General features: G+C 36.6%; 3 protein-coding genes and 1 long non-coding RNA gene across 17 annotated transcripts in view; 2 read left to right on the plus strand and 2 right to left on the minus strand.

The window, feature by feature from the left end:
* Window positions 1–96, plus strand: part of LOC136234766 (uncharacterized) — a 16,249-nt gene extending 16,153 nt beyond the window's left edge. The window contains exon 8 of the transcript XR_010691467.1: window positions 7–96. The gene's annotated coding sequence lies outside the window, so the exon portion shown is untranslated. The remainder of the gene's footprint in view (window positions 1–6) is intronic.
* A 9,467-nt stretch (window positions 97–9,563) lies between these two features.
* LOC136235045 (uncharacterized) lies at window positions 9,564–11,682 on the minus strand. Its single transcript, XR_010691624.1, has 3 exons — window positions 11,632–11,682; window positions 10,499–10,660; window positions 9,564–9,847 (listed from the first exon to the last, which is right to left on the minus strand). It is a non-coding gene; the product is annotated as an uncharacterized lncRNA (long non-coding RNA).
* Window positions 11,683–26,601: 14,919 nt separating this feature from the next.
* On the minus strand, window positions 26,602–35,632 carry LOC136200885 (protein FAR1-RELATED SEQUENCE 5-like). 10 transcript variants are annotated; one of them, XR_010673597.1, is made up of 10 exons: window positions 35,318–35,632; window positions 34,876–35,027; window positions 33,493–33,582; window positions 33,161–33,263; window positions 32,018–32,132; window positions 31,809–31,918; window positions 31,241–31,568; window positions 29,590–30,888; window positions 28,821–29,449; window positions 26,602–28,736 (listed from the first exon to the last, which is right to left on the minus strand). XR_010673597.1 is itself a non-coding variant. In XM_065991388.1 (10 exons), the coding sequence occupies exons 8-10, from the start codon at window positions 31,280–31,282 to the stop codon at window positions 29,438–29,440; spliced, it is 1,353 nt and encodes a 450-aa protein (XP_065847460.1). In that variant the 5' UTR covers window positions 31,283–31,568; window positions 31,809–31,918; window positions 32,018–32,132; window positions 33,161–33,263; window positions 33,493–33,582; window positions 34,156–34,212; window positions 34,876–35,027; window positions 35,318–35,632; the 3' UTR covers window positions 26,602–29,437. The 10 variants fall into 10 exon arrangements, 8 of the variants coding, with proteins under 8 accessions (XP_065847460.1, XP_065847457.1, XP_065847456.1 ...); XM_065991388.1 differs by adding an exon at window positions 34,156–34,212 and having other exon boundaries at window positions 26,602–29,449; XM_065991385.1 differs by having other exon boundaries at window positions 26,602–29,449; window positions 31,241–31,511.
* Window positions 35,633–70,081: 34,449 nt separating this feature from the next.
* Window positions 70,082–72,089, plus strand: part of LOC136200698 (fra a 1-associated protein-like) — a 3,159-nt gene continuing 1,151 nt past the window's right edge. For 2 of the 5 annotated variants that reach the window (XM_065991120.1, XM_065991118.1), the window contains exon 1: window positions 70,371–72,012. In XM_065991120.1, the coding sequence (XP_065847192.1) occupies window positions 70,779–71,255 (477 nt within the window). In that variant the 5' untranslated portion in view covers window positions 70,371–70,778 and the 3' untranslated portion in view covers window positions 71,256–72,012. The other 3 variants (XR_010673452.1, XM_065991119.1, XM_065991121.1) reach the window with 3 other exon arrangements.

Here is a 72,089-nt window from a genome sequence, read left to right on the forward strand (position 1 = left end):
TTGCAGGGATAGTAAGAATGCTACATGGGGAAGGCTGACTGACGAAGAGATTGTCAATCAGCTCTTGCGTTTAGCATATGGGAAGATTTTGGCTTGTTATCTGAATGAGTATGTGTATGTGTGTGAAGCATGTTCGCTTGTTTATGCTTGATGTTCCATTTAGGAAACTAGAACTGATTGAGTATGTGTATGAAGCATGTTTATGTTTAATGTTCTGCTTAGGAAACTAGAACTCATTGAGTATATGTATGATGTTGTGGGTGATGCTGCTGAGATAGGTTTACAATGAACTCATTGAGTTAGATAGAACTGTTTAGGAAGCAAGAACTGATTATGTGTATCAATATTCATTGGGCACGTAGCTCATTAGGCATAGTCTAACAATATGAATGTTTATTGTGATATGGGAATACTCCTATAGTTATACTGCTAAAACTGATTGTGTATGTGTATGAAGCATGTTGCACTATGCCAAAAACCCCTTCAGATGATGGTTAAAAACCGTCATCCCGTAAGATATAAAACTGTCATGGGGCTCGCTGCAGTCTGTTGATGCTTCAGATGACGGTCACGTTCTGTCATCCGTAATAGCCTCACATGACAGCGATCAAATAGCGAGCTGTCATCTGACCACTACCTAATAACAACTGTCATGGAATATATGTTCTCATGATACCATTTTTAAATAATCTGTCAAAATATTAAGTTAAAATGGAGGTGTTATGTTAATGTTATGACAGTTTTTATTTTCTCGACTGTTATGATAACGTAGTTCACATGATATAATTTGTATTAAATTCTATTGTTGGAACATAATAAGTATGACGGTTTGTTTTCAGTTTTCTATCGTTAGATAGAAAGTAAGATGACATTTTCTTATAAGAATTTTGTCATTCTTTGTTGGTTTTCTTCCATCCCTTTGCTCCCTGCAACATAAAATACACAAGTTAATTGAGTGCTGATCTTCAAAGTAATAAAGATAGATGCTTAAAATATGGCCAGCAAAATAGTTGTCCTATTTCTTGTAATGGTATAGAATGTGAATTTACTCAAAGTAAAAGCTGAAACTGATATGTAATTTGAGAAGCAAGCATCATCCAAAATTAGGAAAAAAACTGACAGCAATTTCATAATGTGAAGAAGGAATAGATTTCATAAATAAAACGAACTATTACCAAGAAAAAAATGGAATCAAAATGATAAATAGGAGAAGGATGGGATGCAAAGAAGGTTGAAGGTCTAAAATAGAATTATTAAGAGGTTCAAGGGAGACATAGGGAAAAGAGGAAGTGGGAGGCGGATGGTGGAATATAAAATGAAGGTAAGTAGAAAGATAAGGTTTAGGTTTTTGAGGAAAAAGATATATAGAAAGAAGTTTGGAAGTTTCCTGAGAAGGGAGTTGGGTAAGGACCATTTAATTGGATGGGCTTTGAATGGAATTTAATCTTATTAATGATCTATGGTAAATAAATTTTTGACATTTTTTTTAGATTAATGGAAGGAACCATAGAAATATTTAATGGAAATTATCCCATCTTATATTTCAAAAAAAAAACCACCAAGAAATACAATGGTATTTACGCCATTTCTATTTGAAAAAATTATGGAAAAAAAATGAAAGATTCTTTTTTTTTCAAACTTATGGGTATCTGACGTGTTGGAACGGTTCAATTTATACGTCTATATTAAGGGGTTAAAAACCACTAATAAAACTTTAAAACGGACTAATTTATGTGACTACGTCATAGAAACATAAATTATACGTTACAAAGATAAAATAATAAAATTTTGAAACGGGACTAATTTATGTGCCTATGTCATAGAAACATAAATTAGACGTTACAAAGATAAAATAATAAAATTTTTAGACGGGACTAATTTATGTGCATATGCCATAGAAACATAAATTAGACATTACAAAGAAAAATAATAAAATTTTAAAACGGGACTAATTTATGTGCCTATGTCATAGAAACATAAATTAGATGTTACAAAAATATTGCAAATAAAAAAGGAATTAATTTACGTGCCTATGTTATAGAAAATCTAAGTTAGACGTTACCGAAATTAATAAAGTTATACTCTTACATTATAAGAATAGATACATAGAAAAGCGTCGATGAGAATCGAGATGAATCAAATAAACTTCACACAAAAAACACATCTTTTAGTACCAACATTTGCGCGGGGTAGGGTGATTAATCAAGTTTTTTACGCGGGGTAGGGTGATTAATCAAGTTTTTCTTCCCTACACGTAGCCGACAAACGAACCTAAAATCTCTATTCCGCAGACCCCCTTATCCATTAAAAATTCAACCATTTCCGGTGTCCAATCACTCCTTAATTCTGATTGATGGCGACTCTAAAAAATAGTTTTAATTAGACACAGTTTGTCGACCGTGGCCAAAGGGGGGCGTGGCAAATGCTTCTCGTCTTTAGCCACGGTTTATCGACCGTGGCCAAAGGGACATTAGAGTTGGTTTTTACGTATAACTGACTCTAATACCTTATGTTTTGGCCACGGTTGTTAAGAAAAACCGTGGCTAAAATGGGTCTTTAGCCACGGTATTTCGTAACAATCGACTTTAATTCTCTGATCATTACACTACAAAAAAAGAGGCTTTTAATGAGAAGAAAAATTATCATAAAAAGACCAGATATTCTCATGAAAGAGTTTTTAATGAGAATTACTACTCTTATGGCTCCCTTCATTATAGGAGTCCGTTACTAAAAGTAATTATGAGAATAAAATACCATCTCATTATGAGCATGTATAATGAGATTAGTTATCCTTATTAGTATTTTTAAAATGATAAAAAATATTCTCATTAAATTATTTATAATAATTAAAAATATTCTCATTAAATTATTTATAATAATTAAAAATCTTCTCATTAAATTATTTATAATGATTAAAGAACCCCTCATTAAAGATTTCATCATGATAAAAAAAAACATATTTACATTATATAATACCTGGAAAGCCATTTGGGCCCTTAAGATCCCTTACCGTATTAGGAGCTTCCTGTGACCGGGAGTTAAGGACAGGTTGCTTACTAACTCGGATAGGTACAGACGGCATTTGGTGGACTCTAAAGCCTGCAGTAGATGCATAGGTCATGACGAAACTTTGTGCCATGCTCTTAGAGACTGCTCTAAGAGTATAGAGGTGTGGAAAAAAATTCTCCCTTACCATGTCCTCTCTTCCTTTCTTGCCCACTCTGAGTATGACTGGTTCTGTGATGGTGTGAGTGGGAAATTACTGGCTTACATGGAGCATGGTGATATTTTCTTTGCTATCATCTGTCACCAAATTTGGAAGTGGAGGAACGAGGAGATTTTTGGGGATAAAACTGTTTTTATTCCTAACCTTGTTGAGTTCTTCTCCAAAAAACTCTCTATTATTATTGAGAGTTTCAAAGGGGATTCCCTTTCCAGTTCTACCCATAAGAGAGATGTCCACCTCATTGGATGGAGTAGGCCAAGAGATGGGGTGGTGAAGCTGAATACGGATGGCTCCTGCCTTAAAAATGGGAAGATTGCCGCTGGAGGTGTTATTAAAGATGCGGGGGGCGCATGGCTGTCTGGGTTCACCTAGAACCTGGGGGTGGGCTCTTCCTTTTCTGCGGAACTTTGGGGTATTCTTTCTGGTATCAAGCTTGCCAAGAGTTTGGGCATTAAGAGATTATCTGTGGAGTCTGATAACATGGAGGCCATCAAGATGATTTATGAGGATCATGCTATTTGTCTTAATAGTCGCAACCTTATCAAAGCTATTAAAAGGCTTTGCTCTTCCTTTGAGTTCCTAAAGTTTAGCCACATTTTCAGAGAGCAAAACCGGATTGCGGATCGATTGGCGGCGGCTGGTCATGAGGGGATGTTAGGCGTTTCTACCTTTTTGACCCTCCTATCTTTCTTTCTTCTTTTCTTTTAGAGGATAGAATTGAGGTTAGCTTTCCTAGGCTGATCCCATGTTAGGTGTTTGTTGTTTTGTTTTTCTTTTCCTGTTTCTACCAAAAAAAAAAAAAATTCTGCATATTAATTATAAGAATACAATTCAACAATAGATTACGCCACCGAATTACTTATGATGATTATGATGATTTCAACATTCAAAACTAATAACTGCTGGTATTATAATGGGAGAAGGATATGGAAATATTATCTTATGGGAATATGGAAAGCAATCAATAACTCATGTATAAATGTCTTGTAACTGTCAAGTATCAAATTGTTTAACAGTAAGAACAAGTATAAAAGGCAACTGGAAATGTAATTCAATAGTATTTAGTGCTCCAACTCAAACTAGAAAATCTATCCTTCTTACTTGACAGAAAAATAAAAGCGATGTTCAATAAAACCAAATTGTATTCATTAACGCTTAATATTGCCTGAGGACTTCTTGAGAGTTGGTCAATCAAGAAGTGCAAAACAAATAATGCATTATGTGCAGTCAACATCCTACCAAGTATAAGCTTCACGTGTTTACTGCAAAACAGAACAGAAGAATATGCATGGTTAATACTACTACTACTATATGTCTCACCTAACTAATTCTACTACAGCATGGTCCCCTCTTGTATTAGTTAGAAACCTAGACTTAACTATTTGCCTTTTGTGTAAACCTCAAAATTCAACCAAATCAGTTATGTTGCACAAAAAAAGTGAATCCGAAATGGAAAAAGAAACCAACACCATGAAATGTTATTTAAAATAACCTTTGAAACATAACCTCCAAAAGGAAACTGAAATAGAAACAAGTAAAATGCAGAAACTCTACTAAAAAAGAGTTTTCAAGTAACCTAGTTGTGCATCATTTATCTCATAACGAATGCAACACTTTGCACACATGCTGCTGCCCTTTTTTGAAATGAACATTGATAGAACTATATCAACAAAATATTTGCATGATGAAAAACTCCTAAACATATAGAATTACTTACTTCCCAAGAGCTTTATGGTGGAACGCAAGTCCCAAGTCAGCATCAAGCCCTGCATATCAATCCCAAAAGAAAATTTTCAGACTTCCAAAATCTCAAAACATGCAAAGCTAAAAGTTGAAATGTAGGAAGACAAATCCCAATAGAGAAATTTCCCTTTGGTCCTCCTTTCTGGAACTTAATATAGACTGGATCACAACTAGTAATCACTGACAATTCTTACCATGTAATAGCAGAACCATCAGAGATTTTTATGAAGTTTTCCTGCCAACAATTAGACAATGCTTACCATGAAAAAGCAGAACCACCAGAGAGTTTTATGAAGTTTTCCTGCACTCAACAGGGCAAAACCACTTAGGCGGACCGCCATCAGGTTTAATCATCTCCCTAGTTCCTGCAAGATAATTCTTCACTTTGTTGGTACTATAACCATCATCCCATCACTCTCAAATCTCAGAAAACGAGTACATCCAAAGCTCACACATGCACATCCTAAAATACCCATGAAAGTCAACAATAATTTACCCATGAATATGTATATTTTCTTTGATATCAATAAGACGAAACTTATATAATTGCATAATAAAATACAAATTTGATTTAGCTCCAAGTGCAATGGCTTGTCCAAAAGTAAAAATATCTCTACCAATTCAAAGAAAAATACTTGAACTTCCTATAGGAAAACTGGTATTCACTATTCATTATTCCAATCCCAATAGAAGGAAGAAGAAGCTGATCGACAGGAGTGAGGAGCTAGCCGCCTGACTCCTTCCACAGGCTTGCACTGGAATATGGCAGTGAAGCCTATGAGAATATGGTACTAGGAACATTCTCTTTCTTAACTGCTAGGCTTACACAAACTCCTGAACTTAAGGATTCTGGCATTTCAAAAAGAAGAAAGCTAACTCTAGGCTGGAGCCTTACAAAGACCTTTCCAATGGCGTTAAAAGGAAGCAGGAACTCAGGGGGGAATGTAACTGATGTTTGACTTACTAATACAAGAACAATACAATCACAATAACTGAGAGAAATATATTATATTATGGATTTACTTACCCCAAGAGAGGAGTACCTGATTGCCCCATCTCTTATTACTCTGTGATATTTCCACTTTACCATTAGTTTTGGTTTTACAGGTAACTACGCTAGACCTTAGTGTAAGCCTGGCTAGGGTATAGTGATGGTTACAGAGCTAGACGTTAGGGTCTAAGCCCTATAGTCACCCTCTGGTTCTTCTTCTGGTGTAAGAGGTTACATTAGTGATGGTTTTGGTCTAAGCCAAATAGTCTAGTTCTAGTGTAAGACGTTAGTTCTGGTTACGGAGCATTACATTAGTGTAAGGCCTATAAGTACAGGTCTGGGCTAGGGTATAGTTCTTCTCATAAAATCAATCCTTAGTGTAAGATGATTTTTAAGGGCACTCTTACACTTATTCTTTCTTGAAACAAATGAGAGCGAATCATAAATCTTTTAAACATGTTTAGTACTTAAAGCGCGTAATAAATTCGTGTACCCAGTAGAGAACAAGTAATCGTACCTCCTTCTTAACAAGTTTCAGGGGCTCTTCAAGCTATCTACGGATAGACTGAAATAAGTAGCATAAAAGCAAATACTTGTAATAAATACATTCCACGACAGTAATAGATACATATATAAAACAAAGTCATGTATCTGGTACTTACAAAAGCTGAGGCTAAAACCGCTATTGCACGACTGAGCTTACAAAGTCGCTCGTGCTTCTCCAATGTTTTTGTTCTACCCTGCTCGTTGGCTTCTATTGCTCTCGGGATATTCATCTCTTCCAAAGCCACATCCTTTCGGCTACCAATAGATTCCTTCATCTATTGCTTAATGCTTCATGTTAGAGTTATAATTAGGTTAGATTAGATTACCTGAAAAAAGGAGAGGAAACTTCAGAGCAGCAGAGATGGAATATCTGTTTATATATATATAGGAATTAAAAGTGATGAAATTATAATAAGGAACAAAAACAGGACCAATCAATCCTAATTCAACCTAAAATCTATTTAGTAAAACGCTAACCCATTTGTCTCGTGTTGAGTTTGTTTCGTGTTCGTGCATTAACACCCTTAATTCCCTAATGTAAAGTTAGTTAGGCAAGAGAGTGATCAATCCAATCCTAAGGTGAAAAACACAGTAAGCAAACAAGATGGAAACATCCAAGAAACCGTTACTGCTTTCTTCTATCAGGCTAAGAATATTTGTTGCCTTTGGATGCAAATAGGTCCCAAAACTCCATGCCTATTCTTCTAAGTCTTACACAGAACAGAATATGTCAACTAGGGATAAAAAAATAACGGCATCAAGTAGTAGTAAACCTGCTAAAAGCGACTAAATCTCTTAGCTATTTACAGGTGAAGTAGCTAAGAACTTCCATTCACACACCTCATGTTCCTACCAGACACTATTGCAGAAAAAGAAATTCAAAATGCACATCCAGTTAGATTTTGTGGGTGAAAACATTCTACAATAAAAAAGGAATTGAATTTGTTACAGATCATCATCAACTCATCAAGTTTGTCAAATATGTACATAGGCTCTGAAACATTAGTTAGAATTTCATACCAGAATGCATTATTGCATTGACAGCATCTGGCTCACCTGCAAAATCAAGTTTGAATTTCCCCGGCTTCAACAGATAACCATACATGGCAGCCTGGAGAAAACAAATGTAACTTTTCTATTGTAACACATCCAAAAGATTGATAAGAGAAACTTCATATTCTCTCTTTAATATCCTAATTCCATGTGTGATCCTTCTCTCATGCCCCCAATGAGTAAGATTCTGTTTACAGCCCGAAAATCTCCACTGGATGATCAAAAAGGGAATATGATCTTCAGAGGAACCATTGGGATTCAACTAGAACATGTAATTCCAAACACTTTTGAATTACTTAGTTATACGAGCATCCTCTGCATCAACAATGTCAACATCATCATCATCCTCGTCAATAAAATCAGAACCCATATCGCTACCTGATTCCGAGTTCAAATCATACTCCGCCTCCCCTTCTTGTTCATCTTTGTCATCATCAAAACCATTTTCCATATGCCCACTTCCAAATGGATCCATCTCATCATCTCTACTATCTCTCCTATAGGTTGCCAATTTTTTCAATGTGAACTTGAGACCACACACACCATCAGAAACAAAACAAGATTCAGAAAACTAAGACTTGAAAAAGCAATATTGTCAGGGGTAATTACCTCAAATCATAAGTCAACCTATGATTTTTTTACTGTAACAATCTCTAAAGATACTGAGTCCCCTGCTAAATGCTTCATTGAACTGATATGAAATAGGAAAAAGAGAAAACAGAACTTATTCAATTTGAGTAAATATCTAAAATTTCTGGGAGGCAACAATTTTACTAACTAATTGAACTGAAATGAAATAGTAAAAAGAGAAAACAGAAAAACCTCAGGGGAGTGATTGGGTGGAACCAATGAGTGAATAGGAGCTGAAAACCCCATTTGAGTCCTGCAACAGAAAACAACATGCTCATACAAGTAAATACTAAGAAAATAAACACATGGAGTTTAATTTCCTTGCACTTCATTCCTGAATAGCTCGAATTCAAGGCTTAATGAAATTAAGCTGGGCTAGAGGGGGAGGAGAGGAAGAGGGAATCCCCAAATAACTGACCTTGCATTAGGAGAGAGTCCTACCATCACGAGGGCGAAGAGAGAGTCCTACCATCACGAGGGGTCCGAAATACAAGAGATAGCAAGTCGGGAGGACGACCGGAGTTGACGGTTCCACAGGAGATGCGAACAAGTTTGAGTCTAGGGTTTAACATATCGTAGAGAGAGAGAAAGAAAGTCAGAGCATGACTTTAGAGTTTGGAAGAGAGAAAAATTACTAAAGTATCCTTTTTCTTTTATTTATTTATTTATTTAGTATTAACTAAATTTTGGGGGAATTTTTGGAGCCAAAACATTTGGCACCAATTAATGAGAATAATTTTATAAAATTAAATAGTTGAATATTTATAATAATATTTTCAACGAGAATATTTTAATATTCTCATTGTAGTATGTTTGTAATGAGAATTTTTTATTATTCTCACTTAATTTTTCTCATAAATAGTTGTTTTTCTTGTAGTGTTAGAGTCGGTTGTAGAAGAACCGTGGCTAATGATAACATCATTGGAGTCCGTTCACTACAAGAAAATAGCTAGTTAGCTACCGCAGTTTTGGTAGCTAATTCAGTAGCTAGAGTGATTTACCGACCGAATTTGGTGGTTTACCGACCGAAAGCGTTCAGTCGGTAAATGACTAGTCGCTGGACAAACGGCGACTATTTGTAACGATAGTCGCAAACTATAGCTACTGATTGATTTAGTCGTTGAGTGGTCGCAAATTTACCGACCATATTTTGCGACTATAAATAGTCGGTAATGGCTAGAATGGAGACACAAGTTGGTCGGTTTATAAACAATTTCCGACGGCATTTCTGTCGGTAAATTGTTGGAAATTCTGTGCAATTTCCTGGGAACTTTTGCCGACTGATTTGAATGGAATTATGACAAATCTCATGGGTAATATACTATAAAATTTATATATAATGATAATTGTAATTACAATTAGGATTATTAAATACAATTATAAACCTATTTTAACACACTCAATAAATTAACCACAAATTAGAAATATATATACATTGAAGCCATCAAGGCGCTCCTATACAGTCACACATGTGTTTCTTATCCCTTGAATTTCAATAGTAGCACCTAAATTAGATGGACCATCAGAACTTGAAGAATGCTCTTGAATTTCTAAGATACCGGTGCAGCTGAAACCTAATTCAAAAATTCCCCCTTCCCTATTAAACACCTCCAGCAGCCTCATAGAATGCTTCAAGTTCTTCAATGGCATTTTTTGGCCTGAATTACCAATCAAAATAAGTACAAGCAAAACAGAACATACAAAAGTGGCTGGAAAAACAAATAAAAACTAAGGAGTTCATGTGTAGCCTGAATTAGCAATCAATATTGACTTTGTACTAAGCAATTCCAAATTGCACTTCCTAAGCAGAAATTCATGTACTAAGCAATTAAGAAATTTATGTACACAGCAGAAATTCATGTATTAACAGCAGAAAGCAATTAAGAATATCCAGTTGCACTTCCAAATTGCAATTCCTAAGCAGAAACTAAAATCGGATTGAAATTACGCATAACAGATCACATGAAACAAAAGAGACATAGGAAGTGTATCAAAAGCAATTGATCACGATTAGAAAAATAATGCAACATGAAAAAGAAACCTAGATCAAACCAATAATTAAAAATGTATAGATGATTGCTAACCGAGTTTCCTCTAAATGATCGCCAACTTCAGACAACAATGAAGCTAAACAAAAATCCAACTTAAAAAAATCCAACTAACTGAAGCAGGGCATGAAAGTAGCATACACAAACAACTAAACCCCAAATTTCTATTTGAAAACAAGACTCAGATCAATCAAAATCGGATCAAATTCATAGCAACAGAGCTGCGTTGAAAGTGTATAACAGTCAAAACTAGGACTTTACCAGTGCATATGCATTTTATCTGAAGACAAACTAGCACATAGGCATTTCATACCGGCGACCATGAGAAGCACCAGAATAAGCGCTTGGATCCAGCGGTCCAACTCACCATCTTCAGAGTTAGAACGTTTTCTGCTTCTTCCCAAAGGAGGTTTCAAATTCGACCTACAAATTCAGAACAAACATTAAGAAATCAGCTTATACTCTACTCTTCTATAGTGATGAAGAAAAAAAAAGGAACTACAAAAATGATAACCAAACGGGCATAAATTACACCTATGGCGACTAAGCTTTTCGCTAACTAACATTATGACCACTATACTTCAAAACATTTCAAAACATAAAATCCAGACCAACTAAATAGAAGATTGATGAAGTCTTAAACATTAAAAAGAAAAATGAAATCAGCTAAAGATCCATGCTTGAAAAAATCTGCTTACAACAGAAACATGCAGTCAACGGTAAGAAATATAGCATCCATTTTACCATAACCAATTAATAAAGGTATACTGAAGAATTACGGTCTTCAAAATGAAGAAATGGATCCTATGAACATGCTCGTACAACCATTCACCTTTACTTGAAAGAAAAAGATTGGATTTCTGAAATTGAGTTGAACAACTTAAAGCAAACAGTGTAAAAGTGTTCGTGAGAAGCAAATTGAAACACCTACTTCAGACACACAAAAACAGAAAGTTTGAAACAACTTGACATGTTTAAAAGAAAAAAAGTCAGATTAAGAAATTCACTGGAAGATTGACATCCAAGGAAGTCGGTAAACAAATCCTTTGATATCACAGATTGTATTAGTTAAAAAAACTAGAAAGCTTCTGCAGACTTTTATATGAGTTTTTCCTTTTCTTTACCTATATTTGCAGCATACTCATTAGGATCAGTAAAAAAAAGCACTCTATAATACAAATGCAGAACGTACAAGCTGATTATATATCGATGTTTACATTTGGGAGCTCATACTATCTCTATCGTGTTTGATTACATTTGCAAAAGAATTAACATTGTAGAAACAAGTGTAAGCTATTAATTGGTATAAAATGTAATATATCAATCCATTACCCATAAAATCAATCTGAGTTAGATAGTAAAATGTAAAACTCGAAATGGAGTGTTACCAGTACCAGTGATCCTGTAGTAAAATTCATCCCAGTGATCAAAGCGCTGGCGAGGCAGAGGCAGAGGCAGAGGCAGAGGCTGGAGAGAAGACAAATCTGCAGACAGCACACTCTGGTCAAGCTTTTTATCTGGTTTTTACTTCTCTTGAAACCTCTAATGTGTCTCATTGAAAGCAAGTATAAGAAATCAAACAAGGATGATTATGGTTTTTGCAAGCAAATGCAATGAGAAAGAGTTTAAGGACAGAAACCAGACAAGTAGAAAGAAATTGAATTCGGAGTAACACACACAGAAAGTTACACTTTAGAGGCAGCGATTATCGAGTTCATGTGTCTATTAGTGAGTTTGTGTCAAACGAGTCAACATTAACTCAATTTAAAAAAATTACTGTCATAATGATGTCAATCTAATTGGATTAGTGACTACTTTGTGTCGTATTTTCGGGGTAACTCCAATTTCACTATACACCTATACTAATCGTTACATTTATATAAGAATATTTAATAATATTGCTATATTTTTCTATAAACCTATACTAATAGTTACATTCATACTTTTCTCTTCTCTGCTTCTATCCATTGGATAGTTGAATTCCATGTTCACCAACCATGGTATCTAGTCCCCGCATACAATTTTTTTAATTCAAAATGAACAAAATAATATCCCTTATGCCTTATGTTACAACATATTGGCAACAATAACCTTAGGAATTTAGAAATGGCTAATTAGAACCTGAAGCAGTTTATCAATAAAATAAGCAGCATTAGTTTAATCAATGAAATTAGCTGCATTAGTGAATATAATTAATTACCTATTTCATGGGTACAGGAAAGGATTAACATAACAACAATTTCAAGTTCAAAAGTTCAACATTCCTAAGATAAAATCACAACTGCATTGAAACTAGGAAACCATTTCAGAGACAAAACGCACACACAAATACAATTAATTAGCAAATCATTAAAATCCACAGTGATTAACATCCTAATAAGTATCTACAATCATCTACAATCATACAAAATGAAGACTGAAATTTCTAGGGCACTAGTGCCTAAAGGATTGCTACCTTAATAAAAAGAAGGCTAGAGCTAACACCCTTCTGCTTCTCGTTCTTCCTTCCTCTATTATCTTTTCAAACTCCTCCAATTTTAGCCCTTCAATTTCAGGTACAAACTCCAGCATACATAAAAAAGTGTCGCCTGCTCCACGATGCTCAGTTAGAGTTAATTGAAGAAGGAAGCCGTAAAGAGGGGAGAGGGATCAGGTCAGATTGTTGAAATAATAAACTTATAATTAATAGTCTTTAATTTGATTCAGTGGATTATCCAAGAGTCATTTCTGTACCTGTGTCTGTATCTGTATTTATAGTGAGTTAATGTGGTTTACTAAGAGTCATGTTTGTAATCTATAAATACATATGTAAGGCAAGAGAATCAAAAGAGAATTTCTTCCAACAATTATACTCTTCCTCTGTACCTCTGAAAGTTTATTTATTTAATCCAACAAATTGGTATCAGAGCCAGCAAAAATTCTCTACAATGTTGAATGGAATGATTCCATACAAATATCCACAATTATCAAAGGAAAATTATGATAATTGGTGCATTAGAATGAAGGCTTTGTTGGGTTCCCAAGATGTATGGGAAATGGTAGAAACTGGATATGAGCAGCCAGAGAATGAGGAGGAATTGACGAATGCTCAAAAAGAGAAAAGGAAGAAAGACCAACAAGCACTCTCTCTAATCCACATGTGTTTGGATGAGAATATAGTCGTGAAAATTTCGACTGCAACAACAGCCAAGGAGGCATGGGAGATTCTCGAAAATTCCTTTAAAGGGAAAGATAAAGTAGTCAAGGTGCGTTTGCAAACCTTGAGAAGTGAGTATGAGAAACTCAAGATGAAAGAGTCAGAGAAAATTGATGAGTTCTTTAATAGAACTTTGGTAATTGTCAATTGGTTGAAGAGATATGGAGAAAAAATGGAGGATGTTCTTGTGATAGAAAAAATCCTTCCTTCTTTGACTCAGAAATTTGATTACGTGGTGACTTCCATTGAAGAATCAAAAGATCTGGAGACTATGTCTGTAGATCAACTCTTGGGTTCGTTACAAGCCCATGAGAAGAGATTAAAAAATAGAGAAGAACCTGTCGCTCAGGTGTTGCAGGCGAAACTAGATTTGAATGATAAAGAAGAAAAGAACCAATTTGAAGGTGGATATGGAAGAGGAAGAGGAAGAGGAAGATCAAGAGGTAGAGGCCGTGGCCGTGGCTAGAATTGTGGATATAATGGAAGAGGTAGAGTTGGCAGAAATTTCCACAATAATGAAGCCACAAATAATCAGCAATGGAATGCAAGAGGACGTGGTAGAGGCAACAATTTCCAAGGCCGTGGAAATAATTGGCATGGTCGTGATAAATCTCGTGTGCAATGTTACAATTGTCAAGAATTTGGGCATTATGCTGCTGAGTGTAAATCTGAACCTTTTAAAGACGAACAGGCCAATTTTGCCGAGGAGGAAGATGAAGAATCAACTTTGTTACTGACATGTAGCGAATATGAAGCAGGAGCAAGGAGTCTTGGTATCTAGACTCGGGAGCAAGCAATCATATGACGGGAAATAAAGAACTTTTTTATAAGCTTGATGAATCTAAGAAAGGAAGTATTTCTTTCGGTGACAAAACAAAAGTTCCAGTTGTGGGAAGTGGTGACATTCTTATCAAACTGAAGAATAGAGATCATCAATTTATTTCTCATGTTTATTATGTTCCAGCTTTGAAATCCAATATTTTGAGTATTGGACAACTTTTGGAGAAAGGTTATGAAGTGGAGATGAACAGGAATAGGCTGGTTATGAAAGATGGAAAGAAAAAAATGATTGCAAAAGTTCCTATGTCTGCAAACAAGATGTTCAAATTAAAAATCAGCAGTGATCGTCCTATGTGTTTGAAAGCCTCATCAGATTCTGCATGGCTGTGGCATCTCAGAATGGGTCACTTGAATTTTGGTGGACTGGAGCAAATGTGCAAGCAACAAATGGTGTATGGATTACCTTCCATAAATCATCCCAATCAGATTTGTGAAGGGTGTATGTACGGGAAGCAATTCAGAAGGAGTTTTCCAAAGGAGTCTTTGTCAAGCACATCAAAACCACTTGATTTGGTGCATGCAGATATTTGTGGTCCCATTAATCCGAGTTCACATGGAGGAACCCGGTATTTCTTATTATTTATTGATGATTATACTCGGAAAACATAGGTTTATTTTTTGAAGGCAAAATCTGAAGCATTTGAAGTGTTTAAAAAATTTAAAGCACTATTTGAGAATGAAAGCGGTTTGAAGATTCAAGCATTGCGAACTGATCGAGGAGAATTCACATCTGAGAAATTCAATCATTTCTGTGATTATAATGGTGTTCGTCGATTGCTTACTGTTCCAAGATCTCCTCAACAAAATGGTGTCGTGGAACGGAAAAATAGAACCATTCTTAACATGACCCGAAGCATGATGAAGTGCAAAGGTATGCCAAAAGAATTTTGGGCAGAAGCAGTAACATGTGCAGTCTATTTGAATAATAGAAGTCCTTCAAAGAAGCTTTTGCAAAAGACCCCCAATGAAGCATGGTGTGGAAAGAAACCAAATATTTCTCACGTAAAAGTATTTGGTTGTCTTGGTTATGTTCATGTTGCTGACGAATTGAGAAGCAAATTGGATGATAAAAGTGAGAAGATGGTGTTTATTGGCTATGCAAAAAATTCCAAAGGTTATAAATTTTATAATCCTCGGAATGGAAAAGTTGTGATAAGCAGAGATGCAGAATTTCAAGTAGAAAGCTCTTGGAATTGGAAGATTCCAGAAGATGAAAATTATGATTTTCTTCCTGTATATGATGATGATTTTGCAGGTCAAAATGAAGATGTAATTATCACACCACCAAACTCACCTTCCACATCTCAGACAAATGTGACAGACTCATCCCTAGAAAGTTCATCAGAGAGGCAGCCTCGAATGAGAAGCTTGAGTGAGATTTATGCAGAAACTGAAGAAGTAGATAACGCTACTTTATTCTGTTTGTTTGCTAATACAGAACCTGTACAATTTGAAGAAGTTGTTCAGGAAAAGAAATGGAGACAAGCAATGGATGAAGAAATAAATTCCATAAAGAAGAATGACACTTGGGGAATTGGCAACACTGCCAAAGGGAAAAAAAGCTGTAGCAGTGAAGTTGATTTTCAAAATAAAGAAAAATGCCAAAGGAAAAGTGGAGAAGTATAAAGCTCGCCTTGTTGCAAAAGGTTTTTCTCAAAAGGCCGGAATTGATTATGAAGAAGTTTTTGCTCCGGTGGCTCGAATTGAGACAATTCGATTAGTTATTTCTTTGGCAGCTCAACAAGGATGGAAAATTCACCAAATGGATGTCAAATCAGCATTCTTAAATGGAACTCTTGAAGAAGAAGTTTATGTCAATCAACCATTGGGTTATACTTGAAAGGGCAAGAAGATAAGGTGTTGAAGTTAAAAAAGGCTTTGTATGGCCTTAAGCAAGCTCCAAGGGCTTGGTATTCTGGCATCGGTGACTATTTCCAGAAGAATGGCTTCACAAGATGTCCATATGAGCATGCTTTGTATATCAAGGAGAATGAGGATGGAAAAATAATGTATGTATGCTTATATGTTGATGATTTAATTTTCACAGGATCTGATCAAAAGATGATTGAAGAATTTAAGAAGTTGATGACAAATAATTATGAGATGACGGATTTGGGGCTGATGTCATATTATTTGGGCATTGAAGTTAAGCAAAGTGATGAAGGTGTCTTTTTGTCTCAGAAGTCATATGCAGAAGCTATTTTAAAAGAATTCAAGATGGATAAATGCAATTCAGCTTCTACGCCAGTGGATTGTCGAAATAAGTTGTCAAAGCATGATGATGAAGAAAAGGTGAATCCAACTTTGTTCAGAAGGTTGGTTGGAAGGCTGAGATTTTTGACATGTACAAGGCCAGATATCTTATATGGAGTTGGACTCATTAGTCGTTACATGGAGGTTCCAACTTTAATTCATATGGAGGCAGCAAAACGAATACTTCGATACATCAAAGGTACACTGGATTATGGTTTATTTTACTCTTCCCAGAACAATTTCAGATTGTATGGATTCAGTGATAGTGATTGGGGAGGAGATGTTGATGATAGAAAAAGCACTACTGGTTTTGTGTTTTTTATGGGAACTGCTGTTTTTGCTTGGAGTTCTAAAAAACAAGCAATTGTTACACTTTCAACATGTGAAGCAGAGTATGTTGCAGCAGCTTCTTGTGTTTGTCATGCAATATGGTTGAGACGGATGTTAAAAAGTTTGAAGTTTGCTCTAGATGGAGCAACTGATGTTTTTGTTGATAATAAGTCAGCTATTGCGTTGGCTAAAAATCCGATCTTTCATGATAGAAGCAAACACATTGACACCAAGTATCGCTTTATTAGAGAATGCATTGGAAGGAAAGAAATTCAACTCAAGCATGTACCATCCAAAGATCAAGTTGCTGATATTTTTACTAAAGCTTTGAAGTTGGAAGATTTCAGCAGACTGAGAGTTGTTCTTAGTGTTACTAAGGGATAAAAAAAATTATAAGTTTAAGGGGGTGTGTTGAAATAATGAACTTATAATTAATAGTCTTTAATTTGATTCAGTGGATTATCCAAGAGTCATTTCTGTATCTGTATTTATAGAGTGTCCAAGAGTCATTTCTGTACCTGTGTCTGTATCTGTATTTATAGTGAGTTAATGTGGTTTACTAAGAGTCATGTTTGTAATCTATAAATACCTATCAATACAAAGTAGTAAGGCAAGAGAATCAGAAGAGAATTTCTTCCAACAATTATACTCTTCCTTTGTACCTCTGAAAGTTTATTTATTTAATCCAACACAGATGTCTGAAAGGAGAAAGATTAAATCGGAAAAAAAGAGAGGAGAGTGGCTTAAGTCGAAGAGCAGACCACAGAGAAGAGGGGGAAGAGGGGGCTTCGGTCGAGTTTCAGAGCGTAGAGAAGAGAGGAGAGCGGCTAGGTCGAGAATAGAAAGAATTTTAGGGTTTTTCTTTTTTAATGTCATATTTATATTTATTTTTTCTTTTTTAGTTTTTTTTCCGATTAATTTCTATTTTGCATTGCTAAATAAAAATACACGTGGGTAACATAGGCATCAAAGTGTTCCGCTACTTTCTGCGACTATACAAAACCATTAGCCACTATAGCGGTCACAATTTAGCGACTGAATTATATGTAGTCGCTAATTTCGGTCGCAAAGTAGCATTTTTCTTGTAGTGACTATTTAATCTGAAATAAATATTTTAACATGTCATTATTTAACATTTGACTCAAACAACTATTAAGAATCAGCTAACTTTTACTAAACAAGTTCATACAATCCTGTAATCAAATAAGCTATTCAAATCAGTTATTCAAATCAGCTGATAAAAAAAGTAATCAACTAACTGTTAATATAATCAACTAACATCTAATTGACAAACATGATCTATATAATTATTTTTAAAAATAAAAAAACTAAATAATATATTACTTTAAAACACAAACAACTTATAATTATTTACATGTAAGAAACGCGATAATAAATTTATTCCAGCATTCAATTCGAAAGACGATGACTCTTTCTTTTCTTTTTTGACCGTGGCATAAAGCATATTAAAATTACATCTCAACGCTTCACCTTTTGTCCTCGTCTCAAACTACATGTGTACAGTCAGGATTTACTAGACGCTGGATTCACTCACACCAAACTCTCCTATATATACCCCTCTCTTGCCTTCTCTCTTCTCCATTACTCTCAATTTCTATCTCTCTGATCTGATTAATTTGAGAATCAACAAACAAGTAATTAAAAAATGGCGAGCTCATGCTTTTCTCTTTGTTTGATAATGGTGTTGATGGCCGGATCTTCCATCGCACAGTCGCCGTCTTCATCACCTACTAGATCGGGGCTTGCTACACCACCACCAGTATCTGCTCCTACTCCAACTCCAACTCCAGTTGTGAAACCACCGGTTTCTTCTCCTTCTCCATCGAGTACCGCTACTCCTCCGGTGAATGCTCAATCTCCGGCTATACTGTTAACTCTCCTCCATCTCCTTCGGCTTCACCTACTAGATCGCCGCTTGCTACACCACCACCACCCCTATCTGCTCCTACTCCAACTCCAGTTGTGAAACCACCGGTTTCTTCTCCTTCTCCTTCTCCATGGAGTACTGTTACTCCTCCTCCGGTGAATGCTCAATCTCCGGCTACTGTTAACTCTCCTCCTCCTACAACAGGTTCTCCTTTTCCTTCTGTACTCCCGCCGTCTACAATCTTTGGTTCTCCATCTAATGCTCCTGCTCCAGCTGAAAACGCTGCCGTATTCAATAGATTTACTATTTCTGTATCTTTAGCTATCTGTCTGCTCACCACCGTTTTGGTTTTATAGAGTCTATATTATCCGATATTGTTTCTGTTTTTATTTATTTAACAATTCTTTTGTATTATTCACCATAGCTGGTGGCTAATATGAGTAATTTTTTATATATGACATTTAAAATAGTTAATAATACATGAGTATTTTATTTCTAATTAGGGGTGTACATAGGTTTGGTTTATTGAACTGAAGTGATTGAATTTGGGTTTTTGATATTTGGCTTCTGTATCGGTTTTATTTTTAAGTGTATTTCAGTACTTAATACTGAACCACACTGAATTACATATATTCAACATTATTTTATAAATATACATATATTTGATTTTATAAGTTTATTTTTTTTTATAATTATCATGATAATCAATTAATATAAATGTATTTTTGAAGTATTTTAATTTTTTTATTTTTGAAGTAAATTTAATGATAAAATATAGTGATTTATATTTGTTATTTTCAAAATTTTTTTGACTAAAATCGTACGGTTTAAAACCGAACCGAATTAAATATTTGGTTCGATAGTATTTTGGTTTCACATATTATTTGATTTGGTGTTGGTGTGAATTATTTTAGTAATTTTTGTTCGGTTTGGTTCGGTTTTGAACCGATACACACCTCTACTTCTAATAATGGTAGCAAAATAGCAAATTTATTTGTCTCTAACATTTGACCTCTAACTTTAACATTTAGGCTTTATGTTGTATCTTAATTATAATTCGTTGAATCATCCTATTATACTTTAGTTTAATGCGACATAAATTATGTTTATAATATCCCAAAAGAAAAAAAAAAGTGGTTATGCATGGGTACATTTAGGGATGACGGGACGGAGAATCCGATAAGGATCCCCATGGGACGGGGATGAGGATCATTTTATTCTCTATGAAGGAGATGGAACCGGGATGGAGATAGGTATCCCTGTCCCGTGTGGATCCTTGTCTCCGCCCCATAATCTTCGATAAGGATCCTCGATTATTCCCATGATAATTGATTTTTTAATTAGGTGATTGATTGTTTTCAATTGTTTGTTAGTTTTTTGTGATTTGAAATTTTTGAGGATGATTGTTAATACTTGGTATTATTAGCCACTGTTTTTTAAACGTTTTTGTCTTTATTGATTCTAAATATAAATGGTGATTTCCCGCGGAAAATGAGGAATGTTGATAACGTTTTTGGAACATCTGTAAAACGAGGAATGAAGATCTCCATGGGGACATGAATAGGGGATAAGTTTGTTTCCGATTAGCTCGTGGTGACCGAGATGGGGAATCCCGGACTAGTCGGGAACGGGGATGAGAATGCATTCTCCACCCTGCCCCGTTTACATCTCTCGTAACATTGAAAATAACACTTTAAACAAGTTTAATATTAGATACAGTTGAAGCAAGTTTAAGGGACTATTCAGAACACCAAAAAAGTTTGTGGAACTAATTAAGGTTTTTGAATATATTTAGGAGGAATTGATATATCAAGCTTTAAAAATATATTTTCATTAAGCCCTTGTTTGGGAGGAGGATAATGGGAGTAAATGAGAGTAATGGAAGGTTAAGTATTAAGTTAACCTTGTTTGGGAGTTATTTTTTGAGAGTAAATAGAGGTTAATGGGGTTAAATCTTTACTTGCTCTAACCTCCAAAATTGGGGTTAATGGAAGTAACGTAAACTTTTTAAAAATTTATTGTCTCTGGAGAGTAAATTTAACCTTCATTCCCCTCCAAATTTAAACTCCCAAACAAGGTTAAACATTTAACCTAATTTACATCCTATAAACTCCCAAACAAGGTTAATTTTTAACATTCCATTCCATCACTTCCCTTCCCTTTCCATTACCTCCTTTAACTCTCACATCCGTTAACCTCCAAACTCCCAAACAAAGGCTAAGTCATTAAAAAGGAAGAGATAGTAAAATTATTTCCTATTTTAATTTAGCAACTTTTTATTTTATAATCTTAATATAATACACAACTCTGGTAAAGATTAAAATAATTTACTTGAAGATTTATAATTAGAGGTGGTGATTAATGCTAAAAAAAAGCTAGTTTAATCAATTTTATTTTTCTTCTAAGTAATATCAGTAAAAATGATGGAATGGTTAAAAAAGTTAGTTTCTTGTCCTTCTCCTTCTCCATCGAGTACTGCTACTCCTCCTCCGGTGAATGCTCAATCTCCGGCTATTGTTAACTCTCCTCCATCTCCTCCTCCTCCACCTACAGCAGGTTCTCCTTTTCCTTCTGTAATCCCGCTGTCTACAATCTTTGGTTCTTCATCTTATTCTCCTACTCCAGCTGAAAACGCTGCCGTATTCAATATATTTACTATTTCTGGATCTCTAGCTATCGGTGTGCTCACCACCGTTTTTGTTTTATAGAGTCTTTATTATCTGATATTGTTTCTGTTTTTATTTATTTAACAATTCTTTTGTATTATTCACCACAGGTGCTGGCTAAGGTGCTGGCTAATATGAGTAATTTTTTATCTATGACATTTAAAATAGTTAATAATACATGAGTAATTTTATTTCTAATTAGGGGTGTTTATCGGTTTGGTTTATTGAATTTGGGTTTTTATGATTTCGGTTTGGTATCGGTTTTATTTTTAAGTGTATTTCAGTACTTGATACTGAACCATCACTACAAAAAAAAGCCCTTTACCGACGGTTTTTTTCTACTTTAGCGACGGTTTTAACCGTCGTTAGAGATAGTAGCGACGGTTTTAAAAACTGTTGCAAAAGTGTTGTCAATTCCAGCGTTTCTACTTTTACCGACGGTTTTATTAGGGCATCGGGGAAAGGTTTTTAATAGGAACGCTATCCTACTGGCGGTTTAAACTTTCACAAAAAAAAACAGGATTTAGCGACAGAACACAGGTCGGTAAACTGTCGCTAAAAATTTAGTATCTCAATGAAAAATTTACCGACGAATATTTTGTCACTAAATCCCTGTTCAGTAATGCCAGAAAATTCATTTTTTCTGGACTATGTCTAACTGTAGCAAACAGTTATAACCACATACATCATGCCATTCCAATCACATCATGCCATTCCAATCAAATTTTACAATAAACCTCACCAATATTGTCAATACTGAAACTAAAAATAACAAAATCTGAAATCAACAATTGAACTTCTTCATGTAAATAAAGACCTTGAGCTATGCATATCTCCTTTTTCACTTCTTTGAAGCATGTTTTGAATCCTTCATCTGTCTACCTATTTTTCCTCTCCTCTTTACTGTAATCGCAACGAAATCTAGAATTTATATTATCCTCGTTAAATCACCCATCCAACCTATCAATACATGCTTTTGGGAGTAGGAACTTTCAAAATCAGAAGAAATTAAATCTAGAATTTATACTAACCTCGGCCACAATGAAGGCGTGGTACCCATGTGGAACTCTATAGGGCAGTTCGACTACGGCAACGGGATCAGCTATCCATTTGGCTTAGATGTCTGTGTCAAGGGAGAAAGATAAAACCCAAGGAAACAATAAAAATTCATGGAAATAGTCCCTAGAAAATTTGCTATTTGAACATAAATGATAAAAGTGGGCGACTATATACCGCCCCTAAATTCCGGTTCCACTGCACCCTATTGACCCTTTTTCCCTTCTCATTATTTCAAACAAAACTTTTGAAAATTCCAAATCCTCTCTACTTCTTTTCCGTTCTCAAAAAACCGACCTAAAACGAGATGGCACGAAAAGTAGGCATCGGCAAAGGATACATGGGTATTACGGTAAGTTTTTCCGTTAAAACATTTAACGAATTCGTGATTTTAAGGGCTGAAAATCGGGATTAAAATCCCAGATTTTCAGCCAGGCGGGTGCGACGCACATGCTCCACCTACGGTGGAACGCATGAACTATGCGTTCCACCGTAGGTGGAGCATGTGCGCGACGAGCGATCCACCGTATGGTGGATCGCACGGCGCACGCGCTCCACCGTAAGGTGGATTGCGCGGCGCATGCGCTCCACCATACGGTGGATCGCTCATCGTACGCGTTCCACCTAAGGTGGAACGCGTACAAGATGTGCGCTCCACCTTGTGGTGGAGCGCACGTCGCGCCCGTTTGGCCTAAGGGCCAAACGTTTGCGGCGCACTAGTCGGCCCTAAGGCCGACTGATGCGCCGCACCCGTTTGGGCCTTAGGGCAGGTGGTGTAAGCCACCCGCCCAGGCCAAAAAGGGCCAAATTTTGATTTATTTTTTTTTAAATTTGTACGGACCGGGCGTAGGCACACCCGAACATATATAAAAAAAATTATGGTAAATTGAATATACTAAATAAATAATATTACAGGATCAGGAGGGATCTGACCCTAGACACACGTCTTCACGTCCTGTTACTGCATCTGCTCGGCGGGAGCGGGCGGAGCAGCAACGGTACATGGCGGACGCCCGAAGGGCACATGCAGCACAGGCGGAGCGTGCTGAGGGACAGGATGAGGCGACTGATATAGACATGGACGGGGATGCCTCTATGCATCGTCCTAGTTCTGATACTATCCCCATACATCGTGGCGTCGTGACGAGGGGTCGAGACGGACGATTTTCTTCTACCGCAGCATCTTCTTCTGGTAAGAGAAATTTAAAAATGTGTTTATTTGTATTTGTTTTAATCGTGATTATTGAAAAATATACCAAAAATTTAATGTAAACCGTTTGCTGTAATTTCAGGTAGCAACAAGCGATCGAGGAGTGTAGAGGATGACTGGGTTGTGAAGGACCCCGTCCCCGGGGGTCCATTTGATGGTGCTGTGATCCCGAGCTTTCTGGGACATATTGCATGTGCTATCTGGGCCGGTCAGGATAGGGGCGTCCTTAGGTGTCATACCAGATTAGGGTATTGCTCGAAGCTGAGATCATGGTACAGTGGTTCTTCCAGGACGATTCAGTCGCGTATCGAGTCATCTGGCATGTTCCATTTACCTGGTATTATGCACAGTCACATAGATGCTGCTCTGATCACGGCATTTGTAGAGCGGTGGCAGCCAGACACGTCATCATTTCACATGCCATTTGGCGAGATGACCATTTTGATGCATGATGTGTGGGAGATATTGCGCATCCCCGTAGATGGTGCCATGGTGACTGCTGATGCGACTATTGATGAGCTTAAGGAGTGCGTGATGGATTTGTTTGGGATGACTCGGGTTCAGTTAGATGCCCGTCATTATTCTTCTGGTGGTATACGAGCCGCTTCCGTCATGGAGCACTGTGGAGGTGATCGGATTCCTGAGACCCAGGCTATAGCTTGGACGTGGCTGATGCTCGGTTCCACCTTGTTCGTAGACAAGAGTGGTGACCGCATCCGACCTTCTTGTCTGTTAGAGGTGCAGGACTCGGCGGCTGGAGCCGTTGGACTTTCTTGGGGATCAGCTGCACTAGCATATCTATACCGTCATCTTGGTATTGCTACCAGAGGAGATTGCGGGCAGATGACGGGTTGTATGACATTGCTCCAGTCCTGGATTTATGAGTATTTTCCTTTTTTCAGGCCACATCGAGAGGCAGTTACAGTTGACCCGGATCTTCCTAGGGCTTCGTTGTGGCCATCTATATCGATGGAGAAGAGCGATGAGCAGCTGAGAGCATTTCGTGCCCGGCTTGATGTGTTGACAGCAGATGAGGTATACTTGCTATATAATTATAAATACTGTTCAATTAAAACAAATTTGTATTACTTGTATGTGTTAATGTAATTTTATACATCTGTAGGTCATGTGGATGCCGTATGGCCCTGATGCCATTACGGAGACCCCGAGGACTCTATATTCTGGATGGATACGGTATCGGGATGTGATCGAGCCGTACATGCCGGGGCGATGCCTTCGACAGGTTGGACATGTGCAGACCATTCCTAGACCGATATTGCAGCCTTCTAAGGTTGTTCGCCCGTGGACCAGTTTGAAGTATCGTATAGAGGTGCCAGCTGTGATGGTGCAAGGTATTTGGGACTCTTTTCCCCAGTCGTCCGTCCTTATATTGTCTGTATTCACTCCAGCACATACTCCATCAGATTGTGAGGATCGGTACATGCATTGGTACACCCGTCACTCACACCCTCGTCTACTTCTGGAGATTGTTGCACCCGGACCGACTGTTTATACTCGCTCGAATAGTGAGATTGTAAGTTATTTTTGGTTTTTCTTTACTGGTCTAGTAATGTGAAATGATATTTACTGAAATGTGAAGTGATACTGACCTTGTTTTTTGTTCCTTACTTTTTACAGTGGGTTAGTCGATTATCTGGCTGGGGTGAAACTGTGTTGGATCACATGAGTCATCTGGACGAGGATGCTGCGATTGTATATAGGCAGTCGTTAGAGCAGATTATGGGTGCTTGGCATTTGGCCAAGTGAGTTATGACTGTATTTCGAAGTATTTTAGTACTATTATGACTAAATTTGGTATTTTGATATTTTAGTACTATTATGACTGAATTTGGTTTTTTTTGTGGTACGTTTTGTTATCTATATATAATATAAAACAGTAACGATGGAACTGAGGTGTCACTTCCTCCTTTTTTAGTGATAAAAAATTTAATATATTAATTTTAATTTTATTATATATATTTATCTATAAAAAGATTATTTTATCCGTACTATATCTAAGAGTTCTACAGAATTTAAATTAATCCCTAAAATCTCTCTAATTCTCTACACATCTATATATAATATAAAACCGTAACGATGGAACTGAGGTGTCACTTCCTCCTTTTTTAGTGATAAAAAATTTAATATATTAATTTTAATTTTATTATATATAGATGTCTATAAAAAGATTATTTTATCCGTACTATATCTAAGAGTTCTACAGAATTTAAATTAATCCCTAAAATCTCTCTAATTCTCTACACATCTATATATAATATAAAACAGTAACGATGGAACTGAGGTGTCACTTCCTCCTTTTTTAGTGATAAAAAATTTAATATATTAATTTTAATTTTATTATATATATTTATCTATAAAAAGATTATTGTATCCGTACTATATCTAAAAGTTCTACAGAATTTAAATTAATCCCTAAAATCTCTCTAATTCTCTACCCATCTATATATAATATAAAACAGTAACGATGGAACTGAGGTGTCACTTCCTCCTTTTTTAGTGATAAAAAATTTAATATATTAATTTTAATTTTATTATGTATATTTATCTATAAAAAGATTATTTTATCCCATATATTTAAGAGTACTACAGAATTTAAATTAATCTCTAAAATCTCTCTAATTTTCTATATATCTATATATAATATAAAACAGTAACGATGGAACTCAGATGTCACTGCCTCCTTTTTTACTGATAAAAAATATAATATAATATATAATATATTAGTTTTTATTTTATTATTATATTTATCTATAAAAATATTATTTAAAGTAAATGTGAAAATCAAATAATAATATTTAATTTATATAACACATTTATGTCATTAATTGTAATTATTAGATTGTATTTTTATTAATATTTATATATTAAGATGAATCCGTGCATCGCACGGACCAAAAACTAGTTATTGCAAATTTAAGAATACATTAGAACGACATAAACGGCATAAACTGTAAAAATACATTACAACGACATAAACTGAAAAAATACATTACAACGACATAAACGGAAAAAAAGACATTTGTCACTATCTTCTTCGTACTCGTCAATGCTTGGTGAAGATGTCGCTGGTACACCTGACTGTATTGCAAGGTATATCTCTTTCTCCTCTGCAATATTCGTCTCATATTCCACAGGAAAAATGTTCCATGGAGCATTTCCTCTATTTCTTGGCCAATCTCGTCTTGGAAGGTAATCGTTCTTTGAAGCGCTGATACTCTGTAGTACTCGAACCTCTAATTTATAGCGATCCCAATTTTTCACGATCGAGTAAGGATAAGTTCGATGAACCTCATGAGAAATTTCAGACTCTGTCCATCTTAAAAAGATGATGGAGTTGAAATTTTTTTTAGGGATAATTCCCCTCTGATTATCACGCAGTAGTCTGGCGAACATAGCTTTCCAGTCATCAATAGGCATAAACCACTTCAGAAATGTTTGAATATGACTAGGAATATTTCCTTCATTCAAAGTGTTCAACCATTCCTCTAGAGCAAATTCAAAAGGCATGTAATACATATAACATAAGAACCATAGCATGCGTAGTGAGTATATTGGAAACTCACCAGCAGACGGAAGCTTGAAGCAAAACATAAATGGAGTTTCAGGATGGAACATTGCTGGACTCACAAATGTCTCTCCATATACACGGATTGCGTAGTATTGGTAATCAAGCATCTTCGTCGTGCAATCAGACTTATTCAAAGTTGATACTATGCTTTTCTCAGGAGGAAAATTAGGGAACTCATTGGTAAAATCAGATGAAGTCATTTATGTTTGAGAGTTTTCGTTGAAATGAATTTAAAGAGTAAATGTGGATAACTGAAGTAGAAAATTTGTTTAATTTTATAGATGGAGAATATAGCCGTTGGAATATAGCCGTTGGAATACCACCTGTAACATTACAGAACCATACAGAATTAATCAGAATTCACCTGTAACATTACAGAACCACACATAATTAATCAGAATTCAACCTGTAATATTACAGAACCACACAGAATTAGTCAGAATTCACCTGTAACATTACAGAACCACACATAATTAATCAAAATTCAACCTGTAACATTACAGAACCACACAGAATTAGTCAGAATTCACCTGTAACATTACAGAACCACACATAATTAATCAGAATTCAACCTGTAACATTACAGAACCACACAAAATTGAACAGAATTCACCTGTAACATTACAGAACCATACAGAATTAATCAGAATTCATCTGTAACATTACAGAACCACACAAAATTAATCAGAATTCATCTGTAACATTACAGAACCACACGGAATTAGTCAAAATTCACCTGTAACATTACAGAACCACACATAATTAATCAGAATTCAACCTGTAACATTACAGAACCATACAGAATTGATCAGAATTCACCTGTAACATTACAGAACCACACACAATATCAAATACTAATATCCCTTAAGTTTGGCCAATCTGGTCCACTATGTCACCCTATCCTGATAGAAGCGCTCCCATCCTACAACGCTTTGGCCTCGATGCACAAACCACCAGTGTACTATAGGGGGCACCGGAAAGTTAGGCGATAAATTTAAACGTATTTAGTGCTGGCAGTGATTCCCTAAATGAGCTATACAAATCTCACGTGATGGTCTTGTAGCAGTGGATGCGGCATACAATGGTAAGATAGTACCACACAATGCTAATGTGTCCCCACCTGAGAAGCCAAATAACATGATAGCAGAATTGTACATTGTAGCAACCGGCCACAAGTCATCCCAAACGATCATCCAATAATCCGGCGTACAACCTGCACCGTCCCAACTTACTCTACGAAGAGCTGCATCAACAGTATCAACAAACACTCTTTGATACAGACAACGGTTAGCAATTACTTCATTTCGAATGTGATGCCTAACTGTCTGCCACGCTTCTTCGTCACCAAAAATGTAAGTTGCTACCATACGGAAACCACAATTTCCATCACCTACAACGTCGTAGTATGATTCGACGTAGCCAACTATTTTATCGGAATGTACGAAGTCAGAACCATAATACGTTTTTCCATCTGCATTCATGTATATTAGTGTAAAACAACTCTATATTGCAAAACAGTTATAAAAAAAAGTTAGGTTTATCAGATAAACATTACTTGATGAGGCAGCATTATGTACCGAGGATGACGAGCTAATTCTGCCACTTCTACCACGACTCCTATATGAACTAGTAGAACGAGCCCGTCCACGATGAGTTTCATTGTATTCCCAAGAACTCGACATACGTTTTGTGGATTTGCTCACCTTAGGTCGCCCCCGCACGTTAATTTTGACATCGGGTTCGGTGTACTGAGCTTGATCAGGGTGTAGTTGATCATGGATAAACATTGAAATATTACGCATTACGGATGGGTCGGCTTTAGAGACTTGGTCCACTAAGGACTTAAAATATCGCTGCTCCTCGTTCAGATCATTACGCCCGTCATTTTTATCAGTGTGACCATGATTGATTAAAAGTGTTCTCCAAAACACGTGAACACTCTCAGAACTGATCATTTGTTCCAGATCATAAGCTCGTTTCAGCTCACATGCACATGGTATCTGATGCGATGTTCTCAATACACAACCGCAACGCACGTACACTTCATGGCTCAACCCTCTCATGCGCTCTAACTATTGATTCAACAACTGCAGACAGTAATGAGAGACTTTGAATACAAGTTGGCTTAATGGGCGTCCGGCGAAAGTGACTGCTTGACGAAGCCGGGACTGCTCAAGCATGTACCTGATACGAAGACAAAATTATTATTAGTTAGTGAAATGATACAACCATAAATGCAAATTCTAAAATCGCAGTAGAAGAAATTGCAAATACATTATATTGGTTGCTTGTGATTCAATCTGCTTGTGAACCTTCTGTCATACCGTGTCAAGGGACCCAGTTGCCGTATTGAGCCATTGCTTTAGACTAGCATGTTCGCTCTCCACTCGACAAATAGTTGTGTTGCCAAAATGTAGGAACTCCTTTGTCCAAGCAACAACAAACTTCTCCTTATGCACCAACCACGTCTCCTCAACATACGAGATAACTCCTTTGAACCTGCTCATCTTTTCCTTCATCATCATAAGATTGGTCTCGTACTCCTCAATGGTTAATGATTCTAATATTGTTCTCCATTTGCCATTCTTGAATTTAGAGGCAATGCCTTTATCTCTAATGATTCTATACACACGATCTTCCACATCCTTATTTATATGCCAAGTGCATAGCAAGTGCGCTGCTTGTGGAAAAACTTCTTGTATCGGCTTTAATAACCCAAGCTCCCTGTCACTAACAACAACGGTCGGGTTAAGATCATCCCCAAGCAAAATCTTCAGTCTTTGCAAAATCCAACGATAGCTCCCTTCGGTCTCGTCTTTAACAATAGCATACGCTATCTTGAAGTTATTATTGCATGGCGTCATCCCAACAATCTCAACAAACGTCATTTTGTACTTGTTTGTTTTGTACGTTGAATCAATGCCGATGTACCAGTGGTAAGTCCTGAACATATCAACTGACTCTGGATGTGCCATGAACACATGCGTTATCACACCTGAATCAGCCTGTGTGTAATTGACATATTTGTTCTCCACAGCAATATGGTAGAATTGACTAGCCAGGTCTCTACCTTCAAACGCGTCCCTCCTCATTTTGTCCCTGTAATTATATATGTGTTTAATTACTGAGTTGTCCTCTGGGTGTTTTTCTTTAACTGCTGCTAAAATAGCACAAGGCTTTGCTTGAGCTGAAGTCATATCACGCATAATTTGTTTAGATGCGATACTGAGTCCGCTCATTTGCCGACTTCCCTCTGGATACATACGCATTGTATGGTTATGCATTCCAGTTAACCCAGCCTTAGCCTTTATCCCCCATCCTGAAAGGTCTGCATGTTGAAAGGCTTTAATCTGAAATTTACAGCGGCACACTTTAGTTTTACTTTTCCTAATTGCAGGATCTTCATCAATTTTCACAACACCTCTATATCGTTCACCCCGTGAACAGCGCAACAACTTCTGTTTTCCCCCATGTTTGTGCGAAGATATTACAATCTCAAACCCATTCTGAATAGCTATCTTTTTTGCCCAATCAATAGCATCCTGACTTGAGGGGAAAACGGTATCCGTTATGAAACGCGAACTATAATCAATGTTATCGGGGTTCCAATCTTCTATCGGTACCTGAATATATGAAAAATTGATATTAAAATTACAAAAAAAAATACTTCGGGGCTATTTCTCCCGTTCAAAATTAATTCGAGGCAATTTCTGCCCATTTTGGCCTGAACGGGCAGGCTGCCCGTTTCACCATAGGTGGAAACGGGCAGCGCGTACTGCCCGTTCCAAAGGTGGAGCGGGTGGCGCGTACCACCCGTTCCATGGGTGGAGCGGGTGGCGCGTACCACCCGTTCCTTAGGCCGAACGGGTAGTTCATCCGTTCGGCCTAAGGAAAAGGTGGTAATCGCCACCCGCCCAGGCAAAAACCGAAATAAAAAAAAAACCTAAATAACGTTTTTAATAATCGTAATATTACCTCGTGTTCGAACTCATTGTCTTCGGGAATGCTTTGATCCATTTTTGTCAAATCCGGGATTTGTGCTCGGGAGAGAAAAGTAGAGAGTTTTGAAGGTTTTGGGAAAAAAAATGACAAGGGTAAAATGGTCAAAACGGTGCGGTGAACCGGAATTTACGGGCGGTATTTAGCAATATCCATGATAAAATTGCTAAGGTTTTAGAGAATACCATCTGAAAAATGGATCAGAACCCTTTTCTAATCTTCCAATCACTTCAAGGGAACCTTAAAACTTGTCCACCAAGCAGAAACAATAAAATTGCTAAGGTTTTAGAGAACCAGAATTTGCCTTAAAAAGGACAATAAAACCAACAGCCACCATCATATACATGTACAACCAAAAACATTATCACCAGTCAAATGGAAACATAAAAAGTAAGTTTCAATAACGGAAAATTATTTGACTAGTTTATTATGTTCTTGGAAACCATTCTCTCTACGTGTTTTGTGGGTTTGTTTAACTTCAGTTTCAGCACAGAATTGAACTCTTAGTGATCTCAACAATAATTTATAAAGGCACAGCACTCACCTCAATTAAGGCGCTGTATCTTCTGTCCACTTTTGATGTAAGGTGGAGAGCCTCAGAATGGAAAGGAGAGTTATTGCCGACAAAAAGTGGAAATGGTAATCCATTAAAGCCTGTTACACATTCCGAGTTTAATAATCAAGTAAACAAAAAAATAGAAGCAGAGAAAAATTGCTAGCATTTGGGTTATAAGGATGTAGAGTAATACTGACCCCCTTCTGGTCCCACAATTATTAGTCCGCTCGATTCTTTTCTTGATGAAGACAATATACTAACCACCAGAGTAGCTTCTGCTGCTGCCAGAAAAGATATCTTTGACTGGCCAATCTGTATAGAAATAAACAAGAGCCAAAATTTCAACATATTCTCGTCTTGATGATTCAGGAAGCAAAAGAAAACCAGTTATTACTCATGTATTGCATGGTTAGACCCGAGTGTGGACTTAACCCCAGCTGACTAGATAGTCTACCGTGCATTCAATTTTGGTGCACGGAATATATCATGAGACACAAGAATTAATGTTGCTGTGTCTCCCAGAAGATAATCTGTACTAGCCACTAAGGATTATATAATACCATGTACGTGCGAACGTTCCAAGATAAATGATCAGCAATTAATTGGCTCTTTCTATGTTTACTTCATCTATCCAAATCTAGCTACTAACACAACTTAAAAACATATTTTTATGAAATTCTAGTCACTACGTTGGGAAATCAAAACTCACGAGTAGCCAAACAACACAATGGAGAAATAAGAAATTAGTAACTGTTTCTGAATGTATTGAATAGAAACAAGTAACAGAGGTCCAAACCGGTAACACTATGATAAATAAGAAAGCAAAATACAGAAACGTTTAAGGTCGGCAGTCCCTAAGACAAGTCCACATAAAAGTTTAGAAAATTTGTTTTCCTTAAAATCAATCATGGTAGCCTGCAGGAATTTACCCTGAAAAAAACCATAAACTTATATCTTTTGCAGCATTATACTTCCTCGAGAACCAAACAGAAAACATGCCAATCATGATAAAGCTTCTTATTGTGATCCAGTTCAATGCTTACATTTCTTCCTATTTGTAACTATTAAATATACCTTCCAATTTATAATTCTTTTTTTTTTGTGCTTCCATCCACCAAGTTATGATGAAACTCAGAACATAATTAGAATTTAGTATAGTATTCAGATTGCAACTGTGTAAGACATTTCCATGTCCAAACCTAAACATGAACTTTAAATTGACAGTATCAATAAAAAACTACAAGATCATGCTCCATTACGATATTGTTCTAAAAACATGACTCAAAGGAAATAGCAGAGATAGAGTGCAGTAGTCTTGTTATATATACAAACCAACTCACCTCTTCTAGAGGAGAGTGAATATCTGATGGAGTATGGCTGTGTTTTTCAGCAAAAACAATAGCTTGTCCCAATGCAGCCAAAGGAGCTTTTCTAACCAAATAGCTATATTCTCCACGAGTTTAGTCATATTAGAACATACAGTAATAAAGCCTGAGGTAATGAAATAGTAAATCCCCAATTCTAATACCCAGAATATCTACTATGCTCACAATCCTGCGATGAAGATTCGAGAACCAATAATAGACTTTGCACAATTAACCAATTGTCCCAAGAGGTCTCCAGAAAGCACCAAAAAAATTTAATATAGAGAAAATTGAGGGTCAGTACAAACCTTGGTAATAGAGTATCAACCTTTCCCCAGTCATCGCAACAGCTACATTTCTACCAACTCATTAACTTTGCTTCTATCCTTTAGAACTTCCTTCAAGAGATAATCAAATGCACAGTTGAGATAAAAAAAGAAATAAATATACAGAAAATACATAATCCTGAAGCTAATGCAATGGAATGGCTTAGAAGGAAATCTGAGGCTACTGATAGCTGAAAGCCCTCAAAACAGGACATAGATGAAGAAGAGTCAAGGGATGCACAGGTCTCTCTCCTACCTTATTCTATTTCTATGCTAAGCTCATGCTTAGTCTTAGTCTGACTGCAATCTTTTGTAAGTACTGAACTAAAGTATACCCTTTCACAAAGTGAATATACCTGCAAAATATTCTGAGGCACCAAGTATCTGCAGTATCTCTTAAGCATGGGCAATGATTCAATGTTATGCAGTTGGGTATTGATAAGTTTATAACTCATTCTACCAGTAATCATGCAGCAATTGGGTATTATTTTTTATGGTAAGCTAGGGAACTGAACCCAAATAGGAAGTTATGTAGTTAATTAGCATTGAAAGACTTGACAAGCTATGATTTAAAAGTGAGATATAAAGTGAATGAAGGATCAAAGCTTCTCTATGCAACTATCTTATAATGGGTCAAGGTCATACCTACAAACGCTTCTGCTTCAATACTTACATGTTCGTAATTGAAGTTCAATTCCCACCCTAAAAGCCCCAAAACCAGAGAATCAATATAGGAAAAATTAAACGTGTGATGCATTTTCAATAGAGTTCTCACGAGTAGACATGTTGACCTTTGTCTGTCTATACTAAAAATTGAAACAGAAGTGGCTGAAAATTAATCATAAAGGATACTAAAATTGCTGGCATCTTATCCTATGCAATCAACCAGGTAAGGACACATGTAAATGAAGAAAGCAGTCAAAGTAAAAGTTCATAATAGATCATAGTAGACAAACATAAATAATAGGGTTTCTCTAGAAGAGCACAAGTCCTGATGGATGTCAATCAAAAATCAAAAGAACCTGTCCTCAAAGCTATGCTCAATGTCAAACTGAAAAAATATTGACCTTGTAGCAGAGTATCCTTCTAAGCCAATGTGCATTCACAGTAAACAGAGTATCCTTCCTACCCAATGTGCATTCACAGTAAAGCCTGCTTTATTGACATTCATACTGAAAAAATATCCCATTGACCTAGTGTTTCTGAAACAACTCTATTCAAAATGTGTGTGAATGAAGCAAGCATTTGTGAGTAAAACTAAGTTAAACAGCCACTTTATCAACAAGTCAGATGTACCTACGCTATACTTTTTCAAGTGAGTTTCAATCTTGTGTTGTCATATTTGATAACATTAACCCCTTATACCTGCAGTTGAAGCTTGGACAAGTCACCAATTTCTGCAGTTGAAGCTTGGATAAGTCACCAATTTCTGCAGGAATTTCCCTTTGCATCTCAGTTGAAACCAAGATAAAGAATTTGGAGGTTGATGCAATGGGACAAGTTTGCTGGAATTTGACCTGCAATTGAATTATTTTTTAGTCTCAAAACTTGCAGCCTGAATAATGGACCGATTTCTTCAGGAATTTGGGTGTGCAGTGACTTATAGGAGAGTGTAATATCTCTGAGGAAGCTGAGATTTCCAATAAAAGGAGATATGGAACCAATCAACGCTTTTGAGGTTAGATTGAGATCTACAAATAGTTTAGAAACCTCAAGCACACGAACTATAAGAGAGCTGAGAATGAAGAGCCGTGACAATTTAACACAGGAAAACAAAAACAAAAACGATAAATGAAGATACCCAAACCTGGAATGTTTAGCAATCCAAAGTGCAAATAGCTTGTCCAAATTGCAATTGGTGTGAACCGGAGTTGGAAATCTAAAGTAGCAAAAATCCCTTGTTCGGAGACCAGATTGCATTAAGGATGTCGCCATTTTCGCAAGTTTCCTAAAATCGCTGTGGACGGCTAAGTAGAGAGCCGTTATAGTTGAGAGAAACGGCAAGATAAAAACTCTATGTCGAAGTTGAAAGACGGAAAGGAGAAGGATGAAAACGATGAACGTTTGGCAGAAGAGTAGTCGCAAAAGGAGGAAGAAGAGGGGGCGAGGGAGAGATGATATGAAATTGGCTGATTAGGGTTAGGGATAGTTTTTCTAAATGGGCTGGGCTTCATAAAAATTTAGCTCAAAATATTTCTCCAATTAAAATAGATGTATTTTTTAGCTATATTTAAACAAAATGTTGCTATTAAATTGTTGGGAAAGAGTACTTTTTTTTGTAGTGCATACTGAATTACATAGATTCAACATTATTTTATAAATATATATTTATTTGATTTTATAAGTTTATTTTTTTTTAAATTATTATGATAATAAGCAATATAAATATATTTTAGAAGTATTTTAATTTTTTTATTTTTGAAAGTAAATTTAATGTTGTATTTGTTTTTTTCATTTTTTTTTTACTAAAATCGTTCGGTTTAAAACCGAACCGAATTAAATATTTGGTTCGGTTGTATTTTGGTTTCACATACTATTTGATTTGGTGTTGGTATGAATTATTTTAGTAATTTTGGTTTGGTTTGGTTCGATTTTGAACCGATACACACCCCTACTTCTAATAATGGTACCAAAATAACAAATTTATTTATCTCTAACTTTAACTTTAGGCTGTATGTTTGTTGTATCTTAATTATAATTCGTTGAATCATTCTATTATACTTTAATTCAATGAGACTAATATCCCAAAAGAAAAAAAAAGAGTGGTTATGCATGGGTACATTTAGGGATGACGGGACAGAGAATCCGATAAGGATCCCCATGGGACGGGGATGAGGATCATTTTATTCTCCATGAAGGAGATGGGACGGGGATGGAGATAGGTATCCCCGTCCCGTGTAGATCCTTGTCTCCACCCCCTTAATCTCCGATAAGGATTCTTGATTATTCCCCATGATAATTGATTGTTGGATGATTTAAGTATATTTTAATTAGGTGATTGGTTGTTTTCAATTGTTTGTTAGTTTTTTGTGATTTGAAAATTTTGAGGATGATTGTTAATACTTGATATTATTAGCCACTGTTTTTTAAATGCTTTTGTGTTTATTGATTCTTTTTAAATATAAACGTTGATTCCCCGCTGAAAATGAGGAATGTTGATAACGTTTTTGGAACATTCTCCATGGGGACAGGGATAAGGGATAAGTTTGTTCCCGGTTAGCTCGTGGTGACGGGGATGGGTGTTGAGCGATTTCCGCAAGTGCACGGTATACGCTTGTAGTAATAAAAGATATCGATCCCACAGGGAATGTTTTTTAACAAAACTTATTTATAATCGGTTAAATTTACTTTTAAGGTTTATAATATGGAAAATCGTTTAATCGGTTTTGGTTTTGAAATTGCTAGAGTAAGAATTAGATTAGAATATGAAGATGTTAGAAAATATCTGATTTAAGAATGAATTTGCAAAACAGGAACATTTTAGTACTTTTAGAAAAGTAAACAAGTATATTTGTTTGCATTAAGCAAAAAAAACAACTTTAAACTTTGTACGAATTATAAAGATGAAATAAATGACGGAACCTCTAATTAATTGGCTTTGAACGCGACAAAACCCTTTCGGGATAGTTGCCCTTAATCAAATTAAAACTCTTTCGAGATAATAATTTGCCTAAGTGTTCAACAAAGTTTCCTTGTAAAGATTTTGGATTAAATACGTTTTAATGAAAACACCAGCAGTCACTTTAGTGGATTGGTTACCATAAGTGCTGCATAAAGATCTATCGAATAGAACGGACTTTATTAGATGAAATATAAATTGATACAAGTTTACAGAGAACATGGAGCATGGAAACATTCGACGACTTGCAAGTGAACGGGTTGTCAATCCTTTCCTTGGGTTTCGTTAGAGTTTGTCAGGCTCAGGGGCGAATCCTCTACTCAATCTTCTCGTTGAATCTTCGTAATAGAGACTGGGTCGGTCTACTACCAAAATGTAAACTAAACTTGAACAATGTCTAAACGTTACTGAATTTGTTATTATTTAGTAAACAATGTGTGTACATCATATTGCTTTTGAACATAATCGAAATCTAACTTCTGGATCACTTGATTCGGAATTTCTGCATAAATTCTACACTAATCTCTTTCTTCTACACATATATCATTATATCTCAACTCTCCATCAACTCTTTATTTATAGATGTTGAAGAGTCTTGATTGAAGTGTCGTGTCCATTGTGAAGGATCGTGTCTGCTGCGAAAGGACGTTTTATCCACCCGAACGATCGCGTTTCGTCAAAAACGAAAGTGTGTAACTAGGCTTCTAAAATCTCCTGCTCGTACCGAGAATATTAAATTCTCTACTGAGAATGGGGGAGCAACAATTTGTACTTCGGACGAAGGGAAGGAGAGGCTGAGGGACGCGTGTCGAGACCGTGAATATTGGGGGTCGCGGTCGCGGCACGGAGCATGTTTCACTTCTTTGGCTCTCGTTCGTGTCCTCGACTTGGCGTTATTAATTTTCGTCGTCTTCGACTCCTTTTGTAGGGCTTTTCTTCTATTTTTGAGCTCTTTTTACTCCTTTTTGGATTTTACCAAATATTTATGTACCTTGCATGAAAGAAACATATTCGGGAGTAAGTATTCTAAATAGGTATAAATAGCATAAATTCGTAACAATATTGATGTAATTATTGATGATATTTTAGGTATATTTTGGTCTTAACAAATCTCCACACTTAATCTTTTGCTAGTCCTGAGCAAAATTTCACTGAATTCATTCTCTAACTAATCTCTTTATGAAAATAAAACATATATCTCTGTATTACCTTTTAAATTAGTTAAGCCGAAAAGACTAACTTCGCATGGCAAATTTATACGCAAAATATCAAACTAACTCAGTATAAATACGATATATCATTCGTCTTGTATTTCAAATTTTTGTATTGAAGCATTCGGGACGAAATAAGCACGCATGTTATTGAATCTTTCATCTCAAAGCATTTCAAAGTACTAAAATTTTCTTTCCCAAACCTAGACTAATATATGAGATATATTAAAATGAATTACTTGATTTTAATTTTTATTATTTTTTTGTCTTGGTTACGCCCGAAATAAGGGTGGTTTCAACCGTAACCTTATACGTATTTTTACTTTGCTTAGTGTTTACTTAAGAGGTACCGACCATGCCATGGGTGGACGCAATCGTTACTTTAAACTTAAACACATTTATTATTTTTTTCTTTAAACGTTCCTTCTATATCTCGATTGTGATAAGGGTGGTCGCAACCGTGGCCAAAAGTAAACGGTACTTAATTATTCTTCCCTTTCATACCTCGATTGTGATAAGGTTGGTCTCAATCGTGGCCAAAAGTTAAGAATTCAACTAATTGATTAATTAATATGAATTATAAAATTGTAATTTGGGAAAAAAAAATAGCACATTTGTAGACACCGAGTCGGAGGACCTGTGACGAAAACCTGTAAACAAGACGGTCGAATCGGTTGATTCCGGAAGTTTTAAAACAAAAATATATAATAAGAAAAGAAAAGCTAATGTGAGTCGCGGTCGTCTAGTGGACGGCTCGCGAGTGCTCAGCGACGTGGTGCGAGCGCCTAGCGGTAGCCGACGCGTGTCCGACGACAGTTGGACGCACGCCCGGCAGCGCGGGGCGCACGCTCGATGTCCGTTGGGCGCGCATGCCTGGCAGTGCGGAGCACGCGCTCGACGACCGTGGGGCGCGCGAGCCCGACAGCGCGAGGCGCACGCCCGATGGCCGCTGGGCGTGCGCGCCCGGAAGCCGCTGGGCGAGCGCCCAGTGACGTTGGGCGGACGCCCAACGATCGTTGGGCGAACGCCCAACGTCAGTTGGTCGCGCGCGCCCAACTGAAGTTGGGCGTTCGCCCAACCATGTTGGGCGTTCGCCCAACGAAAGTTGGGCATTCGCCCAACATAAGTTGGGCGTTCGCCCAACTAGGTTGGGCGTTCGCCCAACCGGCTTTGGGCGACGCCCAATTTTATTTGGGCGTCGCCCAAAGCTTTCGGGATCCGTTGCCTATTTAAGGCACGGATCCCAATGCATTTAGGAGGAGGATTTTTGGATAGCTCTTCTCACTGTAGACATTTTTAGAGAGAGAAAGTGAATTTTTTTGAGAAAAATATTTTTTTTCTCAAAAAGTCCGAATTTCCCAAAAGTTAAATTTTTTACTAAAAAGACGAAAAAAAACACAAAAAACCAGAAAATCACAACTCGTGGAATCGACCGACTTCGACTGTCAGATACCGAACTTGAGGTATTATCCGAGGACTAGATTCGTTTTATTTTATTTTATTTATTTCCTTTATTTATTTACTTTTATGTTATAATTTTATTTATTTAGTTATTTATTTATTTATCACATTTTATTTAATTTTTCGTATTTATTTAATTTTCGTCTCGTATTAGACAAACGTTCGGTTTTGTTTTAAAATAAAAACCTCGTTTTAATATCCCAATACGAACCGTGATCCGATTCAAAGGTAGTTCGGGTATTAAAAACGTTGTAATTATAAGTTTTCAAAATTTTTCTAAATAACGTTTTAAATGAAAAACATCGTTTAAGAACCCCCGTTATAGACTATGATCCATTTTTGGTAGTTCGGAGTTCCAAAACGATAGAATAGATCTAATTTAAGGTGTTTGAATAAATCTGAAAAGTTTAGGACTGCTGCTGTAATTCTCCATTTTCTGTCACTACCAGCAGATTGGCGACGGATTTTTCGTCGGTAATCTGCTGGAAACCGAAAATTCATCTTTTAACCCATTTTCTCAACTTTTTGATATTTGATTCTTACATATATAAGTATATAATTATGTAATATGATTATAAAAATTATTTTTGGGGTCATATAACCATTAATTATTTATTATGTAGTTATTTATTCCATATGTAAAGTTTAATTTGTTTTGACTCACTATTTATATATATATATATATATATATATATATATATATATATATATATTCTTTTGGGTTATCAAAATGTGGGTTTAGCTCTTATTTAAGGGAGGGTGTTTCCTATATACTTATTATATCAAACCTTTTTTATGGTTTTCCATTATTTTTACATAGTTTTAATTAGGATGAAAATGTATTATATTCGATATTTCTTACTTTTATTATCATACATGTACGTAATAAAGTACTATATTACCTTTTATTTACTTGCTTTAAATCTATAGATATACCATTATTTTTAGCTAAAAATGTATATGTATATATGTATATATCCTTTTCTTACTCCTTTGACATTTTGAATTGGTTTAATTGGGTGAGTTTTGGTTCAATTGGTCTATTATGTTTGAATAAAGAGTTAATTGAGTGGAAAAGGGGAAAATAAATCACAAAAAGAGAGTTTAATTTGTTGGTTTAAATTAAAGCTTTTCTAGATGTTCTTAAGGTGTAAATAAAAAGATTTTCTTATCACTTTAAATCACTTCCTAAAACATCACGTTTTAAAACCTTAATTCGTTCCAACGACGGATTAAGCGAACCTTGTAATTAAAATTGCTTTTAATTGTAAATAATAGAGTTTTTGAATCGTTTTCTTAACTAAATGTTTTTTTTGAAAAAAATAAATTGACTTGTATGCTTAATCACGTTTTCTTGTTAAAACTTTTATCTCAATATTTTCAAACGCTCGAGTCGTTCCAACGGCGATTCGTGTGAACGTCATTAAACGGGGTTTTGAAACGTACCTAAATCGTTCCAACGGCGATTAAGGTACGAACCATGTAAATAAACTCATTTTTGGGAAGTGAGTTTAGTTTAGAATGAGTGTGTAATACGAAGCATAAATCACATTGTAAACAAATCAATTCTTTCTTCTCCCCCCTCTCTCTCCTATGTATTTTGAACTGATGTAAATGGGTGATTCTTTACCAAAATGGCTTTCAATAATATATGCTCAAAACGGTTTTCAAAACGAGAAAGAAAAGGTTTCAAATGAATTTTAAACTTAAAGAAATATGCGATTAGTCCGTTATCGCATAACACGCTGAGTAGGAGGCCGGTGGTTCATAACCGGGCGATGTCGGGGTGCCTAGTAGCCTTTTTCCGGAAAGGAGCTAGCGTTCTCGGCTCATACCTAAGTTTCCCGAACCCTCACCGGTCTCCCGCAAGGGATCGGTGTTCATTTTCCCATTCGTGGGTGGCGACTCTTCCATACTCCGAGCTCCGGTCCCGCCGAGCAGCTTGATTCCACGATTGGTTGCTTTCGGCGCCAATGACCGCTTACGTCGCCATGAGGTGTCCACCCCCCAGTCCGCCCGGGAGATTAGGCCGCGGTACCTCGTCTAACAAGTGGCGACTCTGCTGGGGAAGCGAGAAATTTGATTCCGGAAGGCGTGTATTAAGCCCTTAACGGGGACGGATCGTATTATTTCTTTTCGTATGCATTCACAAGCATTATTGCAAACCTTTTGGGTAATTTCCGCGAAACCTCTAACGAGAGTCCATTCGTCGCTCGAAAGAGGCTAGTGTAAGTTCCCCCTTACAGTAAGGCGCCAAAGGGTCCCCATCCATTCGTTAGGGGCGAATTTGTGCGGTCCTATGAGGTCCCGCGATCAGCCGTGTCAGCATATAGTAGCCTTAGAAGTTGCCATAGGATTACCCGTTACCATTTTTGATGTGATAAATGAATCAGTTCGTGTTTTCAAATTGCCATGATACGTGTCCAATCCTAAAATATGTAAAGAAAATGAAACGACACGTTAATATATACTCTTAAACCGATATGTAAACTACCCCAAAACATCGAAACGATTCGAACTAAAGACGACTTAGTCATCTCGTATGAATGAACTTGTGTGACCCGTCTGGTCCCTTTCCGTGTCCCGAAGAAGGCACATGTTCAGGAAATGCGTTGTGACGTAAGCACGTATTAGTTCAAATCGGTTTGATATTAAGGATAGTTATATCTCGATTCAAAAGACTATATTAACGGTAGCCGCTATTCACATTCTTTAAATAGATTATGACAAAACGAAAACGAAGAACATTTCTGTTTTTGAACAACCCCGTTGTAACGTAAAGAGTTTCGCAAACGTGGCCCGTCCCTTCCGAATAAAAGACGAGCTCTTACGTTATGCCTTGTGTTGTTCTTGAGAGAAATGGATGTGTCCGCAAAAGTGACTAAGAAAATAAAAGAAAAGCAAAGATAAACAAACGACCAAAGTCATTCTGTATCCATGATATATATCCATCCCGAGGGTAGTTAAAGAAAATGAACCAATATCGTTAATACGTGCCTCGAACTGGTATATACGCCGCTTAAAAATCACGAAGCCGAATTAAACCAAACCGCATAATTGTGCCATATGGACGAGACTGTGGATTTGACTAATGGCTCGATCATTTCGATCGTTACCAAAACTACAAGAAATATGGACCGATCTGCGTGTTTGTTCAGTTCGTACCAAAGTGAGAAGGACGGTAATATCCCTGCTTCGAATAAGCATGCGATTAAACGAAACGTTGACTTTTTATAACCACGCTAGGATGATATATCCCGTAAATAGGAAAGAATAAAGAATTGTTGCTAGCCGAAAGATTACCGTGCGCTCAAATAAGACTCGCCGTCTTTTTACGTGGCCAAAACGAGCAAACGGATTCTTAACGCTAAAAACAAACACGTTATGCGATGAGTCCGTTCCCTAAAATGAAAAGTGCTTTCATCACTGAAGGAACACGTGGTTACGTCTCTCGATAGATCCAAAAGATCCCGTCGTAATCCAAAAACCGTGACACGAACCCACGCGAATAAAAGGGAACAAGTCATTGTCAATAACGAACGATTGGACTGAAAGAATAACTCGTACCACGTCTAAAAACCGAGATGCGCTCAAAGGGAGTCAAAACCCGAACTAATGCGTCTCGCAAAATGACAAAAGACGAGTTATCCCGAAAGGATAATCCAAATTGGTCGATATCTTAGTCACTGAACGTTGATATGTCAAAACGAACTGTATTGTCTGATGAGTGATTTACTTTTCCGCAATAAATCGTCGGCATCACGCGTCCCCTGGACCGTAATGTGAGACTTAGACCATCGAGTGTGTGGAGGAATAAGGGTGGAAGAGAGATGTTGTGATACGTGTAATTCGACTAACGTTTGTTCTTCTTATCTTATATATCCGTAAATAATAAACGCACACACCACGAATCATGCATATAAAATCATGCATACATACTAATGGATACCGTTCGCGCAGACTTCATCATTAAGCGGTTGTGGTTTCGCGAGAGTAACCGGCTAGTCAGGCAATTTGATCAGCTACAAATTGACAATTCCGAGTCGGAAGTTGTGGCTTCTGAATCATCTTCGTCTGAGTATACTCAGTCTTCTGCCAGTATGTCTGCGACCGACGAAAAGGTGGCCGAATTGGAAAACTCTCTGAACAACATTAATGATCAGTTGGCCGCAATTCTGGCCCAGCTCGCTGAGCTAGCATTGAAGGATAACAAGAGTGGTAGCAAACGCGCTGATAATGAAGTGAACACCGGTCCCCGCTTCGGGAACGAGGATGACTATCAGGATTATATCCAGAAATAGCTTGAGAAAGAGAAGGCTAAGGAAGAGGAGTGGAAGCAGCACATCACTCAGGAAGTGCAGGATTTGCGTGGGGGAAGTTCCGGGAGTCAAGACTTTTATAATTTGAAGAACTGCTTGTCGGCAACGGCTTTGCCCTTGAAATTCCGGCTCCCGGACATGAAGAAGTTCGATGGAACTGGGGATCCCACGGCCCATATGAATCAGTATGTTGCGGTGATGAAGCACATGATCCTGACTGAGGATCAAGTCCTGGGGCTGTTTAACACTTATCTAGAGGGGGCTGCCCTCACATGGTTTCATGCGCTGCCAATGGTGACGAAGAGGGATTGGAAAGAGTTAGCGAAGTCATTCATCGCTCAGTATAGCTTCAACACCATGCTTGAGGTCACTTTGAAGGAACTTGAGAGCACTAAGCAGCAGACTGGGGAATCTTTTTCCGATTTTGTAAGAAGATGGAGGGCCAAGGCCGCGGTTATGAAGCAGAAGCCGCTTGAGCAGGATCAGATCCGAATGGTAGTCGGTAACACATTGCCGTATATTAAGAATGAGCTGCGGTACATGCCTTTTACCGATTTCAACCAAATGTATAGCTGCGCCTTGACAGTTGAGGGGGACGGAAAACCAAAGAAAGCTTATACCAAGTGGACGAAGTCTGGATATAGTGCCGGAGGGCCAAGTGCGAGTGCAGAATCTGCAGCAGTGAAAGTGCTTGATCTTAATGCTATCGAAAAGAGGCAGTTCACCAAATTCGATCAGACCTACGCAAAAGTTTTCGAACGATTATAGAAAAAGGGGTTATTGAAAGCTCTTGCTCCTTATAACAAAGCTCCGCCCACTCAACAGATACAAGCTAGGGGATACTGTGAATTCCACAGTAGTTATGGGCATACTATTGAGAACTGTGAGAGGTTGAAGCACGAGATCCAAGATTTGATTGAGGAAAAGAAGATAGCTGATCCTTCATCAGCGAACCCTTCCACTAGGCGTAATCCATTGCCTAATCATAGGGTGAGCATAATCGGAGTCGGTCTGAAAGAAAGTGTAGTGATGGAATCCTTCGAGGAAAATGAAGAGGAGTTGTTGGACTCCGACGAAAGGAGAAATGTAGGAAATGGTCTATATGTGTCCTTCCTTGGCGAGGAACATGAAGGTGAACCGATGGATGAAGGTTTGGACAGTGGAGCATCGTATGATGAAGATAGTGCCGAAGAGACTGGGGAAGGGCCATCTCGGACTATTGTGCCAGAATTGGGTCTGTTTAGTGGTGGAGAGGATCCCGATGTGCACTTGCGTGAATATATGCACGATATGTTTGTTGAATCCTTCGGGGTGGACGAGATTGCTCAGTGGTTCTATCATTCGTTAATAGGTGAGCCTTTGGGATGGTTCCACTCGTTGCCCGACTCCTGCAAGCATGATTGGGAGCGGCTGTCAGATTTATTCCTAGAAAAGTACCAGAGAGCTAAGGACAGGACCGCAGAGCGCTTTGCGATGCAGATTGGACCTATCAAGCGTCCGTTACCGAGGGTCAGTAAGTATAATGGCAACAAGGATCCGATGGAACATCTTCACTTCTACTTGTCGGCCATGGGACCTTTGGGTTTTAAGGAAGAAGAGATCACTGACCTGTTTTGCAATTCACTAATGGGGGAGCCGCTGATGTGGTATATGTCTCTCCCAATGCATATTAAGCGCGATTGGGCCGCGATGACGAAAAGGTTTATCAAAGAGTACACAGTATGGATGCTTGCGGATCAAACCCCGGACTCGCCCTCTTATGAAACACCCGAGGCAGTATTGGCAATGCCTAGGTATGGTGGATACCGAGATCCTATTGAGCATGCGAGGATATTCCACAACCATATGTATGACGTCGGGTTCCCTCAATGTGAATTACATGAACATTTCCCGGAAACCCTCATGGGAGAAGCCTTGTTGTGGCACCAAGGCCTATCAGAGGAGGAAATGGGTCATTGGATACCGCTTAGGGATGCTTTTGTGGCGAGATACGAGATGTATGTTCCATGGACGGGATCCCTGGAAGATCTAGATAGGATCAGGCAATTCCCCGAGGAACCATTCGTGGATTATGTTAGGAGGTGGAGGCACCGCTATGAGTAGTGTCATGAAACGATGAGTGATAAGGTGCAGCTCATGTGAATACAGAGAGGCGCAATTCCGTTGGCAGCAAGGAGGATGAGTAGAGTATCCCTCAGGGATTATGATGATTTGATAGGCTGGGCTGTGTATGGATCAGCAAATCCCTTTTATTTGAATTCAAACGTTCCTCACGTAATGGATCTGATGATTGTGGACATTTGGGAAAGTTCCTCGGACGAGGAGGATACTGATCGGAGAATTCCTATCAATATTTGGGATGAATCTGATGATGAGCCGGAAATCGCCGTCATGACAAGATCAGGTCGAGTGGCCGAGGGAAAGGCACCTATGGTTGAGACTGAGATAAGGGAAGGATCGGCTCCCAAGCCAGATGACCAAGTCCTCGAGCAGTTGAAGAAAACACAAGCTAAGTCTATGGTGTGGGAAGTCCTATGCCATTCCAAGTACCACCGTGAAAATCTGATGAAAGAGCTGCAGAATTTGGTTATTTCTACCGATACTGAGCCGGCAGCTTTAGTAGGGGCAATTATGGCCCGGAAGAAGACCGAAATCACGTTCACTGACGAAGATCTCCCAGAAGAGGGGAAGGCTCACAACAAGACTTTGTACATCCGAGCTGAAATTAACGGGAAGAAGACTAGCTGTGTGATGGTCGATGATGGATCGGCCATTAATGTTTGTCCACTAAAACTTTTGTCCAAGTTGGGGGTAGAAAGAGGAGATTTGACTGCCTCGGAAACCGTGATCAGGGCCTATGATGATAGCCGTAGGCACATCGAAGGAGTTTTTAAGGCCAATCTGAAAGTGGGGCCGCACGAGGAGGAAACAGAATTCACGGTGCTGGATATCCCGGTGACCTTTGCCGTGTCGTTGGGACACCCATGGTTCCACAAGTTGGGAGGTGTGCCCTCCACGCTCCATCAAATGATCAAATTCCCCTTCGGGGAGGAGATAGTGACAATTAGAGCTGAGAAATTAAGTTCGGTGGCGGCATTGGGAATCGAGCCTCAACTTTTCTCCGGATTCCAAGTTTCTGGGATCTACGAGTCTAGCATGACCTCCGATGTGGTGAAAATGATGAAGGGGGTTTCATCCCCGGTATGGGCTTGGGAGCACACCATCAAGGGTTGCCAGAATTTCTGGATTTCAAGAGTCAGAAAACCCGGAGGGGTTTCGGATATGAGCTGGGAGGTCCGTCCAACGCAAGTAATGAAGGAAAAGTGGACCTAAGGAAGTATTTTGTGAATGAGGGGCACGGAAAGGTTTATTCGGGGACTCCCGAGTCATGGACTAGCGCCGAAGGAAAGATTCTGTCGGGCTTTGAGATCTTCAATGATGTAACCAGCTGGGGCAAAGGAGAGGCGAGCTGCTTTGTCGAGGAGATCATGATGTTAGACCTGAATGCCGAGGAGCAGGTGATCACTATTGAAGCAACTGTGGGAGCGATAGATGAACCCGGTACCTCCAAAGCCTATGAGAAACCCGAGAACCCTGACGATGAAAATTGTATTACTGCTTTGTTTGAGTCTGATGATGTACTCACCAACACTATCAATGAAATGAATTCTGATTTTGCTTACTTGCTTGATGTTGATCGTGATCATTCCATGCATTCTCATTCATATAACATGCCTACATTTGAAATCAATACAATAGGAATGTCAACTTTCAATCTTGGCACGGATGAAAATCCTAAACTTATACAAATTGCTCAAGAATTAACTCTTGAAGAGAGGAAAAAATTTGAGAGAATAATTAAAAAATACGAAATAGTGTTTGCTTGGACGTACGAAGATATGCCAGGAATCGATCAATCAATTGTAACTCACCGTATTCCAACATACCTCGACGCGAAGCCCGTGAAGCAGAAACTTCGACGCATGAGATCAGAATGGGCAGATAAGATCAAAGAAGAAGTGAAGAAGCAGTTAGAAGCAGGGTTCATCGAAGTAATCGACTATCCCCCTTGGGTCGCAAATGTAGTGCCCATCGCAAAGAAGGACGGCAAAGTAAGAATGTGCGTCGATTATAGAGATCTTAACAAGGCGTGCCCCAAAGATGAATTCGCGCTGCCTCATATTGACGTGTTGATCGACAATGCAACATCGAGCGTCTTACACACGAATGTGGACGGTTTCATGGGCTACATGCAAGTTCAGATAGCCGAGAAACACAAAGCAAAAACCTCGTTCACAACTGAGTGGGGAACATACTGCTATAGGGTGATGCCGTTTGGTTTGAAAAATGCCGGGGCAACTTACCAGCGAATGGCTACGGCACTGTTCCATGATATGATACACAAAGAGGTAGAAGTTTATGTGGATGACATGATGGTCAAATCGGAGACAAGAGAGGGGCATTTCGCTGCACTTGAGAAGTTTTTGGCCCGAATTGCAGAATTCAAACTAAGGTTAAACCCGAAGAAGTGCTTCTTCGGCGTTTCGTCGGGGAAAATCTTAGGCTTTATAATCGGAAACAAGGGAATTGAGGTAGATCCCGAAAAAGTGAAGGCCATACGAGAAATGCCGGCACCAAACAAATATATGAGGAACTCCATCAAGAATTAAAGACACTAGATTGGGGTAATTTTTTTTTTTTTTTAATTTGACAAACAAAACAAAAACAACAAATTCCTTAAGTCCCAAAGCTCTGATACCAATTGATGTGATATTGGTTATGAAAGAGAGATAATAACCAAATCAACAAGTTTTCCCGATCTATCTTAAGGAATTAATAGAATCAAATAACAAACATAAATTGGTGATAACAAACCAATCCCAAAGAATTAAAGACAATGAAAGGAGATCTAACCTTACACATTCGAATAATTAAATTGGAACCTGAGTGTTTGGCGATTCACAAGTACCTTACCAAAATACTTGTTCACGATCAAGATAATATTGCAAGAATGATGACCCGGTCTCTCAAGCTCACAATAAAGAATTCAATCCCGGATTGAAAATAATTCCCAAAGGAAAAGAAAGAACTTTTGTTCATAAAAATATTGATATTCGATTTTTGAAAATAATGAAGAATACAAGCCTTTGTATAGGCTAAAAGAAACCTAAACCTAAATTAAAAAGGAAGTTGAATCCTAGTGCGCCAAAGCTAAAAAAAAAATCCTAATTAGACAAGGAAAAGCATTAAATTCGTTTTTGTCCGTTAGAGCCCAATTTCAGCCCACTAATTAACATTATTTGGGCATTTTAATTAGCTAGAAATAATCTCAATCAACCCTATAAGGTTATAGCATTAATTTTAATGAGTCCCAATGGGTTTTGCACATGCCAAACACATGCAAGTCCAAAGCTTCTCTTAAAACATGATCAACCTTTTTACATATCACTATTATGGGCTTGGGTTTGAATACAACACAAAATAAACCATCTCTAATAACTTTGCTAAAATCCATTCCTTGCTTAAAGAAGCTCAAGACGAGTCCATTAAGCATTTGTTGGTCTTTCTTTGCACGATTCTTCGTCATAGGTCCAATTGAAAGCTCCAATAGATCCTTCATGCTTCTACTGGGCTCCTTAACTCCAAGCTCCTTTGTTCAATGCTCTTGTGATTTTGATATCACATCAACACAAGTGCCTGAAAACAGTTACATAAGCACGAAATTGATGGAGAAGATTCATCAAGTTGTTGGGGCTTATGAAGGAGAACCTCGTTTGAGTGTTAATAAGTTTGTTCTTGAGCGAGAAATACAATTTGGTATATGTTGGTAGGAACAAAGTTGCACTACTTGAGCGAGATGAGATACAAATGCTTATTAGTTTTCCAAGGAACCACACAATGGGAGGTTGGATTAGTCGAATGGATAGATATAAATCCTTAGTAACTTATTCTCGGTAAGATCTACGCATTTGCAAAGACGTTTTTATAGTTTAAAAGTTTACAAATACAGTCTATATGTTTCATTTACCCCTAATATCCCTTTTGTTCTCCAATTTAACATATGCTTTTAAAATTGAAAACTTATTTCACATTGATACAATTGCGTACCATTTATCCGTACTGAAAGACTTATTCCCAAGAGTGATAAATATGGTGTCTCTATTCTTAGTAATAAATATGATGATAAATATGGTGTCTCTTATTGCAGTTCATTTATTTTCATTTCTAAAGGTCTAAATTGAAAAGAGAAAGGAAATGCGATAAATCTGGTAAGATCCAAATGCAATTCATGTCCTAATTAGGTTATGCAATTCGTATCCTAAATATTGGGATTTTTTGGAGGAAGTTTTACTTGGACTTCAGTTTCTTAGTAAATTCATTGGGTGGGTGATGCAATGTGTTAGGAATGCAACCTATTATGTGGTGCTTAATGGGCAATCTTTTGATTATTTTAAAGGAACAAATGGTTTAAGACAAGGTGACCCACTCCGTTACTCTTTGTCTTAGTTATGGATTACTAATCTCCATTATGGTCCGCTAAGATTTCCTCTAATTTTCAATATCATTGGGGTGTAAGCAATTGAAGTTATCACATTTAATGTTTGAAGATGATTTGTTTTTATTCTGTAAGGCTCATATTGGTTCAGTGGGGGAGTTGATTTTGCGTTTGTTTAGTGATATGTCTGGTTTTCAGATTAATAACAGTAAAGATGTTTGTTAGTGGGTTGAATACTGCTCAAAAGGAAAGTTTGGTGTAGAGGGCTAAGTTTAAGTTTGGGACTCTTCCAGTGCGATATTTGGGGTTACCCTTAGTGTCTTCGAGATTGTCCAAAACTGATTGCCAAGTGATTGTTGATAGGATTACGGCTCGTATGAATTCTTGGAGGGCGAAATATTTGTCATATGCTGGGAGGATACAATTAATTACATCAGTGCTTAGGAGCATTCAGAATTTCTGGATGCTTGCTTTTATTCTTCCAAAATCATTTATTAAAGATAGATGCTAAATGTCGTAATTTTCTTTGGAAAAGGAAATGATAGATTAGTTCGGGAGCTTTAATGGCTTTGGTATTGTTCTAAAAAATGGAAGGAGGTTTAGGTATTAAAAATCTTGCTATTTGGAATAAAGTTGCAATTCCTAAGCATATTTGGGATATTCTTGTGAATAAAAAGTCTTTGTGGGCGATTTAGGTTGGCGAATTAAACTCAAGCTGCTTAGTTTTTGGGGTATTTTGTGTCCATTTCATTCTAGTTGGATTTGGAGATGGATTAATATGATAAAAAATAAGATTAAGCCTTTATTGTGTTATAAGTTAGGGAATGGCAAATTGTTTTCATTCTGGTTTGATCCTTGGTTCAAAGGTAGAGGTATTTCTGATTGCTATCCTTAATTAATAACTGAAGATAGTGACATTTCTCGGTAGGCCACTGTGATGGATGTGTAGAAACTATAATTGGCGGTTGCCTGATCCTTGTTGTAAGTTAATGGATAGAGTTTGGCAAGAGATTCAATTGATATAGGTACATGATGATTGTGAGGATGCAATTTTTTGGCTTGCTAACATATCTCACATATTTTCTATTAATAGTGCTTATAATGCTTTGACTAAGAAAAAGCCTCGTGTGACTCGGTGGAAAATGATTTGGGGTCCTCATTTAAATAAGTGGCAAACTACTATTAGTATTACTTGTGGTCTCTATAACAAAGAACCAGAAACAATTGAACATTTATTTATTAGGTGTGATCAAATAAAAGGGATTTCGACTGTTTTGCAAAGTCGTTGTTGTATTCCCAAAAGAATTGATAGGTGGCGTCGTATTGTCAAAATGCACTTGTAGAAATGCTATTGGAAAAATGATTTAAGATCAGGTTACAAGAATTACTATTATTATTGTTGTCAATTGGGTGTGGTTAGGGAGAAATAAATTTTATTTTGCCCATGAACATTTTAGTATTGTAAAAGTTTTGGAACATATTTTGTCGTAATGCCTTGAATCAGTATATTCCTAGTTGGATTCGGAATAATGGGGACGCTGTGGGATCATGGGTTCCTAGTTGGATTAGGATCATGGGTTCCTATTCATAGTTGGATTAGGATCATGGGTTCCAAGTAGGATTAGGTTAGATTGGGTATTATAAATACCCCATAATGTAACCTAATCGTTAAAATCTGTTCTTCTCTCCCTCCTAATAAATACTATTCTCCTTCTGCCCGTGGACTAGCCAACACAATGTTGGTGAACCACATAAATCTGTATTTTCAATTGTTTATTATTTATCTTTCGTTAATTCCGCACAACAAACTGGTATCAGAGCTTTTGGTTTCCGATCGGTGTTTTGTTTTTCTGGAGAGAAAGATGTCTGCTATGAACGTGAAAATTGAAAAGTTTACTGGGAGAAATAGTTTCAGTCTATGGCAGATTAAAATGCGGGCTTTGTTAAAACAACAAGGTCTGTGGACGCTGTTGAAGAAGACAACGGGAGAGGTCACCGCTGAGATGGCGATTCTAGAGGAAAAGGCACATTCGACAATTATGTTGTGCCTCGCAGATGACGTCATCACTGAGGTCTCAGACGAAGAGACTGCTGCTGGTCCGTTGATGAAGTTAGAGAGCTTATACATGACGAAATCTCTAACAAACAAACTTCTTCTAAAACAACGTCTGTTTGGCATGCGAATGCAGGAAGGTACGCAACTCAGGGATCATTTAGATCAATTGAACACATTATTACTAGAATTATGTAATATTGATGTGAAAATTGAAGATGAAGATGCTGCTTTGATTCTATTGGTGTCTTTACCGCTTTCATATGAGAATTTTGTTCAATCATTTATTGTTGGTAAAGATTCTGGGACTCTGGAAGAAGTTAGGTCATCTCTTCATAGCAGGGAGTTGCACCATAAGGCGAACAATACAGGTGCAGATAATCAGGCCTCTAGACTATTTGCCAGCGGCAGTAATGGAAAGGGTAACGGTGGAAAGAAGAAGTCAAATAAGCCGTTCTCAAAGGGTCCCAAGCCAAACTACACCTGTAACTACTATAAGGAGGAAGGACATTGGAAAACTGATTGTCCAAAGAAGAAGAAGAAATCAGATAATCAACTAGGTTCTGCTGTTGTAGCAGATGGAAAACATTACGATACTGTATATTACTATATGTTATGTTACGTTACGTGACATTACATTACGTCACGTCATGTCACGTTACGTTACGTTACATTACGTCACGTCACGTCATGTTACGTTACATTACGTTATGTCACGACACGTCACATTATGTTACGTTACGTTACATTATTTTATGTTACGTTACATTATGTTATGTTACGTTACGTTAGGGTAACTTATGTTACGTTACGTTACGTTACGTTACGTTACGTTACGTTACGTTACGTTATGTTACGTTACGTTACGTTACGTTACGTTACGTTACGTTACGTTACGTTACGTTACGTTACGTTACTGTATGTTATGTTATGTTATGTTACTCTATGTGACGTTTCGTTAAGTTATGTTACGTTACGTTATATTACTGTATGTTATGTTACGTTACGTTAGTTTACTGTATGTTACGTTACTCTACGTCACGTTATGTTACGTTATGGTAAGTTATGTTACGTTACGTTACAATCCTAAGAATTTATAGATTTAACTTAAGGATTTATAATTTGAGCTTATAATTATTACGTTACGTTATATTACATCACATTATATTACGTCACGTCAAGTTACATTAGATTATGTTATATTACGTTACGTTACGTTCGTTGCGTTAAGTTACATTACATTACGTTGAGTTACATTACGTTACGTTACGTTACATTACGTTACGTTACGTTACGTTACATTACGTTACGTTACGTTACGTTACGTTACGTCACGTTATGTAAAGCCACATGACGTTACATCTCATCACGTGACGTTACGTTACGTTACATGACATTACGTTACTATATGTTATGTTATGTTATGTTATGTTATGTTACTCTATGTGACGTTTCGTTAAGTTATGTTACGTTACATTGCTGTATGTTATGTTACGTTACGTTAGGTTACTATATGTTACGTTACTCTACGTCATGTTATGTTACGTTTTGGTAAGTTATGTTACGTTACCTTACGTTACAATCCTAAGAATTTATAGATTTAACTTAAGGATTTATAAATTGAGCTTATAATTATTACGTTACATTATATTACATCACATTATATTACGTCACGTCAAGTTACATTGGATTACGTTACGTTACGTCACGTTACGTTACGTTGCGTTACATTACGTTAAGTTACGTTACGTTACGTTGCGTTGCCTTACGTTACGTTACGTTATGCTACGCTACGTTACGTTACGTTACGTTACGTTACATTACATTACGTTACGTTATGTTACGTTACATTACTGTATGTTATGTTACGTTACGTTAGGTTACTATATGTTACGTTACTGTACGTCACGTTATGTTACGTTATGGTAAGTTATGTTATGTTACGTTACGTTACGTTACAATGCTAAGAATTTATAGATTGAACTTAAGGATTTATAAATTGAGTTTATAATTATTACGTTACGTTATATTACATCACATTATATTACGTCACGTCAAGTTACATTAGATTACGTTACGTCACATTATATTGCGTCACGTTACATTACGTTACGTCACGTTACGTTATGGTAAGTTATGTTATGTTACGTTAGGTTACTGTATGTTACGTTACTGTACGTCACGTTATGGTAAGTTATGTTATGTTACGTTACGTTACAATGCTAAGAATTTATAGATTGAACTTAAGGATTTATAAATTGAGCTTATAATTATTACGTTACGTTATATTACATCACATTAGATTACGTTACGTTAGATTACGTTACGTTACGTCACATTATATTGCGTCATGTTACGTTACGGTACGTTACATCACGTTACGTTACATTATTTTACGTTACGTTACGTTACGTTACATTACGTTACGTTACATTACGTTTCGTTACGTTATGTTACGTTACTGTATGTTATGTTATGTTATGTTATGTTACTCTATGTGACGTTTCGTTAAGTTATGTTACGTTACATTACTGTATGTTATGTTACGTTAGGTTACTGTATGTTACGTTACTCTACGTCACGTTATGTTACGTTATGGTAAGTTATGTTACGTTACGTTATGTTACAATCCTAAGAATTTATAGATTTAACTTAAGGATTTATAAATTGATCTTATAATTATTACGTTACGTTATATTACATCACATTATATTACGTCACCTCAAGTTACATTAGATTACGTTACGTTGCGTTGCATTAAGTTACGTTACGTTGCGTTGTGTTGCGTTGCGTTGCGTTACGTTACGTTACGTTACGCTACGCTACGCTATGTTACGTTACGTTACGTTACGTTACGTTACGTTACGTTACGTTACGTTGAATTGGTTACGGTTCGTTTTATGTTAGAATTTTGAATTGGTTTCTTTTGTAAAAATGATTTGTTTCGAAAAAATAGTCTTGTTAGACGTTTGGATTAGTTCCGTTTGAATTTGTTTAGTCTTGATAAAAAAATAATATGTTGTCATGTGTAGCATTTGAATTGGTTTCATTTCCTAAAGATTGGTAAAAAATGATTCGTTTAGTAAAAATAGTCGTCTTAGACGTTTGAATTTCTTTTGGTTGGTAAAAATTGGTAAAATTGATTTTTTTTATCATATTATTAGATGTTTGAATTGGTTTCGTATGGTAAAAGTTATTAAAAATGATTCGTTTAAAAAAAGTAACTTTTTTATATATAATATAAGTTATTTTCTCATAAGTGATTTTAGTTTTTAAATTTTGAATTTTTTTCTTATTTCGTTATATAAGTAGTGGGCGTGGGAATAAAATGATTTAATTTTATTATTCAGTAGTGAGTAGTGGGTGTGGGAGTAAAATAATTTAATTTTAATAAGGTTAATTTTACTTTTTTTTTTGGCTTGGCTTTTCTTAAAAATTGCATAAAAATAATATGGCAATCAATGTTTGTTTTTGTTCGGCTACTCTCAAATCAAGCCAACCCAAAATTCAAACCGAATCGAATTACATATTTATTCAATTTTTTGAGTTCGGGTTTGCTTACCCCTAATGCAATAATATAAATAATAAATAATTAATTTAAGGGTGAACACATAATTAAGCTCCTCAATTTTTAGGATTTTGAAGATTAATTTTACAATTATTAGTTTTTTCCAAACTGGATCCTTAAACTATAATTTCATACACATTGAACCCCTCTATGTGTATGAAAATTAAAAATTAGTTGAAAATCTTAAAAGTTTAAGAGGTTAATCATATGTTTTGATATATTTTTTTTTATAATGATGTATTTTGAATTTTTTTACTTCACATTTTTTTTTACTTTTAAGAAAATCATTCATTACTTTCTTCGGTTTTTATTTATTTATAATACTGCAATAAATAAGTAGATTTTGTAGCTAAATAATTCAATTTGTTACAATATTTTTATCATAGTAAAGCGGTTATAGCTAATACATTACATACGGCTACAAAATATACTTATTGAAGCAAAGACTAGTAAACAGCTATGAAAATGTTATAACTGTAGCTATTTGTATATATTAGCTACAAAGATTAATTCATAACTAACTTTCGTAGCTGCTAATTATTAATATTGCTATAGTTGGGCAAAATTTGTAGCTAAATATTAATTAGCTAGAACATTTTTATCATAGTTGAATGTTTTTAGCTAATGCATTACGTACTGTTACAAAAATATATTTAACAAAGCAAAAATTAGTTAACAGCTACAAAAGTGATATATCTGTAGCTATTAATATACATTAGCTACTAAATTATTTTTCATAGCTAACTTTTGTAGCTATAGCTAACATTTGTTGTAGTGAATGCTGAAGTCTAGAGATAAATTGCTAGAGTTTTTGATTGGGTTTGTTGAGTTGTTGAGTTGGCTTGAGTTCATCGTAATTTCTGCCTTTTATGGATGTTGGGAGTAAGGCCATGTTCTTTATCACTTAATTTCAGTAACAATCAGTTCAATTCAATTCAGTTCAATTCAGTTTAGTTCAGTTCAGTTCAGTTCAGTTCAATTCAATTCAGTTCAGTTCAGCATTCAGTTTCAACATTCAGTTTCAGCATCCAGTTTCAGCATCCAGTTTCAGCATTCAGTTTCAGTATTCAGTAATTTATCATTATTTATTATATTATAATTATTTATATATAATTATTTATTATTATTATTATTTATCTATAATTTATTATTATTATTATTTATAGTTTATCATTATCTGTAAATTAGATAAAAGTCAAGAAATGATAGTTTATTAAAGTATATATGGTTTAATAAAAATAAATAAAACTAAAGTATGCATCCATATTTAAAAATTAGAAATTGCATCCATATTATGAATTATTTCTCAAATTTATCCAATTTATCAATGTTAGGGATAAAATTCCACCATTTTAGACGTTAGAGGTAAAATTACTTCTGACCCAAAACGTTATTTTTGCACTTTAACCCTTAATTAAAATAAAAAGTTTAGAGTTTGTATTCATATGAAGATTTGTATTTAATTTCGTAGGCTTTAAATTATATATAAATTTGTGTTTGTATGTAATTTGTATTTTTAATTTAAATTAGACTTATTTTTATTTAATTTCATAGGCGTTTATCGAGCCAAGATTTTATCATCCCGGGCTTTTATTTGATATTCAATTTAGTTTTATCTTTAATAATATATTTATTTATTATTGATATTATTAAATTTATTAGAACCATTATTATTATTATAAGTTCATTAATGTCCAATATTATCATGAAAATTATTTTAAAGTCTAATATCATCATTATTGTTAAGTTCGGTTAAGTTCGGTAGCATTCAGTTAAGTTCAGTAGCATTCAATTAAGTTCAGTATTCAGTAGTATTCAGTTAAATTCAGTTCAGTATTCAGCAGTATTCAGTTCAGTTCAGTTCAGTTCAGTTCAATTCAATTCAGTTCAGTTCAATTCAGTTCAGTTCAATTCAATTCAATTCAGTTCAGTTCAGTTCAATTCAATTCAGTTCAGTTCAATTCAGTTTAGTTCAGTTCAATTCAATTCAGTTCAGTTCAATTCAGTTCAGTTCAATTCAGTTTAGTTCAATTCAATTCAGTTCAGTTCAGTTCAATTCAGTTCAGTTCAATTCAGTTCAGTTCAATTCAGTTCAGTTCAGTTCAATTCAGTTCAATTCAGTTCAATTCAATTCAGTTCAGTTCAATTCAGTTCAGTTCAATTCAGTTCAATTCAATTCAGTTCAGTTCAATTCAATTCAGTTCAGTTCAATTCAGTTCAGTTCAATTCAGTTTAGTTCAGTTCAGTTCAATTCAATTCAATTCAGTTCAATTCAATTCAGTTCAATTCAATTCAATTCAGTTCAGTTCAATTCAGTTCAGTTCAATTCAGTTCAATTCAGTTCAGTTCAATTCAATTCAGTTCAATTCAATTCAGTTCAATTCAATTCAATTCAGTTCAATTCAGTTCAATTCAATTCAGTTCAGTTCAATTCAGTTTAGTTCAGTCCAGTTTTTTTCAGCGATAAAGAACAGAGCCTAACTTCTGCTTCATTCCATAAGTCATGTTCTACACATTCAACCCACGTCTTGAATAACTGCTCTACTTTGACTTTCACGATGGATTGCTTACGACGCCTTTAACTTTCCTGCATTTTAATCGACTCACCAAGCACAGGTTTAAAAATCTTAAATGGTCTTCTAATGTCCCCTTGATTTACCTTAGGTTTCCTCTGAGGTCATCCCTAGAAAAATCTACTTAGACGTAATTTAGACCACTTAATACATTTAAAATTTATATAAAGCCAAAACATTATTTATGGTGCAAACAATTGCCCCCCACAAGCATGAATTTGAGAGACGAAAATGTATGCTTGTTACGAAAATCTTTTAGACTCCAAAAAAAAAAAATCAAAATGCATAAAGGAATAAAATAAACAAATTTAACTAGAAAATTCAAGAAGCTTAATTAAAATAAAAGACCAGGTATTAATCTTCCAAATAAATTAAGACTCTTAAAAAAACATTAATCCAAATCTAAAATCAAAACTTAAAAAATAAATATAAATAAATAAAAAATATAAGTATAAACCGAAAAGAAAAAAAAAATGAGATAAAAACAAATACCAACAAGATCAATTAAAATAGAAGTACAGATTTTGAGACTTTCAGATGGACTTAAAAACTATTTGCAGTAGAATAAAATATGTTCAAAAAATAAAATAATAATAAAAAGCTAATCAATTTGATTAGAATTAGAAAACTGAACCGTAGTGAAAGAGAAGCCTAAAACTCACCAGTATATATGTTCGACTTTTTTTTTCTTTCTTTCTTTTTGTTTACCTGCTAATCCAAACACGCATCGGTAACGTCTGCGGTAAGTCTGCATATATCCAGCACAACCTCAGTTTCAGATTGTCCTCACCAGCCACCATGCTTCAGCTGTTGAGGAGGCCGACATCTTTAAGCAATAGTGCTAACATCAGCGCCGATATGTTTTCGGATATGCTACACCATCTCGTCCGATTCACTGGTTCCGTTCAATCTTTCTATGACCGCCCAGTTCGAAGAATCATTGCTGCGATTTATAAGAATCTTGACCCTGCCCTAACTCTGGTCTGCAAGTGTAAGCGATAGGGTGTGTTTCGCCAGGTTGTGACGATCATCAGTGCTGCCGATTTTAGGAAACTGCAGAATCTTTGGCTCGGTTGCTGATATTAAATGGCTGGAGAGTATATTGAAGCAGCTTCGATTGCCGATTGCCGATTACCAGCTTCGATTTTCTCCATCGACGGTGGCAAATAAAGTGAAGCAATTGAAGACCAAACCCAAAGAAGAACAGGAGTTACTCGCCATTGGAGGAAGAATGAGAACAAAACCAACATCATCACCTGCAATGTGTTAATATATATCTGTAAGCACATGATAGAGTTCTATTGTAATTAATATACTGCACTCTTATTATCATCTTTAGGGTTTTGTAATTAGAGTAAGACTAGGTCTCTTCCTGTATAAATTGATAACTCTCTGTAACCCTAATCACTGAGAAATACAATACTCAATTACAACCAGTATTTCATTATAACATGGTATCAGAGCTTTAACACAAACGTGATAGCCGACCTAATTTTATTTCTCTTTTACTCACCTCTTCACCGTATCCCTGCTTCCCAATTATTCTTTTTCTTTTCCTCAAACCTTCCTTTGTTTGCCTAGCTCCAGCTTCCTAATTCATTTATTTATTCACTCCTTTTTTTTTCTTCTTTTGCCGCCCAGCTCCTACTTCAATTTTATTTTCTTCCTACAACCTTCCATTCCTCCCTTCCCTCAAAATCCAACATCATGGTTAATCCAATCCTAGGCCTCAACAATCCGGCATCTTCCCAACCCTCCACCACGGCACCGGCCGATTTCACCTTTCCTGCTTCATCGAATCCAACAACCATGAACCCTCCTGTCTCAGTCGAAAATTCCGGTTCTAACTTTCATGATTCGGAATTTACCATGGTCACTGACTCTACAAACTCTCAGTCACCGATTCACAGCGCCATGCCGACGCTGGTCCGAACTCAGGCACCTATTCAATCCGCCCCGGTGTCCCAGACAGTACTCACAATGCCAATCACGGCTGCCTCTTATCCCGTGACTGATTCATATTATTTTAACCCCTGGAATTCAAACTCTCCTCATCACCCTGTCTGTCCTGGTTCGCCTGTCTCTCATAGCATGCCTCCCTTCAACTCCAATTTTCGTGCTCCTGGTGCAAATTTATTTGTATCCCCAACTGCCCAGTTCACTGATCCTCTACCAACCACTTACCCTATTCCATCTGCTTCTACTCATATTCCCCAATTTTCTGAGAAACTCAATTCAACAAACTACAGAGTCTGGAGAGAATATATTGTGGCTGCTCTCCAAGCTATGGGGGTCTTTGATGCTCATTGTGTGGGAAACTCACCGCCTCCTGCAAAATTTATTCCACGGGCTGCTGGAATTGATTACACCAATCCTGACAACTTCATCTTCAATCCTTCTTACTATCAGTGGGCACAACGTGATCATCTCACTCGCGCCACAATCCTTATGTCGTTGTCTGCAGAAGTTGTTCCTACTGTCACCAATCTGACAACTGCAAGGTCTGTTTGGTTTGCACTTGAGCGCACCTATGTTTCTATTTCAGAAAATAGACGAGTTCAGCTGACCATTGAACTCAATGACTTGAAGAGGAATGATTTACCTATGGCCACATACCTTCAGAAAGTCAAAATTCTAGCTGATGAATTAACTGCAGCAGGTACCCCTGCCAGTATGACTCAGGTTATTGCCTCATTGTTCAAACACCTTGGGTCTGAATATCATGGTGTTCTTACTGCTCTTAATATCCGTCGTGGTGCTCCTGTTGAATGGTTTGAGATCTATGATGAACTAATGCGTCATGAAATCTTACTTCGAAGTGCGGATCCTGTACCCATGGCAAACATGTCCACCAAAACAAATGATGATCACTCCTATCAGTACAAAGGAAAGAAGAAACGCAGCAGCTGTTATCTGTGTGGAGACACACGTCATTGGGCGGATCGTTGCACGCTCAAACGACAGAACAAAGGCCCTGGTTCTACATCTCAAGGCTCCTCTCGCCCGAACTCAGGGTGGAGACGCCCCCTTAGGCCCATACGCCCACAAGCAAACATGACTTGGACTCAGGGTTCTGTTGATAATGCTTCGTTCGACACATTTGATGGCACAGATCAACCCTGGTATCCGGATATTGGTGCTACACACCACATGACAAACAATGCACACCATTTGAATCAATATGCACCTTATGAAGGTTTTGACACCATTCAGTTTGGTAATGGTCAAGGTTTGCCAATTTCTCACTCAGGCACCTCCACAGTTTATAAATTTAAGCTTAAAGATGTTTTGCTTGTCCCTAAACTCACCAAATCTTTGCTTTCTGTTCAAAAATTTACTCGTGATAACTCATGTTACTTTGAATTTTGGCCCTCTCATTTTTTGATAAAGGATCAGGTCAGCAAGGAAATCCTCTTGCGAGGCCCGAGTAGAGATGGACTGTACATGCTACCCAGTACATTGAAGCAAGCATTGGTGGGTGAGAAGATCCCATATTCCCAATGGCATGCTCGTCTTGGTCACTGTCATTCTCGCAACGTTCAACAAATCATCACACAAAACAATCTTTCGGCCTCCAAGTCTACTTCTGTGTGTTGCTCATATCCTCAGGGCAAGCTTTCTAAGTTTCATTTACCTTCTGTTTTTCGCAAAAGTACCTCTATGTTTGAGTCTATACATTCTGATGTTTGGGGACCTGCTCCAGTTCAGTCTGTCTTAGGACATCGTTATTTTGTTATTTTTATTGATGAATTCACTAGACTTAGCTGGATATTCTTTATCAAAAATAAAAGTGATGTTGCATCTATTTTTTCTCAATTCTATGCCATGATTGTGTGTCATTATTCTGCAAAAGTTAAGAATTTTTATTTTGATTTTGGTGGTGAATTCCAGAAATTACGTTCATTTTTTGCTCAAAATGGGATTGTTCACAAAATTGCTTGTCCACACACACATGAACAAAATGGTATATCTGAACGTAAAATCCGTCATGTGGTAGACACTAGCTTGACACTCCTTGCTCATGCGTCTATTCCGTTGTAATATTGGAATTATGCTATGAGTCACAGTGTACGTCTAATTAATCTGCTTCCAACCCATGTACTTCAAAATGTCTCGCCTTATTTTAAAGCATTCAATAAAAATCCGGACTTCAAAAAATTACGTGTCTTTGGGTGTGGTGTGTTCCCTCTCCTCCGTGCTTATAATCGACATAAATTTGATTTCCGATCCCATCTTTGTGTCTATTTGGGAGACTCACCAAATCACAACGGTTATATCTGTCTCGAGATCTCCTCTGCACGCATTTACTTCTGCAAGCATGTCACGTTTAGAGAAGAAATTTTTCCGTTTTCCACTGCCTCGATGAGCATGTCATCAACAAGCACTTCACCCGTCAATGCATCGCTCCCATCCCTGCTCGGCCCTCCACCAGGTACTAATATTCTTGCTCATCCCTCAATCACTAATATACACACTTCTCCACACATTATAAATAATAATACCTCAACAAGCCGCATGCATAGTGTCCCTCCTAATATTCAGCCTGTCAAAAATTCAAAAAATCTTATCCATAATGCTACGCCTCCCATCTCTTCAAAAAATAATGTTTACAGTCCCTGTGCAAATTCCAACATCACTCCCATACCTTTGGGTCAAAGACCTAATAGTTGTCAACCTCTCTCATCATCATCACCACATGCAATTACTACCCCATCCTCCTTAAACATTAACCAATCTCCACCCATTCCTTTGTCATTGGTGTCAGCCCCTACCACAAATAACTACCCCACTACCACTCATCATGGTATCAGAGCCTCTAGGACCAAATGGTCGAGGGTTCGAGTCCCGACAACCTCATTAATTTGTGGAATTAAAACACATGGCGGGATGGACCTATGTTGTGCACGCTGCAAGCCCAAGGGGCATTTGCGTGTGGGGGTGTGTCGGAGATAAATATAAGATATATGATTGGGCCTTAACTACAAGCTCGAGCTTTTAGTTCAATGATGCTTCCAAAGCCTAATATACTTGCCATGGAGAAACTCATCCTCAAACTTCAGTCCCTAGCACTCAATTGCGAGCCTTTCACGGCTTCCATCATACTTTGAATTTGAGATCACCGACTTTATTTTGAAATCTATCAAGATTCTTATTCTGCTTGCTTTGATTTAGAATTTTTTTATTTTTTATTTTTTTTGCAGACGGAAGGATCTTACTCACCATTGCATCTTCTTGAATCCGTGTTCGTGACAAAGTCGTCCCTGGGGAAGCTGTGTATATTATTACATGTACAGTCCCTATCGTGATGGGAAAGCTTGCTAGTATCCAAGATTAGAGGACGGATCAATCATTGATCAGGTTCCTTTAATCACGGTGCTACCAAGTTGTACATGCATCACCAACTCTTGTTGACCAAGTTTCCATCATTGGGCTTGCTTGTACGTTGGATTAGAGCTCTTGAACAGAAGTCCATAACTAGTCCTTGTTCTCACGAAGGGTTTGTCGGTGTCAAGAAGTAAAGGCCTCTGAACATAAGTGCACAACCAGTACCTATTCTGACAAAAGTTTCTCGGTGAGAAGGATTAGAGGCCGGATCAATCATTGATCGGTTTCCTTTAATCAAGGTGCTACCAACGAGTTGCTTGTGATTGCATCACCAATTCAAGTTATCAATGAAGTTGTTGTGGACATCAGTGCACTACCAATCTTCATTCTAACGATGGGTTTGCCGGTGCCAAGAAGCAGAAGCCTAATCAATCAATTCAATGCAGAAAATCAACATGATTCCATCAATGGAAAGGTAAATTCTCCTCAGAGAGATTTCTTTGTTAGATAGATGTTGAGCGATTTCCGCAAGTGCACGGTATACGCTTGTAGTAATAAAAGATATCGAACCCATATGGAACGCTTTTTAACTAAAACTTTATTTAATTCGGTTTTAATCATGTGTTTAGGTTTAATAAAAGAAATACGTTTAATTGATGGAATTGGTTTTGCTAAATTAGGATTAGATAGAAGGATTATATTGAGTTTAGAGAACAGTTCCGTCTTTGTGGTTTTGATTACAAGACAGATATTTCCGCAATTGGAATAAAATAGAACTTATTTTCATAAAGCAAAGAAAACAACTTTAACTTTGTAAGATTATGGACATGTAACAATATAGCTATTTATTCAATTAAATGGCTTCGAACCATAGAAATCCCCCTGATGTTGAGGTGATTCCTACATTAATCAAACTAGTGTTTTATGTCTGATAAGCCGCGATCAGCGATCATGTCATCCATAAAAACTAAATCTGTCAAGTATTCAACAAAGTTCTTATATGAATAAGATGGAATAGAACGTTTTAATAAAAACACCAATTTATCATTTTGAAAATCATTTTGTCAGAACAATATCAAAATAACAACAGTAAGAATGTATTGAATAAATAAGTATATCATTAATGAAATGTGAATTTTCACAAGTTAACAGAGAAGTAGAAACTTGGATAGCATTGTAACGAAAACTTTGAGATCCGGGTGGTCAATTTTTCTCTCAAACTCCGTAGGTTCGTCAAACCTCATGCGCTTCAGCCGTCAATTCTTCTCGCTGGATCTTCGGAATAGAGACTGATCTCATCTACTACCAGAATGAAAACTAAACTAATACTGTTTTTATAACTAATCTAATAACAATTCGTGTACAGCATGATTGTTTACACAGAAATGAAATCTAACTTTCTGATTCTTTTCTGAATCAGAAACTCAACATAATAACTTTCTTCTCTAATTTCTCTAACTTTTCCAACATACCCAACATTGATTTCTTGAAATGGATCACTTATTTATAGTTGTTGAAGGGTTGTAAATGATGGGTCGTGTCCGCTGGTGAGGGGTTGCTTTTATCCGAACGAACAGACGCGTTTTTCCGATTTAAAACATGTGTTTTGTGTGCAGAATGGTTCGCTATCGCGATTGAGATTCTGAAAATCTCAGTCGCGACAAGGGGTATATGGACGAGTGAAAACTTCATTTTTCTCCCGAGCTGGCTTCCGTAGGTCGCGACTGAGATTCTCAAAATCTCAGTCGCGATAGAGAGAATTTTCCCTGTCTCTCGACTGCTTTTCGTCCTTCTTGAGCGTTCTTCTGACTGATATGCATTCTCGGTATGTTTTTTAGGTTTTTCCTCCATTTTAGCTCCGTTTTCTCTCCGTTTTCGCTCCTATTTGGATTTTACCAAATATTTAGGTACCTTGCATCAAAGAAGTAAATAAAGACGTAAAAGTATTCCAAATGAATATAATTAGCACGATTTCAATGTAAATTTAACGTATTTATATATGATATTTTAGGTATATTTTGGGCTTAACAAACTCCCACTCTTAAGCTTTTGCTAGTCCCGAGCAAAATTTCACTGAATTTATTCTTTAATCAATCTCTATATAAATAGAACATATATCCATATATTCCTCTTTAAATTAGTTAAACCGAAAGATAAACTTTTCATGGTAAATTTATACGCAAAGTATCAAACTAGCTAGTATAAAAGAGATATATCATTCGTCTTGTATTTCAATTTTTATATTGAAGTATTCGGGACGGTGTAAGCATGCATGTTTTTCGAATCTTTCGTCTCAAGGCAATTAAAAGCACAAAATTTCCTTTCCCAAATCTAAACTATTACAAATATGGATTTATTAAGGACTTAGGTTTAATATATTTGCTTAGTTACGCCCAAGATAAGGGTGGTCTCGATCGTAACTTTATACGCATTTTATTTGCTTTCGTGTTCGTTTAAGAGGTACCGACCATGCCATGGGTGGACGCAATCGTTACTTAAAACTTTAAACACGTTTAATTTTGCTTTAATTTCTAACGTTCCTTTCATACCTCGACCGTGATAAGGATGGTCGCAATCGTGGCCAAAAGTAAACGGTACTTAATGTTCTTCCCTTTCATACCTCGATTGTGATAAGGTTGGTCTCAATCGTGGCCAAAAGTTAAGAATACGACTAATTATAAATTGGGAAAAGAAAAATAGCACATTCATCCTATATTGACTTGAAATTCAACATGTATTATGGCTAAAGTTTCCTTAAAAACTTCAATTGATTTTTAATGTAAGACGAAAAAAATAATATCGAGCTAAAAAGCTAAAGTTGTTAGTTCGATTTATGCCTATAAACCTAATTGAAATTTGAAAATAAGATTTATATTTATCATGAATTCATGATATAAAATAGAGATTTGAAACTAAAGAAATTTTACTTACATACATTTACTCGAGACGTTTTTTATAAAATCGTATCGGAGATTTGTAAAAATATTTGTAAAATATGGCCCGTATAGAAATATTATTTCTATCAATAATGATAACCTTAAAATATGCTTAACATTATTTTGAAAGTAGAATTTATTTGAAACATATGAAATATATACTTAACAAAAAGTTACGTTTATGAAAAATTGCTATTATTTTTAAAAGTGTTGCACTTTATAAGCAAAAATGTTGCATTTGGTTTTGAAAAATGTTTCATATTATACTTGACTTAAAATTGAATAACAATATGCAAAATAAATAGCATTCATTCTCATTCGTTGCAATCATTCGTACTTAAAATTAAAAATGAATATGAAATATCTCCTCCCACACTTAATTTAGACCATGTCCTCATTGGTGCAAAAAGCGATAAAACACGAAAAATAGTACGAAGTAAAGCATACGAATTAGAATTGAAAAATAGAGTACCATAACATTCAAACATAATAAGAAAGAAAATTGTACCAAACATAATTTTAAATAGTGTACCAAATCGAACAAGACATAATAATAATAACGAAAATGAGTTAAAGATAGAAAGGATAAAATCTATCAAGGTGAAGGTGGTGGAGAAGGCGTAGTCTCAACTCCTTGGCGTCGGAAGAAAGAGAGCAACCGGCGACGAGTAGATTTGTGCTCACGTCTCAATGTAGTGATATTGGCATCCACCGTGTTTATCCTCGAACTCATTTCGGTATTATTGGCAACGACTACATCCAACCGCAAATTCATGTGACGGTTAATGCTCGTTCATTTGTGTCAAGACACGTTGCCATCCAACTTGTTCTTCAACATTCGGTGCCACATTTGCTTGCTCGGTGGCATTAACATCAACATGCTCCTCTTCCTCCTCATCTGCATCAAATTCCGCCTCATCTTCCTCATCATCATCTTGGGCACCTAAACCTTGAGAACCCGAGGCTTCACTACTCATGGTAGCAAAAACACGTCTTGTGCGATCCGCATAAGATATAAAGGCGGGCGGTCCCATTTTCTTCAATAAATTGGCCCTTTGAAGTACCGAGAGATCCAAGAAAGGTAAACCAACATGAGGCATATTTTGATAATCCGCTAATTCACCTCGAGCGCCCAAAACAATACCGGTAATTAAATTACCCATAGGCACTTGCTTACTGCGGGACTTGGAAGCTCGAACTAAATTAGTAAATATCATCTCAATACTATCAATTGTCAAACCCTTAAAAATAGCATCTAACACAACCAAATCACGAACTTGCACTTTTGAACTTTCAACCCGACCAAATAAAAAACTTGTGAAAGAAGAATATACAATCATCCTTAAGTAGCTTACTAGATGTATTCTTTGGACTAAAAACATCTAAACCGGTGAAAGTATTCCAAACCGTGTGTGAATCAAAAGGTTTTGGTTTGGAATAAAAAATTCCGAGTAGGAAAACCAAACCAACGGTTCATGGCCGCATACCCAACCTCAAAACGAACTCCATTATTCCGAAAAGAGATAACTCCTTTCTTTTTGTCATAGGTTAAAGTAACCAAAAACTCAATAATATGCGATTTAATACTAGGAAAACGCATACTAGAAAATCTTTTCCAACTAAGAACGGATAGATATTCATCAATACGCTCGGTAAAAGAAAATGTGTTTACCGTATCGTTGTCAAGAAAAAGCATGTCGACGAACTCTATTTGGCTATTAGAAAAGCGGCGATATTTGCGTCCTTCGGCCTCCGTCGCAATGTCGAACGGTTCTCCATATTGAACCCGTAATCGATTGACTTCGATGGCTTTAGTTTTGTTAGCAACGGTCTTTTGTCTAGGCATTTTTAGTGAAATTTGGTGAAAGAGATGAAGAAAATACGAAAGAGATGAAAGGGAGAGTAAAAGATAATGGTGGTGAATTAGGGAAGAAGAAGATGAATAGGGTAAAGATTTATGGGGAAGATGAGTGAATCTTGGTATTGGGAAGAGAAAAGATGATTGATTGGTGTAAAAAGAGGTGATTTAAATAGGTGTATGTAATAGTAGTGATTAGGATAGTTGAATAGGTAGTAAATAGAGTAGGAATAGGAAAAGAGAGTGAAATTTCGCCCAAATCCCGTCCCTGCAGGTCGCAAGTCGCGACTGAGATTTTCAAAATCTCAGTCGCGACAGCAAGTAGGGAGAGGGGCGAAATTTTGCGAAAAAATTTTTCCACTGCTGTCTCAACTGAGAATCCGAAATCTCAACTGAGATTTTGAAAAATCTGGGTAAAATTGGGACTGTTTTTGATGATTTCAACACTTCAAAACCAATTTCTCCGTGAAATAAGTGACATTAATGTGAATATTAATCCCTGAAACTGAGATAAACAAAACTGAAATATTAAATTGAAGGAAAACAAAAGGTTGTTCCTTAAATGAAAGAAATAAACTAAGGAATTAATGCACTTTTATTCACTATTATAAACAATACCATAATATATATTTACATAGAAACATTATAAAAACATAAATTACAATCAAACACTCATATATATTAAAAACAACAGACAGAAACGCATAAAATATATCCCTAAGTAGAGGACAGACGACGTGCATTAGCTCTGTTAATCTTCGTTTGAACGAAGACTTGCCTCTCTGGTGCAGAAAGGAATGTTGGACCAGAACGGAAAACTCGTTTGACAAGTCTCTCGTTCTCCAAGAACTCGTAGTCTAAAATAGGGAATGGTTCTGTATCAGTCCAAGGAACAGAAATGGTTCCCTTGACTCCCAATATGATTCCACAAATGATGTTCACTACAAAAAAAAAATTGGATTATTAAGGACAAAATATGAGGAACAATTTAAACATATTGTCCTCAGATAATATTTGCAATTAATATTGGAGACTAATATATTAATTGTCTTCTTTTCCTTTTTTATGTTACAATAGGGGACAAAATTATATAAAATAATTATATAATATTAATTTAAACATTACTAATTTTTAGGAACAGAATCCCTACTCTGTAACGTGTCTTCTTCTTCCTTTCGTTTCTCTCTCTTCACGCTTAGGAACAGAATCTCCGGCTATCACCTCCCTCTTCATTCAAACCTCTCCTTATGTCCTATTCCTTTCTCAGGCCACCCTTATCTAACATTCCCTTTCGAAAGGTCGTACTTTTTTCTTGTGTAAATTGACGGTATAACTGTTGGCAGGAGTTGTGGTCATGACGGAAACCTCATGCCAGCAACGAGAAAGGAGGAAAATCTAACATTGAAGAACTGGGTTTGTCCGATTATAGAGGTATTTGTTTCGATTTTTTTTTTCAATTGTTAGATCAAATTGAAGGCTTTGTCATGATTATCATGGTTTGAAATCTTTAATTTAATTATTGTATTACTAACATTTATGATTTTGAGTTGAATTTGATTAAGATTTAAGCCTATATAATTTGGGGATTTTGACCCATTTTTTGTCAAATTCTTTATCTGCTCATAAGTTAGGGCTCTTATAATAACTGTTTGAAGTTCAAAGTTAGGATTTGTATATTTAGTTTTAGGGCAAGCTTTTAAAAATTTTGATTGTAATCCCAAACAAGAAATTAAAAAGTGACACGCTTCTGGTTATAGGCAAAGGAAACGTATTGCCCAACCCAAACCAAATAATAATAGCTATATACACATTCTAGACTTTTCGCGAACATACCACAACTGGAAACGAAATGGGGTGGGTGTGGAAAGACGATTTCAATTCTTCATTGCCTTCCGGTGATTTGTCCTCCTCCTCTGGTGGGAAGGCATGCTCCACCAGAACGGTAGTCAAATCTCAGTGCAGGACGGAAGAGGTGGAGCCCGGGAAGTTCATCCGAAAGTGTGAGAAAACCGAGGATGTTACAGACTTGGTGGGTAAAGGGTTTTCCAGATCAAGCGAGTTGCACGAGTCACCATTTAACTTCCCAGGGCTTAGAAATGATGTTGAAGGGATTGAACGCCACTTTCTCGGTAGAATCAATCGATTCTTCGAAGCAGCTGAACATATGCGAAATAGCCTTTTTGATAGTTTGGACGAGTTATACAAGGACAGCCCTTCATCCTCACCATCTATGAAGCGAGGGATACCTAAAAAAGAATCCTTCCAAGAACCAAGCAAGCCAGACTCTGGTAATATCGATCTTTATGGGTTGGCTAAAGACATCTAGAAGGTAAAAGCAGTTTGCTAAGTAAATTTTGAGCTGACATACGCACTTTCTGATTCTCTTACAGCTAGAGGTTATATGGTAGCTGAAATACAATAAATTTTTACATATTTGGTTTTTATGTCTTTACATGATTTTGGGCTACAAGATGTGGATTTGTGATTTTGTTATATGTTGCACTTGAATAGTAATGCATGTTTTGCTGAGTTGGTTGCATTTTCCTTTGGTCGAGTGAGTGTCTGCAGACAGGGATGAATTTGAAGAAGTTAATAGGAAGTTTCATATCCGTTGTCGTTTGAAGGTTAAATTATGATTATTAGTGTTATTTTGATTGTGAGGAGTCAAATTCTGATAGCCCAAAAATCTTCTCTTTTCCTGAACTTAGCTATCATATATTACATTCCTTTAATAATCATATGAATTTTCAAATTATTTTATTTTGGTTATGTGAATTTCTGTATTGCTTATGTTAATCACAGTACAAGGTCTTTTTGTTGAATCACAAGAAATTGAGAGTGAAGGAGATATATTAGATGAATGTGATATAAAGTGGATGAAAATCATGGCCATGAACAAGATGTTCCAAATGTAATGTGAACTAGTGGTGAAAAAAGCTCATGAGGTTTTTGTGGTGCATAAGGAGGTAGAAAGAAAACTTTCATAGAAGGAAAGAAAGAAGAAGGAATTGTAGAAATAGAGGCGATTCTTGTTTATTTTGGTGTTTCACAGAGAGATAGCGATGCCCAAGAAGAGTCAAGTGGTAATTTTGCTTATCTATCTCTATATATATCCTCTGTATTTTTCTTGCATTACACAATTGTTATTAGTGTAAGTTAT

The sequence above is a fragment of the Euphorbia lathyris genome, chromosome 7, assembly GCF_963576675.1.
Source record: "Euphorbia lathyris chromosome 7, ddEupLath1.1, whole genome shotgun sequence".
NCBI lineage: Eukaryota > Viridiplantae > Streptophyta > Magnoliopsida > Malpighiales > Euphorbiaceae > Euphorbia > Euphorbia lathyris.

Bases quoted from the DNA above. Each gene is read 5' to 3' on its own strand.
- LOC136200885 (XM_065991385.1), bottom strand. From the start codon at position 31,282: ATGGATCAAAGCATTCCCGAAGACAATGAGTTCGAACACGAG. The intron at 30,889-31,240 runs GTAATATTACGA...TCATATATTCAG, and splicing joins ACAATGAGTTCGAACACGAG to GTACCGATAGAAGATTGGAA.